We start from the raw sequence: 72,089 nt of genomic DNA, 5'->3' as shown, positions 1-72,089 counted from the left end.
GACAAGTTTGAAGAACACATAATCATGTTCTACCTATTAGAATGTATAATCATCCTTCAAAATAGAATAAGTTATTCTTGAATTCAAATTTAGAAGTATCATAAAACTTAGAAGAATTATTCTTCATATTATGGACAAGAAGATGAGAAGACATATTTGATTGAATTTGCTTAACAAATGTTAAATCAATTATCAATGTTGATTTTGTTGCTCAAAGGTGAAAATAGTTTGGCTTCAAGAAAACCATTCTTTATTAATCAAAAGATATATTTCTTTCTTTTGGTATAAGATTACAACATCTAGAAAGGAAATTTGACAAACCTTGTTGTTTTTTGAGTCAATAAATGATCTTGAAATCAAATCTTAATAAGAACATGCTTCAACAAGCTTGGCAACAATTTAAAATATATATTGACATGAAATACTCAAGGTTCTTGTAATCCGTTGTCATGTTGTAACATGACTATATGGTGAAAGATGATAATATGGATCATATTATAGAAGAACTAAGTTAAAAGATAAAGTAGAAAAATATGGATAAAAGATAGGGAGGTAGTAAAACTTTTAGTAGTAATACTACTTTTTTTAAAAAGTGACTTCTATTTACTTTGTAGGACCATAAATAAGGTAAAACAAATTAGATTGGAAAAATAAATGATATAAGCATATTTAGGAAGAAGTTAAGAGTAAATTCTAGTAAAAATTATTTAGAAAAATTAAATATTGATACCCGGAGAGGGCTGGTTATGAACCAAGGTCGAAATCAGACTCCAAGGCACAAAACTGAGTCTCAATGACGACTTTGGAACTCTTTTGTAAATTGAAGAGTGGAGTTAGAGAAAAAACTTAATAGAATTTCAATGAGCATTGGTTTTGGATGATTTGGATCTGAATTGACTTTGTAAGAGCTTTGCAAAGTCAAGGTTTGTTTTGGATGACTTCGATTTTATGAAATAAAATAGGATTTACATTTTGGGTGATTTCAAGAGTTTTGTAATAGATCTATAAATGAAATTATGTAAGTTAATGGTCATAGTTGTGCTTAATATGTGTTGTAAATCTTAGCTTGATCTAATGATTGAATTGAGGATTATTGGGGTTTAAGTGGATCAAGGTTTCAGAAAGTAGAATTGTAGGTTTAGTGAGGGTTTTTAAGATTTCTTACAATCTACTAATTGAATTGGAGTGAAATTTTTAAGAGAGGATATTAGACTTATTTTTCTATATTTATAAGAATTTTGAAATCAATCGCATAGTGAAATGGAGAGATATTGGCTCTGGGAGATTGGTATCAAGGTTGGAAAAGGAGGCCGACCAATACCTAAGCATATTTTTGAGGTTATCGTCTATTAGATAATTCCGATCTTTTTAAAAAAAAATTTACTTGTTTTTAATTTATTTTTTAAGAAGTGTGCAAAATTTGAATTAAGATCAACGGTTCATTCATTAGTTATTGAGGTTTAAATTTGTTATAGGAATTACTAAGATTTGATTAGGATTTGGTTTAGGGTTTAAGATTTGATTAGGGTTTGATTTAGGGTTTAGGATTTGGTTTAGAATTTATGATTTGATTTATGTTTTAGGATTTTATTAGGATTTTTTTAGGGTTTAAAATTTACTTAATTTTGGCCTAAAGTTTGAATGAAGTCGAATAGGATTTTAACTAGGATTAAATTAAGATTAAATTGAGATGTATTTGAGATATATTTGTGATCATTCTAATATTTTTTTAAGATTTCTTATTATTTCTTTGAAATTTCTTTGAGATTTCTTTGAATTTGATTAAAGCTTACTTAATATTATTATGGTATAATTAGAGTTTAGTTAGTATTCTATTATAGTTAGGATTTTGTTGTTGTAATTTTCATTCTAACTTCCACAGCTAGGTGCACAGAGCATTCTCAAGCAAGACTTTATATATTACGACATCATATATACAGTGACTAGATTTAAGGCCCCTTTTAAATAATGACGCTATTTTTGAAATAAATCCATGATTGTAAGGAGCTCTTATTGTGTATTTCATAATTAATCTTAATTGCTTAAAAAAAATTTGGATTCAAAAGCTACCAGATAGAATTTGTCATTTGCTCTCATTTGTGATAATATTGCACCCAATGCAAAGTTTGATACATCTCTTTCCATGAAAATTTCTTTTGAAAAATCAACACAATAGAAAATTGGTGTAGAAATAAACTCCTTTTTAAAACATCAAACAATATTTTGGCTTCTGTATTCTACTCAAGTTTGCCTTTACAAGTCAAATATATAAGTGGCACTACAACTTGAAAAAAATTCTTGATGAAGTTTTGATAGTAATTAGCAAAGCCCAAAAAGCATTGTACATCTCTTACTATTCTTCAAATCTTCTAATTCATGATATTTTGGACCTTCTCCAAATCCATCATTAGTCTTTTATTGAAAATCATGTATTCTAAGAAGTCAACTTGAGTAATGTGGAATACACACTTTTCTAAGTTTGTAGATAATCTTACATCTCTTAGTTCTAATAATATATGACAAACATGAACTTCATACTTATTTATATTCTTATAATTGTATAAGATGTTGTCTAAATAATAAACAAAAAAATCATTAACAAACTCATAAAAGACATCATTCATTAGATGTTGAAAAACAACTAGTACATTCATGAGTCCAAAAGGCAAAATATTATATTCAAAATACCCATATCTAATTTGAAACATAGTTTTTTATTCATCTCCTTTTTAAATGCGCGTTAGATTATATGTTCTTCATAGATATATTTTTGTATAAGTCTTTGCTTCATTTAATTGATCAAGAAGTCTTGAAATCAAAGATAGAAGATATCTATTTTTAATGGTAATTTTATTGAATCTTCAATAGTCCATACACATTGATAGAGATCTATCTTTTTTCTTAAGAAATAAGATAGAAGCCTTGGCTAGAGATTTAGAATGACGAATGAAATTCTTAGCTAAGTTTTCATCAATGTACTCCTTGAGTACAACCAACTCATTTTGTGATAGATTATAGATTGGTCCAAATGGTACTTGAGCTCATTTGTAAAGATTAATAGAACAATCATAAGAACAAAGCTTAAAAAGAATATCTAAGTTATTTTTTCCAAAACATCTTAAAAATCTTAATATTAGTTAGGAATACTACATAATATCTTTTCACTATTAGAAATGGACATGGCATATAAAATAAAAGATAACCCTTCTTTTGCAGCATGCATAAAGCTTTTCTACCTATCAGTAAAGGTTTGGATGTATTAAAATTATGTATTTCTACTTGATTAATGGGATTTTAGATTAAACTATCAAAAAAATTAAGATTAGAAAAAATTTAATTTATTTAAGGATTATACTTTTTTAAGTAAGATAATCCTAAAATAATCAAATTGAATAGAGATCTTATTACATTAAATATTACAATGCTTTTATGAACTTTAACTACTACATCTAAAGGAACAATCTGTCAAGGACAAAGACTCGATGAGGAAAAATATACACCAAAAGGCTATCTCGATATAATAAGTCAAAATATAAACAAGTAGGTATATTAAAAGGCAACTGGAATGGCTATTGCCACAAGACAAGAAACTAAAGACTCTTGAACCTGGACTAGAAGCAAGAAAGGAGTTGACAAGAGTGAAGAAGCCTTCACTCTTGTCTCTATATATACTATCTAACTAGGGGCTACGTGGCGACGTTCTATAGGACCTCCAATATGTGTTGACTTTGTAGGACACATGCCTTGACTTACAAGGCAAGTTTTCCTACGTGTGGGCCACATAGTTAGCTTGATCTTCAAGCTAACAACATGTGTGGCACATGGCCAACTTGTTGACCACGTTTCTAATCCAAAAAGTCAATTAAAGACACCTATGAAGTCAAAGTAGCGTCTAGAAAGTTTCTAGGAAGCTTCTATATTAAATATTATACAATTAACTTACTTTTATCTACTTTTACTTACTTCTACCTATTTCTATATGTAATTATTAGCTTACATGATTATGGCCGTGACATTACCCCCCCTTCTAGAGACGAGTTCCACGAGGAGCGGTCATCATATGTTGAGGAAATCTATGATGCGACGAATTGTATTCGCCACATACTCTGATCTCTGTTCTCTTCGAAGATGATTGATAGGGCCTCTCAACCATCGGTAGTGTCCCATACTAGGGCGGGAAGACCACCCAGTTATTTGATCATTATTGAGGCCTTCATAACTTCCTTCGAATAGAATATTCGGAACACCATCAGGAGTTGTTCCTACCTCTAGCAAAATCACCAAACATCGGGAGTCCCTTCCCAAATCATGATACCAAACGCATTGTATCTCACCATCTGTTCGAGGAAGAACATGTCGTTCTTGAAGATCTTCATCTCGATTGCGTCGTCTTGAAGGTTGTGACAATCGTAATGTCTCATCCGGCAGGTCAGCAAACGAAGGTTCTTGAGTTGAATCTGCTGGTTGTTGGCTCTCCATCTAATTAGCGTCACAAATGCAAAGAAGTTACAAACAAGGATAGGAAATTGAATGTTATCTTGCCTCAATCTTGTCTCTTTTATAAGAGAGATTTTCATCTTGGTTTTGATGGATGTCGTTGATGAAAAACTTTGACTTTAGTTGATGCATTTGCTAGATTCCTGGATGGCTCCCATGTGCGTTCACTAATATCATATCCGCGCCAATGAACAAGATATTCCAGCTTATTTCGGCGCCGCCTTGAGTCTAATATCTCTTCCACCTCAAATTCTTCATTATTATCTACTTCTATAGGAGGCGGTGGCATTTGTCTTCTTCCTTGTATATCCACTGTCTTATATGGTTCAAGAAGAGATACGTGGAATACAGGATGGATCTTCATTGACTCTGGTAGATGTAACCGATATGCAACTGGGTTGATCTGTTCAGAAACAGAAAAGGGGCCAAGCCTACGATAGTCCAACTTGTCACAAGGTCGAGTAGTCTTGATATTGCGACGAAGTAGCCATACCTTATCACCGACGTTGATCTGTGGTTGCTCCTTACGATATAGATCTACATTTATCTTTTGTCGTTCTTGAGCTTCCTTCAATTGTGTCTTCATTATTGCATGTAACTCTGACAACCGATTTGCCATATCTTCTGCTGCAGGATTATCAACTTTTGAAAAATCAAAAGTATCAAGTCGTGGATGATAGCCATAATTGGCAAAGAAAGGTGTTTGTTGCGTGGAACAATGTACCGTATTATTATAAGCAAACTCTGCCAATGGCAGAAGGGTTGTCCAATCATCTTGTTGGTAGTTGATAGTACACCTTAAATATTGCTCCAAGACTTGGTTTATGCGCTCTGTTTGTCCATCAGTTTGAGGATGAAAAGCCGAAGATAGTTTTATGTCCACTTTTAAAATCTTGAAAAGGGTCCTCCAAAATCTTGACACAAATTGAGTTCCCCTATCCGATATGATATCTTTAGGTAATCCATGATAGCGATAGATATTATCAATGAAAAGCTTAGCTGTTTCTTCACCTGTGATAGATTTTGTACATGGCACAAAATGTGCCATCTTGGTGAAACGATCTACTATCACAAATATAGAATCATAAGATCTTGAGCTTGGAAGATCTGTGATGAAATCCATAGAAACAGAAGACCATGGTTGTTCTGGTATAGGTAATGGCTGAAGAAGTCCGTAAGGTCGATGACGAGGAATTTTTGATCTTGAACAAATATCACATGATTGTACAAAGTCTTTGACTGACTTCCACATTTGTGGCCACCAAAAATCTCTTGATATGAGTTCCAAAGTCTTATTATATCCAAAGTGCCCTGCTGCTGGAAAGTCATGACGGGCTTGAAGAACACGTAAACGTGCTTCTCCTTCTGGAACATATAGGCGTCCTTCAAAATATAATAGATTATTCTTGAACTCAAACTTAGAAGGATCATGAGACTTGGAAGAATTATTCTCGATATCATAAACAAGAGGGTCTGAGGACATACTGGACTGGATTTGCTTGAGAAAAGTTGAATCAACAGTCAATGTTGATTTCATTGCTCGGAGATGAAATTGCTCCGGTTTCAAGAGGACCGTTCTTTGTTGCTCAAAAGCTGCATCTCCTTCTTTTGGTACAAAATAAAAACGTCTAGATAGGGCATCGGACAAACCTTGTTGTTTTCCTGGCCGATAAGTGATAATGAACTCGAATCTTGACAAAGACATACTCCAACGAGCTTGACGACGATTCAACACGCGTGCTGACATGAAATACTCGAGGTTCTTGTGATCTGTATACACAGTGACTGGACTAGAAGTGCCTTCTAGATAATGACGCCATTCTTGAAAGGAATCCACGATCGCAAGAAGTTTTTTATCGTGGATCTCATAATTGATCTCGGCTGCTGAGAATTTTCTTGAATGAAAAGCTATCGGATGGAGTTTGTCATCTGTTCCCATTTGTGATAAAACTGCACCCAAGGCAAAATCTGATGCATCTGTTTCCATAAAAAATGCCTTGGAAAAGTCAACACGATATAAGACTGGTGCAGAGACAAACGATGTCTTCAAGGCTTCAAATGCTGCTTCCGCTTCTTGATTCCATTGGAATTTATCTTTACTAGTCAAGCGCGTAAGTGGAGCTGCAACTCGTGAGGAATCTTTGATGAAGATCCGATAGTAATTGGCAAATCCCAAGAAACATTGGACATCTCTTACTGTCCTTGGAATCTTCCAATCCACGATTGTTTGGACTTTCTTAGAATCCATCATGAGACCATCATTTGAAATGATGTATCCTAAAAAGTCAACTTGAGTAGTGTGAAATACACACTTTTCCATCTTGGCGTACAATCCTGCATCTCTAAGTTTTTGTAATACTTGACGAACATGTATTTCATGTTCTTCGACGTTCTTGGAATAGATCAGGATATCATCTAGATAGCAGACGACAAAATTGTCTAAGAATTCACGAAATACATCATTCATGAGATGTTGAAAAGCAGCTAGTGCATTCATGAGTCCAAAGGGCATGACATTATATTCGAAATGTCCATACCTGGTTCGAAACGCAGTCTTCCATTCATCTCCTTCTTTGATCCGTACTAGATTATATGCTCCTCTTAGATCTATTTTTGTATAGATCTTAGCTTGATTCAACTGGTCAAGGAGTCCTGATATCAAAGGTAATGGATACCTGTTCTTGATTGTGATCTTGTTGAGTCCTCGATAATCAACACACATTCGTAAAGATCCATCTTTTTTCTTTACGAATAGAATTGGAGCTCCTGCTGGAGATTTTGAATGGCGTATGAAATTCTTTGCTAAATTCTCGTCAATATATGTCTTGAGTTCAGCCATCTCATCTTGCGATAAACTGTAAATTGGTCCAAATGGTGGCTGAGTTCCTTCCTTGAGGTCGATTGAACAATCATATGGACGATGCTCAGGAAGAATATCTGCATTCTTTTTCTCAAAAACGTCTTGATACTCCTGATATTGACTTGGAATGCCACTTGAAGTCTTTACGTTTTCAGAAATAGGTGCAGCATAAATAGCAAAAGTTGATCCTTCTTTTGCTGCGTGTATAAATGCTTTTGCACCTATCAGTACGGGTTTTACTGTACTAGACTTATAATTTTTTACTTGGTTCGTAGAACTATTAATAACGCTTTTGGAAAAGTCAAGTTTACGCGAATTCCAATCTATTCGAGGGTTATATTTTTCTAGCCAGGATAAACCTAAAATAACTGGATTGGACGGGGATTTAATTATGTTAAAAGCTATGTAGCTATCATGACCGTCTATTGTTACTTTTATAGGATGAGTTTCATGAGTGACATCTCCAGAAGACAAGGGACGACCATCTATGACTTCTACATGTACTGGTTTAGGTTTCTGTACATAGGGTATTTTACGACTTTTAACAAATTGTTCATCTAAAAAACATGCTGAGGCTCCCGAATCTAATAAAGCAGAGGCTTTGTAATTCTTAGGTCCTAAATATAAGTCTATTATAAAACAAGGAGAGGGTTCTGAGGAGAGGATAGGACCTTCATTAGGAATTGTACAAGGTTCCAGCTGCACGGTCCCTATTGTAGCTGGACGAATCCGTTTTCCGACATGTTGTCTTCTTTGACCGTCGTACCCCTCATTTTATAGTTGCGTCGTTTCTTTGGACAATGTTGAGCAGTGTGCTTAGGTTCTCCGCAATATAAACATAATCCTTCTTGACGACGACGAATCTTTTCTTGCTCAGTTAGAGGTTTAAAACGTACCGCGTCAATTTGCATGTCTTCTACTTCCGAATGTACGTTTGGCAAAGATGTTGATGTTGCCATTGAGTAATAACGTTGAGGTTCCCGTGAATGATTCTCAGATAGAAATTCAAAAAGTCGATTATCACATTTTACCGCAAAATCGATTGCTTGACTCAAAGTTTGAGGATCAGGTAAGTTGAGCATCAATTTCTTTACTTCGTATTGCAATCCATAAAGAAATTGACTGATGAGTGCAGCATCATCCCACTTGATGTCAATTGCAAGTTGTCGAAATTGTGAAGCATATACTGTTACTGAGCGATTTCTTTGTCGCAGAATTCGGATCTTATTTGTTGCAACACGAGTTGCATCGTGTTCACCATACATAGATCGAAACTCCGCCAAAAAAGCTTCCAAATTATCCAATATTGGATTTCGTTGTTCAAGAAAAGACGAAAACCACGATAATGCAGAACCAGAAAGTAGAGTGCCAATAAACCTGACTTGTGATCCTGGAGTTGGATAGCTTTGCGGTTGAAGTTCAATTGCCAATTGTACTTGATTGATGAACCCTCGAAACTTTGATCTCGTACCATCAAATTTCTCAGGTAAGGCAATTCTTGGTTCTCTAGTGCTTATAGGGTGTTGTACAATTGGAGAAGGAACGTGATTTGTTGTAGATGTTGAAGCAGCTCCGATCATCTCTATATCTCTACTTTCTGCTATTCTTGTTCTTTCCTGTGTTGGTGAATTGAGTTGATGCATCGCAAGCATTAACTCCCTCATTTGCTCTTGCATTTGTGCCATTGCAGTCTTCATTTCAACAAGCTCTGCCATAATGACACTAAGAAGAAAAATTTGTTTGATATTGCTCAAGACAAAAGAAAAGAAAGACTTGATAACAAAGAAGATACTAAGAACAATATCAGTTTAGAAGTTGGTAATCCGCAAACTTCTAATACGCTTATGTCTTGTCAAGAGAAAGGAGTAATCCACTCTTACTCAAGAAAAAACAAAGCTCTGATATTGTAAGTGTACTCTTGTCAATCTGTCAAGGACAAAGACTCGATGAGGAAAAATATACACCAAAAGGCTATCTCGATATAATAAGTCAAAATATAAACAAGTAGGTATATTAAAAGGAAACTGGAATGGCTATTGCCACAAGACAAGAAACTAAAGACTCTTGAACCTGGACTAGAAGCAAGAAAGGAGTTGACAAGAGTGAAGAAGCCTTCACTCTTGTCTCTATATATACTATCTAACTAGGGGCTACGTGGCGACGTTCTATAGGACCTCCAATATGTGTTGACTTTGTAGGATACATGCCTTGACTTACAAGGCAAGTTTTCCTACGTGTGGGCCACATAGTTAGCTTGATCTTCAAGCTAACAACATATGTGGCACATGGCCAACTTGTTGACCACGTTTCTAATCCAAAAAGTCAATTAAAGACACCTATGAAGTCAAAGCAGCGTCTAGGAAGTTTCTAAGAAGCTTCTATATTAAATATTATACAATTAACTTACTTTTATCTACTTTTACTTACTTCTACCTATTTCTATATGTAATTATTAGCTTACATGATTATGGCCGTGACACAATCTCATGTATAACATCTCCAAAAGATAACAAACGACCATCTATAACTTCTACATGTACAAGTTTAGTTTTCTTGATTAAAGATATCTCTTATTTTTTGACAAAATATTTGTCTATAAAACAAGCTAAGGCTCTTAAATTTAACTAAGATAAGAGTTTGTGATTTTTTGGTTCTAAAAAAACTTCTATTGTAAAAACTTCTATTGTAAAATAGGTGAAGGATTTGAGAAGAAAACATGATCGTTGTCATGATGTAATATGACTAATAGGTAAAAGAGTGTAGAAATTATTATAATATAAGAGATCTTAGTTCAAAGTATTAGAGCAAATTATCTTAGAAATATAGTTAATAGTCAAAAGGATAATAAAACTAAAAAGTACCAATATTGCCTTTTATAAAATAGCCTTCTACTTACTTTGTTGGACCATAAATAAGGCAAAATAAAATAGATTAGGAAAATAAAGAATATGAGCATATATAGGAAGAAGTTAGGAGCTGATTTTAACAAAAATTAACTCAAAAAGACAAATTTTGATACCTAAGGAAGGCCAGTTATCAACCTAGATCGAAATCAGACCCCAAGACACAAAACTGAGCACCTATGGCAACTCTAGGGTTCTTTTGGAGATTGAAGAATGGGATTTGACAGCACACTAGATAAGTTTTCTATGAGCATTATTTTTGTGTGATTTGAATTTTTAATAACTTTGTAAAAGCTTTATAAAGTTAAGTTTGTTTTGAGATGATTGTGATTTTGTGAAATAAAATAAGATTGACATTTTGAGCAATTTCAAGAGTTTTGTAATAGATCTATAAGTGAAATTTTGTGGATTAATGGTTATAGTTGTGTTTAATATGAATTTTGAATTTTAGCTTGATCTAACAGTGGAATTGAGGATTATTGAGGTTTAAATAGATCAAGGTCTCAAAAAATAGAAATTTAGATCTAGTAAGGATTTTTAAGATTTCTTGCAATCTACTAGTTGGATTGGAGTGAAATTTATGGATAAAGATAGTATACTTATTATTCTATATATATGAAAATTTTAAGATCAATTGAATGGTAAAAAAGAGAGATATTCTCTAGAAAATTGGCATCGAGGCCTGAAAAAGAAGCCAATCAATACCTGAGCACATTTTTGAGTTTATCGTCTATTAGATAATTTTGATCATTTTCAAAAAAAAATTTGCTTGTTTTAAACTTAATTTTAAAAAATTGTGCAAAATTTGAATTAAGATCAATAGTTCATTCATTAGTTATTGAGGTTTAAATCTATTGTAGGAATTAGTAGGATTTGGTTAGGATTTGATTTAGGATTAGGATTTGATTAAGATTTGATTTAGGATTAGAATTTAATTAGGATTTTATTTAGGATTAGGATTCAATTAGGATTTTATTTAGGATTTAAGATTTGATTAGGATTTGATTTAAGATTTAAGATTTGGTTAGGATTTGGTTTAGGATTTAGGATTTGATTTAGAATTTAGGATTTAGATAGGGTTTGATTTAAAATTAGGTCTTGATTAGGAATTGATTTAAATTTTAGGATTTAGTTAGGATTTGATTTAGGATTTAGGATTTAAGATTTAATTAATTTTTGGCCTAAAGTTTGAATGAAGTCAAATAGGATTTTAACTAGAATTAAATTAAGATTAAATTTAGATATACTTGAGGTATATTTGTGATCATTTTAATATTTTTTTAAGATTTCTTATTATTTTTTTGTAATTTCTTTGAGGTTTCTTTGAATTTGATTAAAGCTTGCTTAGCATTGTTATGGTCTAATTAGAATTTAGTTAGTGTTCCATTAGAGTTAGGATTTTTTTATTACAATTTCTATTTTATCTTCCACAACCAGGTATCTAGAGCATTCTCAAGCAAGACTTCACGTATTATGACACTGTTACTAGAAATTACGTAAGATTCTACTTGCATAGTTTTCATTATACTTAGAGAAACTTATTTTTTGACAAATCATCTTCTTTGGCAACCATGCTTTTTATTTGTAGTTATGTTGTTTCTTTGGATAATATTGAGCAGTATATTTAGCTTCTCCACAATATAAGCTTAAGCCTTTTTGACCTTGTCAAGTCTTTTTTTGTTCTATAAAGGACTTAAAATGTATTGTATCAATTTGCATTGAGTTTGGCTTTGATGAATAGATTTCTAAAAACTTAGAAGTTGATATCATTAGTTGACTTGTTCCTTCTCAGCTAAGAATTTATTTTTGACATCTTTCAAATAATCAATTATCATATGTAATGGCTTTAATAATAAATTATTCTAAATATTCTACCTTTTACATTATCAATAATAAATCTTTGACATTATTCTTCAATTCATATCAAAATTAATTCATAAGTGCTTCATCATTCTAATCCACATCGCAAGCAAGTTTTTGGAATTCAATAATATATATGGTAATTGACTATGATCCATGCCGTAAAGATTAGAGTTTGGTATCTACTATTTTTTTTTAATTACTCTCTCCAAATGTAGCCATAAACACTTTTAAGAATGAACTCAAATCATAAAGGAGTCGCAAATTCTTTTTGATTAAAATTATAAACCAAAAGAGAGCTTTTTTTGATAAAAATGTGCCTATGAATCTAACTTGAATAAATCCATGGAGATATTAGAAGGAATGCAACCTTAGATAGATCTTGATTTGTTGCAAAAATCCTCAAAATTTTGATCTTATTCCATCAAACTTCTCAAGCATACTAATCCTTGTCCTTCTTATAATTATAAAAGCAAAACTTCCCAGATTTGGTTGCAAGGTTTATCTACTTGATTCCCTCAATTATACAACTTCTTATTAGAAACTCTAAACTTCTTCCATAGGCGTAGCCATAGTACTTCCATGATTTATATTAGAAATACGTTAGATTTCTACTCTTAGAGTGTTAACAAGCTCATGAAGTTTTGCAATAGTTGCAAATCTATTCTTACTTCTGTTGAGATTAGTATCCATAATCTTTCCTTCTATAGACAAACAAAAGAAATTCCAAAGTTAAATTAGAGGATGACAATTTTCAACTTCTAATACCAAATGAAAATTTCCACAAAGAGAGATAATCAACTCTCTTTAAAAAAAAGATCAATGTTAAAAAACAAGATTATTTGTTTAAAAGAAGATAATCTACAACCTTTAAAACACAACTATAGAAGTGAGGTAATCTACTCACTTTTAAAATAAGATAGAAACAATAAGTTAGTATCCTTGTAAAATTATCAAGGATATGAATCTCAAAGAAAGAAATCCTTAATATACTCTTGTGTCACTCAAAAGAACTAAAAAGTCACTCAAAGTTGATATGGTATTAAACTAGAATAGCTATTTCTAAAGATAAAAAGACTAGAAAGTCTTAAAATAAGACTAAATATTAAAAAGGCATTGAGAAGAGTAAAGAAGGCTTCACTCTTACCTCCATATATACTCTTAACTAGAAACTATATGGAAATATTCTATAAGACTTTCAAAACGTGTTGACTTTGCAAGACACATGTCTTAATTTGCAAGGCAATTTTTTATATTTACGCCATATAATTAGTTTATTTTGCAAGCTATCAATACATGATTAACTTATTGATAAAGTTTCAAACCTACCAATTAACTACAAACACATGTTAAGACAAAGTAGCATCTATGAAGCTTCTAAGAAGCTTCTCTAAAAAAACATTATAAAATAAATCTATTTTTTATTTACTTCTACTTGATCATATAGATAAATATTAAAGTAAATATGTATATTCATGACACCTAGCCTAGACTTCTATCCAAAAGAAGTCTACATCTACATAACCTCATCATCTTTTTTCAAAGTTTCATCCATTCTTACTATTTTTAATTTAAATCTTTATCCATTCAGATATTCAATTAATCAGATTTTCATCTATTTTAATTTGTAATAATTTTTCAATATAAATAATATTTATAATACCATAATTAATATAATTTATTCCTCTTCTTTTTAGGCCTAATTATCTATAAAATACTATTAGCTAAAACATTCATTAATAGTGATATTATTAGAGGTAAAAAATACAACTTATAGTATTTTAAATAATCTATTTGAAAGAAGTTACAAAGGTACCAACAATAATCAAATAATAAGATATTTTTTTTATCTCAATATAAACTATTGTTAATAGTTGAAAAGATCTATTAACTACCTTTAAAAGAAACAAAGATCAAAGTATGTAGCAAATATAATTTTTTACATCTTGAATTTCCTCAAAATGTGATCATTGTTCATTGTAAAACTCTATTTTAGAAGGGAGAAAGGAAAAGGAGGAGTGGATGGAATAATATCATGGACATATATAACTAATTTTATTAAAAAAATTAAATAAAAATTAATAGAAGTAAATAAATTTGATATTATTTTGTGCAAAAGCTTCTTAGAAGCTTCATAGATCTGAATTTGACTTTCTATATGTTTGTAGGTAATTAATAGGTTAAAAACTTAATTCATAAGTTGACCATGTATTTTATATGTTAGTAACCTATTATACAAGTTGGCCATATAGCACACATATAGGAAACTTATCTTGTAAAATAGTCACGTGTTAGAAGACTTAAAAAACATCACTATTTAGCTTTTAGTTAGGTAATATTTATGGAAGTAAGAAAGAAGCCTTCTTCATTCTTGTCAATGCCTTTCTTGTTTTTAGTCTTATTTTAAGAATATTTAATCTTCTTGTCTTTAACAAAAGCCATTCTAGTTTTAATATTATACTATCTTTGAATAAATATCTATTCTTTTATAGTGACATAAGACTAAATTAGAATTCTTATTATTTTTCATTTATACCTTTGACAGAGAGCAATTGAGAAAGTATATAATAAAAAAAATATTAGTGCTTATAACAAAGGTTATGTTTAATTTCTATCTATGTAATTAAATTCTAATAATTTAGTTGCAATATGGATTAAAAAAATAAGATTCTTGTTTATAATTTTTAAATCTAATTAAATAAATTGAAGGTAAAAAAAATTGCTAAAGTATTTATATAAGGTATAAAAAAAGAAAATTAATTTATTATTCATGTGGTATCAATTTTTATCCAAATAAAGATTTTATTAAAATACTAGAGTAAAATAAGAAATACTAAGATATATTTGAAAAAAAGAATATTAGTATATTGCCAAAACATTGATCTTGTGATTACACAAATGTTCTTCAAGAACAAATTTAATCACTATTTGGACTAATTTATAAGTTTTTGCATAATGAATTACAACTTATTAAAAAAAATTAAATAACATAATATAATTTATAATTCTATAATATTAGTATTTAAAATTAATATTTATTTATTATATAATTAAATTATGAAATATGAATGAACTATAAATAATTCACAAAGATATTAATAATATTAAAAATAAAATAAAGAATTTTTTTATTGAATTATTTTTATAATATTTGTATTTTAAGTTATTTAAATTATTAATTTATATATAAATATTCAAATTTTTATCATACTTCTTTAAATATATTTTTTTCTTAAAGACATTAAATATCCTATTTAGAGGTCGAAGTTGTGATTTATTTAGAGGATATAAGGAAGGCTATTAATAATTATAGAAAATACTTGTTTTAAGAGTATTCAACATTGAGAATTCTTTGAAATGAAGAATTCCTTTTAAAAATGAATCTATAAGGATTGTGCATAACTTTTTCTTTTTTCATATAATGACAAAAAAGTTAAATTTAATTATAGTAATGTTTAAAAATGTTGATATCAAGCTACCACAAAATTGATGAAGCTCAGAAAGGCAAGTACCAGTCACTTGTCAACCTTTACAAAAATTAATTTCAACATTATTGTACATTTTAGCAATTTTTTTTCAATTTTTTTTTCAAAAAACTAAAAAAAGATTGAAAAAAACTTTTTTAATTTGATAAATTTATATCTCTAATATTCTTTCATATAGCTAATTATTATTAGCAATTACAATATTTTTAAAAGCTCATAGATGTATCTTAATAAGCTAATATAGTAGTATTAGTGGCAATTTATTAACAAAAAATTTGTCCAATTCTTGTTCCATGATAATATTATGAATTTCATTTGCTACTTATATAAATAACTTAATGGTAGTAACAACCAAAGACTTAGCAATATCTTCTTTCAGATGTAACATTGTTTAAAGGACTCAAATATGAAGTCTATCTATGTATCAACAAGCATTAATATGCATTAGAAAAATTATGCTATAGATTATAATGTTTAATATGTCATTTTTGGCAACATTTGCATTTGATAGTAGTCCAATCATTTTGATCATTTGGCATATGTATCCATAAGCTCCGAAAATTTTATATGCCATTAAGACAATAATATATTCATTCTTTATAGCAAATTGAAATTAATCATAGACTTACAACTTAAGATATTAATTACAAAAAAAATATCAACTAACAATTATTTAGACTGTACAAATGTTTTTTCACATTTAAATGATCTTGTAGAAGTATGATATTGATGGTCAACTAAGCCTTATACAAATCCATCAAAATCTAAAAATATTAAAAACTTTGGAAGAAGTTAAATATATATTTAAGCCTAAATCTTGTTACTATTACAAGTATGCACTTAATATTGCTAATTTTTAAATAAAAATCATTGTTAAGTATATTTTTAAAAATGCAATGCATCACTAGATTGAATTCATATAATTCATATCAAATACAAATCAAGTTAGCTATTATAAAAAATTTTAATTAAAAGACCAAATTACAAACTCTTTGGACCATAGAACAAGTACTATTTAAAGGACAACTAATCAATATATGACATCAAGAAAGATGAAGTGTATAAAAAAACTTGACCAAAATTTTAAACATGATCTTATAAGTATGATGTTCAAAACAACGATATTTCCAATAAGTAAAAATTACAAATACATTCTTAAATTTTGAAGCAAACACATATGTTCAGATATGATATATCATGTATGATAGATAAATTGAAAGTAATTAAAAAAATAGTGACCTTACTTAGAGACTTGGCAATGATCTAAAGACCAATGTCAAACACAACAAGGACATAATTTACAGCAATGTATTTGCTCCATGTGTTGTAAACGTTATGAGAGTAAAATTTATTCTTCAACTCAAATTATAAGATGACCTCAATTATGGATTTCTTGTAATTGATGGTATAAAGTGAGATAAGCAAATAAAAAGAATAAAAAAAATAAAAATCACAAAAAAAGTGAAAAGAATATATTCAAGCAATTACAGACTCTAAAACTTAGTTATAATATGTTTATTGGATTTTTATTGAATAAATAAAATCTAAAAAAAATAAATTTAATATAATAAATTTATTATATTTCTAATGACATAAAAAAAATATAAATTTAATTTATTTTTAATAAGTTAGGAAGATTTAAAATATCAAATAAATAATTAAAAAATTAAGTGAAATAATTTTTATCTCAAGGATAACTTGTTTATAGATTAAGAATTTAAGCCTCATCAAGCCTCATTTGTAGTATATATTATTATCCCAGAGTGGCTCTAAAGCCTTAGTTTTATCCTCCTATCTACATCTATGATGCTACAATTTATATGATATTTGTGCACCTTCTTTTATACAAGAATTATACTAGCTACTGGTTTTCTGAGCAAAACAACTTTTATTGTATTTTTGACTTCACCACGATGTTAAAAAACATCTAATTAGCTCAAAATCTTTTACAATCTTTAAATCTTGCTTCATTTCTTCATAATAGCTCCCAAAGTAGTAAAATTCAATTTTATCAAAGTCTTAAAAAAAATTCAAAAAATTCCTAAATAATTCTAAATAAATAAATTCTAAATTCTAAAAAAAATCGTAATATTTTTATAGTAATATCAATTTAAAGCTAAATTTTTTACCTTAGAATTTTTTATAAAAATAAAATCAATTTTAGCCAACTAAATTTATTATTTTTTATATAAATAACCAAAAAGATATGAAATTCTTTTTCATAACCTTCTAACTACTAACTTATATTTATAGGTTATTTTTTATTAGTAACATATTTAGATAAAAGATAAATTTAGATATTAATCATAGTAATTAAATAATTATATTTAATAATAATAAATTATTAAATCAATTAAGATAATTGCCTTCAAGACTTACTTAGACTCTATTCTTATAACTTTCTTTTAGTAAGACTTTTGTAACTTACAAATACTTCTAAATTCTAATGAATATTTAAATAATAAAAACTACTATTTAATATTAAAATTTCTATAATTAAATAATTTAAAATTATATTTTTTAATTAATCCACTAATAAAAATTTATTAGAGAGACTCAAAAAAGTTAAAGATACTTTAATTACAAATTAGCTAAACTATTTAAGATGCCATATAAATTCATGCTTCAAAAGAAATATAATTAGTAAGAAGAAAAAATCTTTTGGAAGTATTGATATTAATAATATACTAATTTCAAAATATGAGATTAGATTTGTTGGCAAAAGCTTTGAGCTCAAACTTATTTTTCTTAAATAGACTCAATGCCTAAGACATCATAATATCTTCAAAAAAGTTCAAGTTGAAATAACAATCTCTCAATAATGTTGCCAATAATTAACTTATTGAAATTAAACCTCAAAGCTCTACTAGTACTCTTTAAATCACTATAAATAGAATTAATAAGCGGCACATTGGTCTTATTAAAGATTTTTTCTTTCTTTAGTTGCTTTTTGCTTATGATATTTTTTCTACTTCACAAGATATTGCTATATAAGGTATTGATGCACAAAGTATTGCAAATAGTGATATGTTTAAGATTAAATATAATACTTGCAATACTTGGTTAATTTTTGTTTTATACCAATGTTCTCTTTTTAACTAAAAACCATGTAAAATTAATAATTATACAATGCCACTTTACTACTATTTGTATCTTGTGCTATTAGAATCATGCCAAATTTAACTTCATATTATTTCCAAAACTTTAGTATTGTCTTTGATTTCTTTAGTGGCATGATGTAAGATGAACACTGCTCAATTAATGTAGAAATGACCATAATATTACTCCAACATGGCTTCTTTTAAAAAAAAAAGATGCATAGAGGCACAAAAAAAAAAAAAAAAAAAAAAAAAAAAATCCTAAATAACATCAAAATTACTAGAACACCAAATTCCATATAAAGTTCAAATTGTATTTTTCTTTTGTCTGTTTTGTCCTCAAAAACCCTTGTAGGGATAATACTTCCTTAACCTTCTCTTCTAATTCGCAAGCAAGGTCATCATAAGAAGGAGTTGTCATCCATTTTAACTCCAATCCTCTGCAATCATCATAAGTATCAATTAGGCTCCACACAATAATAATCTTATTTAGGAAGTGTAGCCAACTTTTATTTAAGAAAATTAGAAAATTTTCTTATAAAAATCTCTTATTAAAATTGGCTTATTTTTTATCCATTAATTTATAAAAAATAAAAAAATAAATGATATATCTATATATATATATATATATATATATACATGTTATTACATTAATATATAAAAATATATTTATAGTTAATACATAAAAAAATATATTTATAGTTAATACCTAAAAAAATATAATAATTAATATGTAAAATATAATTAAAATATATTCTTATATATATTAATATCAAAAAATAAACTATAAATTGATATATATATATATATATATATATATATAGATATATATTAAAAATATTATATATTTATATATTTATTTATTTCTTTTATGACACAATATTTTTTAAATAAAAAATATCATATCTCACCATTATAATTTATATGTAAAAATTTAAATTTTATAAAAAATACGATTAATTATAATTTTAGAAATATAAAATTATATACAATTTATCTACTTATATTTTTATTATTTAATATATCATATATAATTTTATGCTCTCTAATTTTAATCTTGGGATAATAAATCCTTGATATTATTTTTTTAAAACGAATAAAATTTTAAAATACATGCATTGTAAAATACAAATTTTTATATATTATATAAAACTTCAAATAAATCAGTGTCAATAAGAATTCAAATTTTTAAAAATAAGTATACGTTAAAATTAAAAATTCAAGAAGAGAAATTAAATAAATTCATGATTTTTTACTTAAAATTTTAAATTACATTTTATTAGTTTAAAAACAAATCATGTATTAAATTTTTTTCTCATGTAGAAAAATAAATAAATAAAAATGGACCTACTCAAATCTTAAATTGGTCCACTTACATTGTTCCATGAACATATTTTTTTATCTCTTACGTTAAGAAATTCTTTGAAGATGATTACAAGTTGTGAAGTATATCTCAATTGCAAAATCAATAAAGGAATCCAATCCACAATTGGTTTACACTTCAAATAAATCCAATTGATTGATTGATTGATATTAGTATAGATCTATCAATGGGTGTTAGTAAAGATCTATAAATTTGTGTTGGTATTAATCTATGAATTGGTATTGGTGTTAACCTATAAATTGGTGTTGGTGTTAATCTATCAATTGGTGTTGGTATAGTTCCATTGATGGGTGTTGGTGTCAATCTATCAATTGGTGTTTTTGTTGATACTTCAATTAGTATTGGCATTGGTGTAGATCCATTGTTTTTCACAAGTGAATTGTATACAAAATAAGATCAAATTAAGATTATTCTCTATGTGCAATAAAGTAACAAACTTTTGAATTTCATATGTTTGAATCTTCAAAAGTTTGTAGTAACATTGTCATACATCATTTTAAGATTTAGGTGAGTTGATTTATTATTATTAAAAGATAAAGATTATAATTATTTAAAAGGTATTTTTATTAAAATTTTATAATACAAAATATCTTGGAGTTGTTTAAAAAAAACAACACCAAAATATAGCTTTCATTTTCAACAAGTTGGATTGTCATTTTTGCATTAACATAGCTGAGCAAGTTAATACAAACGACAAAAGACCTCTTAGTATTCATCGTCCAACCAATGGACAGCATACCATCAACTTTACGAAGGGCTTGATCAGGAGCTGGGGCACTGAGAATAACACATTTTGTGGGCAAATCAACAAAAAAAAAAACGGGAGGTTCGACGCACTGTTGCGCTAGGGCGGCCGTGTTGCCAAGGTCGTGAACCAGATCGAATCCGACACTCTCGTGCTCTTTGACCTGTAGCGAGTCAACGTGGACCATACTTCTCCCCTCGACGCTTTTTTTGTTTATTAAAATAATTGCGAGGACTGGTTTACAACCACTAAACGACTTGATACATGACATATTCCATCAGTTGCTCCCAAATTATTTTCTAGTGTGGGTCACACTCAGTACTCTGCCGCAGTCGGTATTTCCGTGCAACTGAGCGCGTGCTGTCCGACCAAGACCTTGGTGACAAGCGGCACCGCTTTATCGACAGAGGTGGTGGGGTTTGCAGATCCTTGGAGCTTATCCAATCAACAAGCTTTTGAAGTGTGAACATCTCACTGTACCACAACCTTTTGAAGTGTGAACATCGTTGGTCGAGGGTTTGGAGGTTGTAGACCATAGCTTATAGCTTTCTCGTTGCGCGTGACGGCTGTCGGGGCCAATCCGAGAAAATTCTGGCGCTTAGTGCAGACTCGCAGCGTGGGCTTCGGTGAATGTGGGGGCAGGGGTGGTTTCGACGTTGCTGGCGCAGATAGTTAATGGACTGGGAAGTTGCAGCTTCACGAGAATCGACCGTGTGTTCGGGCGTCAAACGGAGCTCACTGTGCATTTAATGCACATTGCCTTCAAAAGCATGCATTTCGTGTGTTTCAGGGAGGGTAGAGGGTTTCGAGATGGAATAGGAGATGTGAAGGAGCGAAGTCCCCACTTTCGATATGACATTAAGGTGTTGTGCGGAACACAGTATGCTGAGACACATCACTTCTGTTCACTCATAGTTGTTTCCGACACTTTCCTTTCCAACATGAGCGATTGTATCAAAGGATTAGTGTACACTGTGGGTCGCAAATCAGTTCCATTCGAGGCAAATTTAGTCACTCCCATTGTTTAACGGTCGGAAACTCCAAGGTTTGGTAAATATGCGTAGAAGACGAACACTGCAGAGATGGGTTGTCGCGGCTCTCACTCTCTTGACCTTGGTCGCTTGTTTGTCGGACGCCTTGACGCCAGACGGCTTAGCATTGCTAGAATTCAAGAACAACTTAATTGCATCGTCCGTTGAGTCTCTTGCTAATTGGAACGAGTCGGATGCATCCCCGTGTACCTGGAACGGCATCAACTGCACGTCAACTGGTTACGTGCAGAACATCAGCTTGACGAAATTTGGACTTGAGGGCTCAATTTCGCCGAGTTTGGGGAAGCTGAAATTCATGGAAAAGCTGGACCTCTCCGGAAATTTATTGTTTGGCAGTATTCCTACAGAGCTTGGTAATTGCAGTGCGCTCATCACTCTTCATCTCTATAATAACAAGAACCTTTCCGGACCGATTCCATCCGAATTAGGCAATCTTCAGGCCTTGACCGAGGTATTACTAACAAACAACAAACTCAATGGAACCATACCCCGAGCCTTTGCAGCACTCCCGAAGTTGGAAACATTCGACGTCGGCGAGAATCGTCTCACCGGTGAGGTACCTATCGAAATTTACGAGAATGAAAACCTAGCAATGTTCTACGTCAATGACAACCTCCTCCACGGGAATATTACCGCAGGTATGGCCAATACTCTTTTGGCATTTATGGCACTCAAGCCAATTTTAAGGTTTGGAACAATTTGCTACGCCCGAGACAACCGACAACTCATGAATCATCTTGTCTTCGTGTACAGGTTTGGAAGCGCTGTCCAAGTTGCCCAATATAGGAGATATATGGATGCACAATAACAATTTTAGCGGCTCCCTGCCGGCGTCATTGGGTAATGCTACCACTATCACATCCCTCCTCGTCCACAACCAGAGCGGTAAGGCATTCGGAGGTACGATTCCTCCCGAGATTGGTAAGCTGAAAAACCTCAACACTCTGGATCTCCGGAACAGCAATTTCACAGGCATCATTCCCCCCCAGCTCGGCAACTTGACTTCATTACAGAAGATGTACCTGCACACAAACTACCTCACTGGCGGTATCCCTCGAGAATTTGGTCGGCTTCAAAACATGCATGATCTGCAGTTGTACGACAACCAGCTAGAAGGGCCACTCCCGGCGGAGCTCGGAGATTGCTCTATGCTCCAGAATGTTTATTTGTTTCTGAATCGTCTGAACGGTTCTATCCCTTCGTCAGTAGGTAAACTGGCTCGACTTAAAATATTTGATGTTCACAACAACACCCTGTCTGGGCCTCTCCCGGTGGATTTGTTTGACTGCACATCACTAACGAATCTTTCTTTACAATACAACATGTTCTCCGGCAATATTCCGCCCGAGATAGGGATGTTGAAGAATTTGAGTTCGCTACGGCTGAATTCCAACAACTTCTCGGGCGATCTTCCGGAGGAAATTGTGAATCTGACGAAATTGGAGGAGCTTGCGCTCTGCGTGAATCGTCTTACGGGACGTATTCCGGACGGGATCTCCAACATTACAACCCTACAACATATATACCTGTATGACAATTTCATGTCGGGGCCACTTCCTCCTGACCTCGGACTGTACAACTTGATAACGCTCGACATTCGCAACAACTCGTTCACCGGGCCGTTGCCCGAGGGACTGTGCCGTGCGGGAAATTTGTCCTTCGTGGATGTACACCTGAACAAGTTTGAAGGCCCCATTCCGAAATCCCTCTCCACCTGCCAATCCCTAGTTCGGTTCCGCGCTTCGGATAACCGGTTCACGGGAATTCCTGATGGGTTCGGAATGAACTCGAAATTGTCCTACTTATCCCTTTCGAGAAACCGCCTCGTAGGTCCACTACCGAAGAACCTTGGATCCAATAGCAGCCTCATCAACTTAGAACTTAGTGACAATGCCCTAACGGGAGATCTGGGTTCGTCTTTGGCATTCTCCGAGCTATCGCAGCTTCAACTCCTAGACTTGTCAAGGAACAATTTCAGGGGTGAGATACCAGCGACAGTGGCAAGCTGCATTAAGCTCTTCCATTTGGACTTGAGCTTCAATTCTCTTAGTGGAGTTCTCCCTGTTGCACTTGCAAAAGTAAAAACAGTTAAGAACTTATTTCTCCAGGGCAACAATTTCACAGGGATTGCCGAACCAGACATATACGGCTTCAGCAGCTTACAGAGGCTCAACCTTGCGCAGAATCCTTGGAACGGGCCGATTCCACTAGAATTGGGTGCCATTTCGGAGCTCAGGGGATTGAACTTGAGCTACGGCGGGTTCTCAGGATCCATCCCCTCAGACCTCGGTAGGCTAAGCCAGCTTGAGAGTCTCGATCTGTCACATAACGACCTCACGGGGGAAGTGCCGAACGTGCTTGGAAAGATCGCTTCCCTCTCTCACGTGAACATCTCATACAACCGCCTCACAGGCCCATTGCCGTCTGCTTGGAGAAACCTCTTAGGTCAAGACCCTGGAGCATTTGCAGGCAACCCAGGGCTGTGTCTCAACTCCACTGCCAACAATCTATGCGTGAACACAACCCCCACAAGCACAGGAAAAAAGATACATACAGGGGAAATTGTGGCCATAGCTTTCGGCGTTGCCGTGGCATTGGTCCTGGTTGTAATGTTCTTGTGGTGGTGGTGGTGGTGGCGGCCTGCTAGAAAATCCATGGAACCATTGGAGCGCGACATCGACATCATTAGCTTTCCAGGGTTCGTAATCACATTCGAAGAGATTATGGCAGCAACAGCAGACCTAAGTGATAGTTGCGTAATTGGAAGAGGCGGCCATGGAGTCGTTTACAAAGCGAGGTTGGCGTCAGGTACGTCCATCGTGGTGAAGAAGATCGACTCTCTAGATAAATCTGGTATTGTTGGTAAGAGTTTCTCGAGAGAAATAGAGACGGTCGGAAACGCGAAGCATCGAAACCTCGTAAAGTTGCTCGGCTTCTGCAGATGGAAAGAGGCAGGGCTGCTCCTATATGATTATGTTGGTAATGGGGACCTCCACGCAGCGTTGTATAACAAGGAGTTAGGGATAACCTTGCCCTGGAAAGCAAGGCTTCGGATTGCAGAGGGGGTAGCAAACGGATTGGCGTATCTTCACCACGACTACAACCCCGCGATAGTGCATCGAGACATAAAGGCCAGCAACGTGCTCCTCGACGATGATTTAGAACCTCATATCTCGGATTTTGGCATCGCAAAGGTGCTGGACATGCAGCCAAAGAGCGATGGCGCGACCTCGACATTACATGTCACGGGAACATATGGTTACATCGCTCCAGAGGCAGGGTATGGGGCAAAGCCGACAACGAAGTTGGATGTATACTCCTACGGTGTGCTATTGCTTGAGCTCTTGACGAGTAAGCAAGCAGTGGATCCAACTTTCGGTGAAGACCTGCACATTACGAGATGGGTGAGATTGCAGATGCTGCAAAATGAAGAAAGGGTGGCAGAATCTGTACTAGACTCATGGCTTCTCAGTACATCAAGCATGACAGAAAGAACACATATGCTCCACGGACTAAGGCTTGCTTTGCTTTGCACCATGGACAACCCATCTGAACGTCCTACAATGGCAGATGTGGTCGGAATTTTACGTAGACTACCTAGAGCAACAGAGGAAGTGTGAGAGTATCGGTTATCCCTTTAGGAATATTTCGCATTAAACTACGCGAAATTCCCTGTGTCTCCCAGTTCCAAACTCTAATACTTACAATCCCCAATTTTTTTCCGATTTCAAATGTAATTGCAGTGATCAAGGAGCTGAGTAAACTTACGCTCTATACTCATCACCGTCAAAATTCGTACACGATGTGTACGTATAATGGTGCTTATTTTACATATTAACGCCAGTTCCCACCAGAGGACTGTCATGTATGTCACAAACAATAGCAAAAACTAAGAGATATACACCTCAAGCCTTGATAACATCATTTGTACACATGTACGGCATGTGGTATTGCACAAATCTCCAAATATACTTACATCAGAAATAATAAATATACATTTGATTGACCACACCAATTTCTTCCATCTCATTTTTCCTTTAATGATTTATTTTACAAATAATTCAATTTCTTTCAAAAAGTATTCCTTATACAATAATGAGTCATTGGTATATTATTCACAACATCACATTTGTCAATAATACTTTGTGCACCTCACATTATATATATTTTACTTTGTCACCTTGCAAAAACATCCATACTTCATATTCTACTCATTATTAAGGAATAAGTGAAATTCTTCAGAAATTTCTTAAAAGATGGCAAAATTTATAGACTTCTATGCCATTGAGCAATCTTGATTGTTCTACGTCTATTTTTGTAGGCATGGATATACAGACATTTCTTCTTCCATTAAAACTCGTAACAAATCATTGCCCTTGCTCATAATGCTACACACTCATGTACATCCCATAACAAAGTGATTACTTCTGCATTTCACCTCCACCCTCCCTTGCATCCACTCTATACATCTACACCATATACAATTTTTAAAATCACATACCCTTTCTTACACATAAACTTCTGTCCTAGCTTCCTGTATTGCATTCTCCCTTCATATATCAATAGCACAAAATAGGTTTGAAAGCCGTTATCCACAATCACACATCCACAACCATCAACACTACAACTCCTTCCACTTACATTCACTTACCTATAATCCAGCTCCACACCACTACCACTATCCATACAATGACAATCACAAGAACTATCATGCTAACACCTAGTATTTCATTCTTTGTCACCTCATAATGTCATAAGCCAGACAGACGCATCTCAATATGGATCATACAAAGGTACTGATCCCAGACTTGTATGTAAAGAAGCTTCCATTTCTAGCAGCCCCTCCTCATATTACAATATCGTGTATGGAACAATGTCAATATTCAAGGCAACATGGATGAGCCAGATCTCCTTTGGAAAAACCTCCACTCTATATCTTGTACTATTTTTCATATAAGAAAATCACCTATTAAAGTATCAATGAGTTCAAAACCTTTTATATCTACAACACTGATTGGAAGATCAATATATTTGCGATGGTGTTCTACCAAGGTTTAGTCAACTGAGTCTTCAAGTTTTCTAAAGGTCTTGTCCTTAGGTATACAATGATTTGGATTGCAAATCCTAAAAATGCCACTAGCGCCAAATAACCTACATAATTTCATACACTCCACTACATCAGTCTTTGTTTCTCTCTCTCTCTCTCTCTCTCTCTCTCTTTGATTTCCACCCTACAACTTGGACCCTCTATCAAAATTGTCTCATCTCTCTTTACATCTCTACCCTCACCATACTCTACTTCCACTATCGTTTTTGATTTCCTTCAACTTTAGCTCCTCTAGATTTGTGCCCTTTAAAAATTCTATAAGATGAAATATGTCCTAAGATACTCTCTCTTTCTAGGATCAAACTCTTTGTTCCTTTGCAATTCTACAAAATCAACTATAATAAATTCCATTGTCATGATTATCAATAGTGTATCTCATAATATTGAGTTGTCTAAATATATTACCTACCCTCTTAGAGTCACGGCCCACTTTTGTATTGATACCCAATTATCGTATCTAAGAGCCTTTGGAATCAATACTTCAGGTTATTTATAAAAATCTAAAACATTTCAATGTTTCCCTCTCCAATCCTATCTTATATGGCATTGACACTCAATCAAAAATAGAGGATAAATATTCTTGATGGTCATCTTATTGAGTCTTCAATAATTAATATATATCTACAATGATCCATCTTTTTTCTTTATAAATAAGATAAGAGCTCTTTCAAGGGATTTTGAATGGTTTATAAAATTCTTAATTAGGTTCTCTTCAATATACTCCTTGAGTTTAGCCAATATATTTTGTGATAAATTGTTAATTGGTCCAAATAGTAGTTGAGCTCCTTCTTAGAGATTAATTGAGCAATCATAGAGGTAATGTTCCAAAAAAGTATCCACATTTTTCTTTTCAAAGACATCTTGATAATTTATGATATTAGCTTAGAATGCCACTTGAAGTCTTTTTACTATTAGAAATAGGTGAGGCATAAATAATATAAGATGATTATTTTTTTGTAGCATGAAAGAAAGCTCTTGCACTTACAAATACAGGTTTGGTTGTACTAGACTTATAACTTTCTATTTAGTTAACAACACTCTTAGTTATACTCTCAAAAAAGTCAAAACTACAAGAAATCCAATCTATTCTAGGATTATATTTTTTTAGTCATAATAAACCTAAAATGACTAGATTAGAAAGAGATTTAATTATATGAAATATTATAAAGCTACTATGACTATTAGTTGTTACTTCTATAAGAAAGATTTCATGAGTAATTTTTATAGAAGACAAAAGACCACCATCTATAACTTTTATATGAAAAAATTTAATTTTCTTCACTAAAGATATGCTATGTTTTTTAACAAATTTTTTATCTAAGAAACAAGCCGAGGCTCTTGAATCTAGCAAGATAGAATTCATGAAGTTTAGGTCCTAAACTAACATCTATTATAAAACAAGGAGGAGATATTAAAAAAAGAATAAGACCTTCATTAGGTATTGTACAAGGTTCCATTTCTACAATTCTTAATGTATTTGGACAAACTTATTTTTTGACATACTACCTTTTGAAATAGCCATATTTCTCATTTTGTAGTTGTGTTGCTTCTTTCGACAATGTTGAGCACTGTGCTTAAGTTCTCCATAATATGAAGACAATCCTTCTTGATGATAACAAATCTTTTTTTGCTCAATAAGAATTTTGAAATGTATTGCATCAATTTATATATCTTCTACTTCCAAATATATGTATTGAAAAGATATTGATATTTCCATTGAATTTTAAAAATATTGAGGTTCAATTGTACGACTTTCAAATTGAAATTCAAAAAGTTGATTGTTACATTTCACATCAAAATCAATTATTTGATTCAATGTTTGAATATCAAATTGAGCATCAATTTCTTTACTTCAAATTATAATTTGTAGGAAAATTAGCTAATCAATGCAATATCATCTTACTTGATATTAGTTATAAAAATTTTAAATTATAAGATATATAATCTTACAGATTGATAACCTTATTACAAAATACAAATCTTCTTGGTTGCAATAAAAATTCCATCATATTTTTCATACATAGATCAAAACTCTGCCAAAAAGACCTCTAAGGTATCAAATATTAGATGTTGTCGTTTGAAAAAATAAAATAAAAACCATGATAATGTTGAAATTGAAAGTAATGTTCTAATAAACTTGACTTAAGATTCTTTAGTTGGATAGTATTGGAGGTTGAAGTTTGATCACTAATTGTACTTATTTGATGAATCTTTGAAACTTTGATCTTGTACCATCAAACTTTGTGGACAAGGCAATTCTTGATTCTCTAATACTAAAAAAATATTCTAATATAAGAAAAGTAGTATGATTTGGTACAAATATTGAAGCATCTCTAATCATCTTTATATCTTCAATTTCTATCAATTCTATTGCTTCTTGTGGTAGTATATTGAGTTCATGCATTGCAAGTATTAACTCCCTCAATTGCTCTCACATTTGTGCCATTGCTCTCTTCATTATAATAATCTCAGCCATGATAATACTAGAAAAAAGAAGATGTTTAATATCACTCAAGACAAATAGAAGAGAAGATTTGAAAAAAAAACAAAATACTAAGAATAATATCAATTTGAAGATGATAATCTATAATTTTTAATATGTTTATGTCTTATCAAAGAAAAGGAATAATCTACTCTTAATTAAAAAAGACAAATCTTTACTATTATAAGTGTATCCTTGTCAATCTATCAAGGACAAAAACTTGAAAAAAACAAAAAAATAAGTAAATTTTTTTTCAAAGAAAGATGACAAAATAGAAATAAAAAAGTATATATATTAAAAAGAAACTATAATAGCTATTACCAAAAGACAAGAAAACTAGAGATCCCTAAAATTTGACTAAAAGCAAGCAAAGAATTGAGAAGAGTGAAAAAGACTTCATTCTTGTTACTATATATTATCTAACTAAGAACTACGTGGCAACGTTCTATAGGACCTCCAATACATGTCCAATTTGCATGACATATGTTTTAGCTTGCAAGACAAGTTTCCTATTTGTACGCCACATGATTAGCTTGTGCCACAAGCTATCAATATGTAGTACATGTAGCTAACTGGTTGGCCAAATGTTCAATCTATCAATCACCTATAGTCATGTGTAAAGCTAAAACCCTATCAATATAGCTTGTAGGAAGCTTCTCTATAAGATATTATCAAATTAATTTACTTTTATTTACATCTATTTATTCATATTATCTAAGTAATTATGAGAATAAATATATATGTCTGTGACACAATTATTCATACATGCTAATATGTCTAATATCTTTGGTGGCTATTTTATTTCATTTCATAAGACATGTATTAGCCTTAAAATTCACTTCATAATCTTGATGTATCATTTTGCTAACAAAAAAAAAAAAAAATTGGCTAATCCTTCAATATGCAAGATGTCATGTACATACTTTGAATGTTGTTTGAAAACTAAAAAGAATTCTTATTATTTTCTTTGATGGCAAGTTTGGTATCCATGTCTAAATAGATTTTAGGGCCTTGTGGTAGATTTTTGTGACTTCAAAATTAACTTTGATTTCCTATCATGTGTTAAAAAGTACTAAAATTGATGTACCATTCTTTGTCACTTATAATAACAAATAATATAGCAATAAAAACAAACTCATTTTTCTTTAAATCTTTCATGTCTATTGTAATAGCCGGCTCTTTATAAAAAGTCTTCTTTTAACTTTTTTGACTTCTTATCTTTCTCTTTGGTCTAACATACTTTCTCATAGTAACCTTTCTTGCCACAATAGCTATATTTGGTATCATTTTTGTGATTATGTAAATACCTTGTATGAATATAAGTATGAAAATGTAACTTTGGTTTTTTTTTCATAGCCAAAGCCATCTTAGAGATTGATTCCACACTCTTCTTATAAGACTCTTATTGCAATAATTGAGCCGTGATTATAGTTAATATTAACTTGATAGAAGGTTGTGCTTCTAACAATGCCAACAAAGTATTGTATGACTTTAGAAGAATCCTTAATAATGCCATGACAAAATGTGTGTCCAAAACTTTCTTTTCAATTAAGAAAAAATTACTAAGCCATCTCTCTTAATTTACCTATGTGTGTTACAATGTTATTACCTTCATTTATTTGTACAAGCTAGAATTTAAAACTTAAGAACAATATACTTGAGATATTTTTAACATTGTATATTTCTTTTAGACTCTGTTATGTAGCCTTTGTGCTTATTTCTTTCCTTATTATCATGAACTTAGAACCAAAAGGATTTTGACAAATTACAAATAGTACTCGCTTCTCTCCATCTTCCCATTTCTCTAACTTTGCTAGATCTATAGGCAATGCAATCAATTTCTTGTATTTTCTACATCCAACCTTCTACAATCTCTTATCAATTATAATAGATCTAATCTTCTCCTTCCAAAGGTGGTAGTTGTCTCCAATAATATATCTCTACAATACAAAATTCTATTACCATGATGCAAGGAATATGCTAAAGATAGATAAAGTATTAGGATTTAGAAAAAAATATTGGAAGGGTGTAACAATGGAGTTAATGTGAGGCATATCATCCTCCTACACAATCTTTTACATGAGTATTTGTAGAAGTTCTGAATTTTCTCAAAAAAACCAAAACCAGGTTGAATAAGTATATTATGCTATCACCAGTACTCTGAATTTTAAGTCTAAACTTGCAAAATTAAGAAAGATATTGCAATTTTGAAAAGGAGATGATACATGGGATTCTAAACCCTTCCAAAATTTCTTAAGACCTTGGACTTTTCTGCATCCTTAGCCAATTTGAAAATTCCTCGACAAGATTTCATGGCCACATGTTACACAAAACTTCCAAGTGTCTTTGCCCAACATATACTCTCACACATGAAAATGATATTCTGCCACTTCTTTCTCTCTGTTCATGTTCTTGACATTCAGTTTTCTTTAGAAAAAAAAGTTTGTTAGAATAGGTGAATACTTTTTTTTCCCTCACAATCAATGCATAACTAACTCCAGTTGTACCAATGTTATTCCATCACATTTCTTCCATCGCTCGTCTCATCCTACCGAATATATTGTTACACATGTTTCTCTTTCTTTCACAAACATTTCTCTTATACAACAATTAATATCATTCGTATGATATTGTTGTTATCACATTTGCCAATAATACTTTGTGCACCTCACATTATATATATTTTGCTTTCTCACCTTGCAAAAACATCCATACTTCATATTCTATTCATTATCGAGGAATAAGTGAAATTCTATAGAAATTTCTTAAAGGATGGCAAGATTTATACACTTCCATGCCACTCAGCAATCTTGATTGTTCTACGTCTATTTCTGTAGGCATGGGTATACAGACATTTCTTCTTCCATTAAAACTCGTAACAAATCATCGCCCCTGCTCATGATGCTACACACTCATGTACATCCCATAACGAAGCGATTACTTCCGCATTTCACCTCCACCCTCCCTCGCATCCACTCTACACTTCTGCACCATACACAGTTCCCAAAAACACATGCCCTTTCCTGCACATAATCTTCTGTCCTGGCTTCCTGTGCTGCATTCTCCCTTCATATACCAACAGCACAAAATAGGTTTGAAAGCCGTTACCCACAATTATACATCCACAACCATCAACGCCGCTATCACTCAAAAAAATCATCGTCCCTGCTCATGATGCTTCACACCCATGTACATCGCAAAACGAAGTCAAAACTTCCGCATTTTCACCTTCTCCCTCCCTCGCATCCACTCTACATTTCTGCGCCATACATAGTTTCCAACATCACATGCCCGTTCCTGCACATGATCTTCTGTCCCGACTTCCTATGCTGCTCTCTCCCTTCATATACCAACAGCACAAAATACGTTCAACGCCCGTTACCCGCAACCACACATCCACAACCATCAACACCACAACTCCTTCCACCTACATTCACTTCCCTGCAATCCATCTCCACACCACCCCTACCATCCACACAATGACAATCACAAGGACTATCATGCTAACACCCAGCATCTCATTCCCCATCACCTCGTGGTGCCACAAGCCAGACAGACGCATCTCAACATAGGTCGTACAAAGGTGCTGCTCCCAGTCTTGTGTGCAGAGAAGCCCCCGTTTCTAGCAGCCCCTCCTCATATTACAATGTCGTGCATGCAACAGCCCCAGCATCCGAGGCAGCATGGACAAGCCAGATCTCCTCTGGAAAAACCCCCACTCCATACCCTGCACTACTGTTCGCATGACTTCACCGCCTACTGAAATGTCGACGAGTTCAAAACCTTCCCCATCTACAGCACCGATCGGGGGATCAATATGTTCGCGATGGTGTTGTGCCATGGGTCAGCCAAGTGGGTCTTCAAGTTCTCCAGAGGTCCCGTCCCTGGGTATGCGATGGCCTGGATCGCGAACCCCAAGAATGCCACTAGCGCCAGACGACCTGCACAATTCCACACACTCCACCGCGTTAGTCTCCCTCTCCCTCCGATCCCCACCCTGCTGTCCGGACCCTCTGTCAATATCGCCTCATCCCCCTCCACATCCCTGCCCTCACCACACCCCACTCCCGCTTACCGTTCTTGATCTCCTTCAGCTTCAGCTCCTCCAGGTTCGCGCCCTTCGAGAACCCCATAGGATCAAACGCGCCCCCGGGGTACTTCCTCTTCTCGGGATCCGACTCCCCGTTCCTCTGCGACTCCGCGAATGCGATCGCGATGAACTCCACTGCCAGGATCACCGGCAGCGTGCCCCACGGTACCGGGTTGCCCAGGTACGTTGCCTGTCCTCCTGGGGTCGCGGCCCACTTCTGCGCCGACACCCAATTGCCGTATCCGAGAGCCTCCGGAATCAACACTCCGGGCTGCACACGCCAACCCAAAACATCTCAGTATGCCCCGCTCCAACCCCACCCCACATCTCCAAACACATTCCCTCCCCCTCACGAACACCCACTCCCGCAGCCCTGGACTGCGCTCCTCCCATACCCCCGATCCTTCATTCCCCACTACTCACCACTGCAAGCATGGCCCACCGGGCGTGGATGAGCTCCGACTCCTTGAACCTCTCCAGATTCTCCGGCACCTCTCCCAATCCCAACGGATCGAACCCGAAGTCTCTGCATATCATTCCACACTTCTCGTCAGATTCCGCCTCTTACCGACACACCACATTTGCATCACACATTGCCACTATCACCAGTCCCGCTTTACCCCGTTGCCTGCCCAAGCTTGATCTTTCCCATCGGGAATGCAGGGACACTACGCATTCCTACCCCTCGCATCCTACGTCGACCGCCTCCGACGCCAAACAGTTCATCGTATCCATCGTCCCCACTCTCCATCTGTACACCTCGCCTCTCCACGACCCACCTTCACATGAAAATAACCCTAATTCTAACCCGTCACCCCAGCAGCGCCAAGTCCGCCCACACCAACTACCCACCCCTCATTGTCCCCATTCCGCACACTCATGTACAACCGCTACACACACCATCATCCTCCCAACCACGCCGGCAACCTGCATGCTCGCGGTACTCGTCTGATCCCCAGGGCACCATCACAACCCCATCACACAATGCCACGGCCCCACCCACGCTCTCTACATTCCACTACCGCCACTGCAAACACTTGCTCACGTACCCCGGGGCGGATCCGTCCAGGTACGAAGGCCGGGGGTTGCCGGGCAGCCACTCAGCCATGCACACACGGCTGCCGTTGCTGCACCCCAGCATGGACACGGAGCTGCATCCGCTGAAGAAGCCCGACTTCTGAGCGGCGGCGACGCCAGTCACCAACCGGGTCGCCTGGGCAGCAGCGGTAGCCATTGCGGATGCCATTCGTCCCCCTCCAAAGCTCCAATGCCGACACCGTCCAACGCTTCCGCCGATGCAAACCACACTGTCAAGTGTTACCTGAGCTCAGCTCCGCTGCACTTCCAACGCCATCAGACAACTCCATATTATCCCCATGGGTGGTGCACAGATGGGATAAGGAGCTCGGGAATCAGGCGGCGTCGCTCCCATTGGTCGCCCCGGGATTGAAGCTGCGTCGCGTTGCGTTGCCGTTCCACAACAAGGGCGATCGCTCACCTCCATGCTGCGTTCCCATTGCTCGTTCGGCGCTCTCTCGGCATCCATTCCCCTCTCACGATTGGAGGACCCGTCTGTCCTGTCCATCCGCGAGGTTTCTCATCCGTTCGGGTTTTCGGTGTCGGCCTCGGGCAATCCCCTTAATCCCAGAGCCGTGCAGAATGAGCCCCTGGACTCTCAACCTCAGCCTACCTTCCATACTGTATGAGGTAGACAACCCATTTCCAATAAGTTAAGCATTGCAGTGTATATCCAGTACGTGTAAAAATGGTGGAAAAACACTCCGTCAGAGGGAAATAGAAATCAGAAGTATCCTAATTGTTTTCACACAATTTGGTCCATAAATGGAATTTATATAAATGTTTTAGCTGTAAATTCATTTTGACATATAAGTCAGCTTAATTTTGATCGGTGTGTTGTGGTGACATGATTATATGGTGAAAAATAAAAATATGGGTGTTATTGTAGAGGAGTCTAGAACAAATATTTAGTAAAAAAAACAACAATAAATTATAAAAGGTAGTAAAATGTTTAGTCTTCATGCTGCCTTTTGTAGAAGGGACTTCTATTTACTTTGTAGAGGCATAAAAGAGCCAAATCAAAGTAATTTTGATAAAAAAATTGATATAGGTATATTTAAGAGAGAATTAACAATAGATTAAAGCAAAACTTACCTCAAATTATCAGAAATTGATACCCAGAGAAGACCAATTGTTAACCTAGGTCTATATCAAACCCTAAGGAACAAAACCACACACCTTTGGCGATTCAAGGGTTCTTTTGCTATTCAAAGAGTAAGATTTGAGAGCAAACTAGTATCAAGGATTTGAATCTTGAAGAAAGAAATCCTCAATATACTCTTATGTCACTCAAAAAAAACTAGAAAGTCATTCAAAGTTAATAATATACTTAATAGGTTTAGATTTTGAAAAATAAAAATATGATTAAAGTAGGGATTTTTAAAGTTAATAATATACTTAGTAGGTTTAGATTTTAAAAAATAAAAACATGATTACAAATTCGAAGATTTTGTGAATTTTGTAGCGTACTAATAGGTGAAATTGAGTCAACTTATTGTTAAGCTTATTGTTGTACTTGTTGTGAATGTGTGTAAAATATTTGAGGTCAATCAAGCAATTAGATTGAAGCATATGGGAGTTTTGTAGGTTATGGTCTTAAATGGTTGATATTTACAATGAGTGAGAGACTTTGTGATTTGGTAATATCTACCAATTTAATTGAAGTAAAAATTGGTGAGAGCAATTTAGACTTAAATATCTACACACAATCCAAATTTCAGAAAAAAATGGATAATTTAGCAAGGAAAAACCTTTATTGAAAGATAAACTTCTAAGTTGGAGAAAGAATGTAGCCAACAATTGAAAGGATTTGGGATCTTTTCTTGTAATTGGTGTATGCAATCTTCTTCACAATTTTTATACTTTTTGTATACTTCATTGTTACAAGGTATACAAATTTTGAGTCAAAATCAATGGTTTAATTATTAGTTATTAATTTTTTAATCTACTATAGAATTGTTAAGGATTATTTAAGATTTAAAGATTGATTAAAAATTGATTAAGATTGATTTAGGATCTAAAATTTAGTTATGTTATTTTTAGATTTGATTAGAATTTAGGATTTGTCTAAAATTTGATTAAGATTTAAGATTTCGTTTGAATTTGATTAGAATTTAGAATTTTATTTGGATTTGATTAGAGATTGATTAGGATTTGATAAAGATTTGATATTGGTTTCATTAGAATTTTATTAGGATTTGACTTAAGATTTGATTAAAATTTATTAGAATTTTAATTAGGATTTAATTTAGGTTTAATCCAAGATTTTGTTTAAATTTTAGTTAAGATTGGTTTAGGATTTTATTAAGATTTACTAAATATTACATTAGAATTTTATTAGAATTCAATTAAGATATCTATTTTTGATGTTTTTTTATGATTTTGATGTTATGTATATTTTATTAAGATTAATTTATTATTTCTTTATGCTTCTTTTTTAAATTCTTGAGACTTCTTTTGGATTTAATTAAAGATTGATTAGCATTGATATAATTTAATTGAAATTTATTTAAGATTTTATTAGAGTTATTAAAATTATCTTGTTGCAAGTTCTATTTTTTCTTCCACAGTCAAGTGTTGAGTGCATTCTCAAGTAGACTTCATGTAATACAACATTGGTGATCGATTCCAAAACTAAAAATCCAACTTTTATAAAACCATGATGTATAGCATGTAATTATGCTATCATATTTTACCTAATTTTGTGTTATTTATGGATGTAAATGTATAGATGAAACAATGAAAATTCAAACATCCAATTGCAAGTAATCCACCATGTTTGAATTGGATTTTTTTCCACCATTCTTATTTATTCTTGCATATCTCCAAACAATATTTCACACATCTTTTATTTTTCAATTTGTTCCAATAAGTCTCTGATTTGCCAATACATAATCAATTTTTATATATGTACAATTTCAATAATCCAAAAATTCAATATCAAGTTTGATTTCATTAATAGGACTATAATAAAGAGTTCAAAGTTGTAAGAAGCCTTCAACTATGCCATCTAGTCTTATAAGTTGAAGGTACTCTCAGAAGAGGAGAAGTTGTGGTATATTATTAATCTCACCATCAGATCCATATTTGAATCAATATCTTTTAATACCGACCATGTGTGAGCTAAAAATCCTCCCTACCTACTTTAAGAGAAAAAATAACTATACAACAAGTTTGAAAGATAACAAAGACTAATTGTGTGATTATTTTAATGGATAGTTAATTAATTAAGTGGTTGTAGTTCCAACTCTCTAAATAATACCTTCTAAGCAATGGTTATTATTTGAAGTAACTTAAAACAAGTGATAAAAAATAAAATAAGAAAAGAAAAAAAATGAAATATAAATAACAAAATAAAAGTAGCCGAATGAAAAAAAGAGAGAATAAGTAGCTGGATAGAATAGTGTAACTAGATGAAAATAGTACAATTGGATGAAAATAGTATTATTAGATAAAAATAGTAGTACCAAATGTAATAGAACTATTAGATAAAAATAGCATAATTGAATAAAAATAGCATAATTGGATAAAATAATATTATTGAATGGAAAATAATACTATTGAACAGAAACAATACAAAGCAGCAACAACAAACCTCTAGCATGCAACAATAGCATCAAAAAAATCTCTTAACTTCAAACCATTATATCTTTTCCATTTCAACTCCAAATTTCATGATTCTTTCATCCAACCTTATTGATTTTTCTCTTTCCTACATAATAAAATATCTAACCAAAAATAAAATTCTAATAATAGTGAGTTCCAAGAAAACTAGCAAAAGCATAAAATAAGTAATTTATAACATAAATTTGTAACAATAAAAATACCACAACTCTTTGGTGTCTCAATAGGCCACCTTTACTAAAGACTCAAACCAAAGGTAGAAGAAAGAAAGATAAAGAATATGGCTTTGAGAGGGCCTTATATACCCAAGCCCTCAAGCCTTTTATTAACAATTATCTTGCCAATAACTTACAAGTAACAACTAATTTGGAAGCCTTTCTATTAATTAATCCATACAAGTGGTATAATTTGCATGTCACTTCTATTAACCCATATGTTCAGCACCATTAGTCATTAAGAGGTGAATGTACACCACCCATGATCTCCAACCAATGCCATCTGTGGAAAAAACTAATAATTGGTGTCTACTTACCACAATGTGATGATAAATCTTTATGGATATCAATCAATATATAGGTTTTACTTCCTTATAACTTAATCAACCAAAAACTTATGTAAAACAACTTATTAACTTTTGAAAGGAATTAGTTAATAGCTGACTTGATTTTTTTGTTGTGGAAATAATAGTTGAAAGATAGAATAGCTCTCCATCTTCTTCTTTCACCATCTTTTGTGGCTTCAAGAGTAGAATAATTATTTATCTTCTTCCTTTACCATTTCTTAAGGCTTTAAAAGATGGAATAACTTTCCATTCTTTTTTTACTATACTCCTACTATAATTAATTCTATCTTTTCTAATAACCTCTATTTTTTTTAAATTAACAAATAATTAATATTATACCTTATCAAAACACCAAAAATTACCTAAATAAGATTTTGGTGCATAATTTATGGCTTATATTATATAAGAATGTACTCAATTATAATAGATTCAATTGCAACTCTTTTTATGTCTATCACTATTAATACAATTGTACTTTCAATTGAAGACTTGCATTTCAAAGCTACTAGGATCATTGTACTTCTGATAAAAGATTGAATTATTCCTCATATCATAAATCTTTCAAATCCTACATAAATTTGGATCAAACTTAAGAATCTATATTAGTGAAGTTTTATAAATTATAGGCTATCTTTCAAATAATACTTCTACAATCTACAAAAGGATTAAAAAGATGATCATTGAAGAACATTTAAGAACCATCAATGATATCATTAGATAACTTGCTAAAATAGAGGTTATCATCTCAAACAAAGAAACAATTAACATAGTACTTACAAGTCTTTCTATTAGCCAAAAGGTCTTTAAAAAAATGACCTTAAGAAGAGAAAATACATTTTTTTTAATAAATTCAAAAACTTTCTTTGATAAGAAGATGAAATATAATTTAAAAATAAAGTACAAGAAGACACCAAAGATGCTTTGGTGGCACATCATGAAGCTTTATATACATTAAAGTTCAATTATATCAATACTTATGGATGATTCAATAATCAACCAAAAAGAAAAAATTACTCTAGTTAATACTTAAAATATTAAGGTTAAAGATCCAAAATATAATACAATCAATCTCAAAACTATAAATCACACTTTAAAAGCTTGAAAAACATATCCACAACAAATGCGGCACTCCTTTTAAGAATTTTAATAACTTCAAACTCAAAAAACTTTACAAGAAGATTAGAAAACTTGAAATTGGCATAGAAATCAACACATTACAAAGTCATCAAAATAACTTGGTTAATTTGGTAGAAATTACTTTCTAAAAATGCCACAACTTATTCTTTGATGATACAATTCTAACTATTGTCTTAATAGAGAGAGTTTTCCTTAAAAAATGCTGGGCCTTTAGCTACTACTAATCGCTCAAATAAGTTGCAAGTTTATAAAGCAAAAATTTTATTTATAGCTTATCCTTACAAAAAAATTTATATCAAATACAAAAGTCTAGGATACACAAAAGTTCTCAAGATATGATTAAATATCCTAAAACCACTTCTATTCTTATAGGAATCCCTTCTAAATATATATTATCTTATAACTTTTAGTCTATCCATCTAATTAGACTAAAGCTTTTCTATAAGTTACCTTATATATTTAATTACTTCTACAAAAAAAATTCAATCATAAATTCATTATAAAACTTTAGATATCATCTAATTTTTAGTAAGTGTTAAACATATCAATTTTTAGGCACCCACACATTAATTCCATATTTCAAAAATCCAATATTCAAATACTATGAATTTTTTATGTGTAATTTTTTTAATATAGTCATCTATATTTATAGAAATTTTGAGCCAAAATATCAAGAATATGGTCCAAATCAAAACTTCTATGAAAAAAAATTACTTATAAATTTGATTTTTGAAGAATTAATTTCAAAAAATAAAATTCTTTTATTCTAAATTAGAATTCATCAATTCTTTAACATAAAATTTAGTTCTTTAAGTCAATTTTTTTTAAAAAAATTCTAATTATTGAATACCTTCCTATAATTCTTTATATGCTTAAAAGTATAATAATAGATATTAAATGCTTTCTTATAACTTTCTATATGCTTAAAAGAATAACAATAGATATTAAATTTATACCCTAACTTCAAAAAATTATATCTCTTCCATCCAAAACTCAAATCACATATTCTATTTACTTAATTTCTAGCTCAAAATCCAAGATTTATTAATTCAACCTCCAAACTTTGAATGAGTTGCCTTGTCTCAAATGGTCCGCCTTGCCTTTAATGGGCTGCCCTAAAGTGGTTCCAAACTTCAATGTAGTCTCAAACAATATCTGAAAGCCCATTGGCCATGACTTTCAACCAATGAGAATGAATTCTTCTATTCTTCACCTTATCTATCCACATGAGATGGCCTAGGAGTCAAAATATTATACTTTTGATACAAAAGCCCTTTTAAACTCCTTACTAATAAATCCTACAACTTCTATTTTTAATTACAAAACTTAAATTATAAACTTAAATAAATTAGATAAGTATTTTATTTTATTTTATTTTTAATTATAATCCAAAATTTTATAAAATTTCATATTATTTTTATATATTATAATATTTTCTAATACAACACTATAATTCTACAAATTTACACTACAAAAGCTACTAGATTAAAATACACTTTAGATTAGCAAACAGACTCAAGAGTAAGTGCTTATATTACAAGTAATATTTTTTTTATTAAACTTAATAGATGGATCTAGATCTATTATAACTATAGCTGGAGAAAATATTCTTCTAATTATTCGACAAAAAATTACAAATTTGGAGAAAAATAAAGCTTTGGATCAAATTTATTATGTACATGGTATAATAAAAAAAATCTTCTTTGAACTAAAAAATAAACCAATGCAAGATATCACAACTTCTTTGAACCTTAAAGCTACTAGATTTTTTTAAAATCAAACCAATATAGAGTTTTTTCTACAGAAAGCAAAAAAAAAAAAAAAAAAAAAAAAAAAAAACAACTTATATAAACTTGATACATTGTTTCTTATTTATACATCTCTACAACATAATAAATTTGTAGTTAATATAAGTATTATATTTCAAATTAAAATAATAAAATTTTGGCACAAAAAAAATAGCACACTTAAATTTTAGGCCCTACTACAATCTTACTCACCATGATATGATTACATGAATGTTTACTTTACTTCTCATATAAACAAATTGCCAACCTTGAATTTTATAGAAATAACATTGTCATCTTTTACTTAAGGCAAGTCCCACACCAACAATTTGATTACTTGAATTATTACACTCTAACCTCTGTAAATCCTTTTTAATTAAATCTTTGATCAAATCTTGTTATTTTTTTACTTTTACTATTCAAAAAGATCACAAATATGCTTTCTTTTAAAAAATAAATTAAACATTTTACATCTTCATAAATTTCAAAGTTTTGACAGAAAAACAAACAAACTTAAAAGTTTCAAATCTTAGAAGATATTGTAATAATGAGTACCTATTTTAAGAATTAAAAATCAATTGTTTAAATAATGGAAATCAAAAGGAACTTACAATTACAAGAACACCACAAAAAAAATGAAATAGTCAAATATAAAAATTGATATATATATATATATATATATATATATATATATATATTGGAATAAAAATATCAATTTATTAATAAAAAAATATTACTAAAATAGAAAAATATATCTTTAATTAAATCCCATATTGACCTTTCTATCATATCACTCTTTTAAAATTATTCTTAGACAAAAAAACCTCATACCTTTCATATTTAATTTTTTTTATCTCTTTAGAATAATTGCATTTGAAAAATGGATACAAATTATAACTTAAAGTTCAACGCAGCATATTAATAAGGTAAAATGATGCATCAAAGGCCTACAATTTCTTTGACTATATCAACAAAAAAATCTTGATTTCTAAAGATGTTCACTTTAATGAAGATAAAATTGGAATCCCTAAGGTAGATGATTCTAACTCAAATGATATTCTAAAAGCATTTCTTGATCTTTAAACCTATCTAAGTCCTTCACCTTCTCCACTCTTTATTACTACTTTTGTACCTCAACCACTTATCATATCTTCTTTTATATTATCAATAGATAATTCATCTCAATCAATCTTCCATACACTTGTATAAGAGAAAATAAATCAGCAAGACAATAATTATAAGAGAAAATGACCTAATACCACAATTACTTTCAAGATGCTTCTCCAAATTTTGAAGATAAAATATATCAACCTTGATGGCTATGACTTATATGTCATTACAGAAGACTTTGACATATATATGGTAAAAATATAATATAAAAAAGAAGACAATCTGTCAATTAAATAAGCTCTATAAAATCCTTTCTAACATATATCAATGATACAAGAATGAAAATCTATAGCTAAAAATAAAACCTAGGATATAATATCCTTATCTTTAAAAGAATATATTATCGTGCTTGATGAATGTTAAAAATTAAATCTAGAGTAAATGGAGATCATCTATGCTATATAGCCCAACTTAAAGGATAAGAATATAAACAAGGATATGATACGGATTTTGATGAAGTTTTTGCACCAATGGTAAAATGGTCAATTATTAAAATTTTGGCAGCTATAGCAATATTTAACTAACATATTATTCATCACCAAGATGTCAAAACAACCTTCTTCAATGGTCACCTCACAAATAAGATATACATAGAAACTACTTCTAAGATTTTTACAACAAGAAAAAAAACATCTTATATGCAAGTTCAAACACATCTTATATAGTCTAAGACAAAGTCCATGCATGTAATATAATTGCATAAATAAATTCTTACAATCATTTGATATAACTTATAGTATAAGCGACCACAATCTATATTATATTGGCAAGACAAACAACAAAATTATATCAATTTTCTATGTATATAGTCTATTCTTAACAAAAAGAAATCTAAATACTATATCTTAGTTAAAACAAAAATTAATTAAAAAATTTGATATAACAGAACTAAGATGAATTTTCAAATACTTAAATGTAAAATTTAGATCTATATATTAATGCATCTTTCCATCACAACACCAATACTCTCTTGACATCATAAACAAATTTGGTATGAATGAATCAAAAATAAGATATATATCATGACTTCTAATCTTGATATTATTCACAAATATGATATTATCATCAATAGATCTTCACAAATATAGCCAAATAATTGCCAATTTTATTTTCTTTACTACCATTAGATCCAATCCTATATTTGTAATAAATATAATATCGAATTTTATATCAAAATTTTAATAACTTCATTTGAAAACAAAGCAATGCATTCTAAGATATATCAAAATTATAGTTGACTTTTGTCTATTGTATCAATCCAATATTTCCTATGACATATATAGCTATATAGATGCAAATTAGAATTCATGTCCAAAGACAAGAAAAATCTATAGGTAGATACTACTTTATGCTAATTGAAGCAGTTATTACTTGATAGATTAAAAGACACGAGATTGTTTCAAAGTCATTTTTTGAGTTAGATTACATAAGCTTCCTTATAAAGACAGTTGAGGCAATATGGCTTAAGAAGCTATTTATTAAAATTAGACTATCATAAAATTCATCTTCTTTATTATCTTTTAGTAAAAATAATAAATAAATTTGATTAGAGATATAGACTTATTATTCCTTACTCCTATATTATAACAACTAGTAAATAATTAAACTAGCATTTTATTATATCTATCATATAAGAAAAAAATACATAGAAATACACCATCTTTTTATAAGATAAATAATAATCTTCAAAAAAATCAATTTAGTTTGCATTCCTATGAATTTTTACTCCATAGACATTTTTACAAAAGCTCTCACTTAATCAAAATTCAAGAAATATAGAACAAAACTGGAACTCATAAGGTTTTTTAGTACTTTTTAATTAAAAGTATTTATTATAGCCATTTTTGCTAGTTTCAATATATAAATTGATTTCATTTATACAAAAATATGTTTAGATCAGTAATAAATTCTTTCACTTAAAAGCTATTCCAAAAAATAAAAGCCTACAATTATCTCACACTTACTTCATTCTATTTTTCACCTATCATTGTGCTTTTGGAAAATATTTTCTTTCTTTGGAAACTAAATAGCTCTATGATATAATTTAAGATATTTTGTACTTTGCCTCTAAAAGTCTTTTTATTACATATTCACAATCTTCTCAGCAACAATGTATTCTAAGCTTTGTTTCTTTTCTTAGTGTATAAAATTTTAAACTTCATATCTTTGATCTCTTCCTAGCCTCACTTGATTTAAGAAAATCGGGCCAAATACAACATACACTCTGCCAATTCAAACACTTTCATTTCTTAATAATCAAAGTAGAGTCTACATCTACATTTGATAATCAAATTTAAATGAAAGAGATTACATCTTGCCATCTTAATTTTGTAAGGTACAAAATCATTGTAAAAAATAAAATATAAAAATTAAAAGACAAGAGACTTGTAAAGCTTACATACAATAAAGGTGTAGAATATGGCTTATCAACATTGTTGATTAAGGTCTAAGTTAATCAATCTAAGACCTCATCAAGCAAATTCTTATCAAAATTAAGATAAGAAAATCAAAACCTTGAGAAGAAGCCTTTAAGCCATACAATGTTTCAAAAAGGCTATACACCAATTATAAATTTTTTTAATAATAACACAATAGACCAGAGCAAAAGACAAACAATCTCCAACTACAAATAAATAATTAGCGGAGTAAAAAATTTACAAAAAAAAGAAACAACAAGATATAAAAAAAATATTATTTACTATAAAAAGTCTATTACTCATTACAATCAATGTACCTTATTACCAAAACTTTCTATTAAGATATAATTAAGAATTTATAATTAAAAACTCAAAGAAGATATTGACATATTTTGTTGTAGATGATAAATACCATCTACATAATTATCCATCTAAGATAAAACTCTCTCAATTTGTTTAGAAATTGCCAAACCATGATAACAGTAGTATTCAAATACAACCTAGAAAGATATCTTTTTTATATTATAATATTATTTTAATATTCTTATCAATACTTGCATTAATATAAGGCAAATTGTAATAAGTCTTATATAAATAATATTTTTTTATATTTCTTGTTAACTTTGATCACAATTCCAATCATTAATTTGTAGAGCTAGAAGATTGCATCTTCATGTCTTCAACAAAAATGTATGAAAATAATATATCAAATTTATTTCAAAACTCTACTACCAATACAATTACAATAAAGATTTTTGATTAGATGAAGTCAATGTCATTAATATATTTAAGAAATACATTTAATTGTTCTCAAAATTTGTATCAAGGAAAGTGTATATAGATATATATGATCTTCTCTCAAAGTTTTATGAGCATCTTGCTAAAAGAAGTAAGTCCATGATTTTATGATTCTATCTTTGTGACTTTTTGGAGAAATCAAAAATTTAAAAAATAATAAATTCTACAAATGACAATATCCAAATCTTCCTCATTATTAATTGTTGTTTCAATATGCACAAGTATTTTCTAGATCTTATCTTACATACTTGAATTATGAGGTAGAAGTATGATACCAAAGATCATAGTGTGACTTCATTGTTTTATATCCTTTGCTAAGGTGCTTTACATGTGATATGGTGACACTTTTGAGTTTAATGTTGTGAATACCAATAGTGATGTTTTAGATTAGGAGCTAGTGTGCTAGTTAAAGAAATAACTTATTTAAAAGCAATAAGAAGGATTTAACCATGTATAAGTATTTGAAAGATTTTTTTGGGGTTTTTTATATCAAATAATTGATAGTAAAAAAAGTATATTATTGAAGGTTCTTAAAATTCAAAAAGATCAAAGATATTGTTTATTATGCAAAACCTTTGGAATAAAAACAACATTGATTATTAATATATGATAGCACTTTGATGCGATATGTTAATATATAAAATAGTGTAGCAATCACCTGACATAGTTTAATTGTATAGTATAGAATAATGTAAAAGAGTGATGGTAGGAATCAAGAGCAAAGTTAGGCTCACTTGAACATATCTATGAAAAATAAGATGCTAACAAGAGTATGTAGAGACAAAACTAAATAAGAGTAGATATTAGACTTTTCATCTACACCACCTTTAATTTCTTTGTCTTATTTATTATATTTTATACATAAGTATTTTAGTTTGAATTTTTTGTACTAAAAATATTATGTTGTACTCACTTAAAAATAAACAATCATTAATCTTTTTATATAAATAAGAATAATTTTAAAACGCATATCCATCACAATTATGTTTCTATACTCATTAATTTTTATTTATAAATCTACTACAAAATTTATATAATTTATCAAAATTAATCATTTTTTATTATATTTTCTTCTTTTTAATAATTTTATAGATTTATATTTGATTTTATATATATTTATAATTGATTGATAAGTTAAAAACTTAGCCAACAAGTTTGCTACATATTGAACATTTTAGTAGCTTAAAATACAAGCTAACTATGTAGCGAACATATAAAAAACTTGTCTTGTATGTTATATACAAGTCTTATAAGTTGAATACATATTTGAGATTTTACAAAATATTTCCACATAGCTCTTACTTAGATAGTATATATGAAGATAAGAGTGATGCCTTCTTCACTCTTGTTAATGCCTTTCTTGTTCTTAGTCTTATTTCAAAAGATTTTAATTTTTTATCTTTGATAATAACCATTTTTATTTAATATAATACCACTTTTGAATAATTATCTAATATTTTCAAATAACACAAGAGTATATTGATCTTTTGATTCTTTGTGATTCATATCCTTGACATTTTGATAAGAATGCTGACTCATTATTCTTGTCATTTTTTAAAAGTCAATAGATTATTCTACTTCTATTATTGTATTTTGAAAGTTATAAAATATTAAATTTTAAATTAATATTTTAGTTTTTTAAAAATGATTTTTTTTTTATTTTAAAAAACATAGACTATACTTTTTTGTAAAACTTTTTATTTGATATTAGATATTGTTAATTACTATTGTTGTGTGATAATACAATTATATGATAAAAAATAAAAGTAAAATAGTTGTTATTATAGAAGAGCCTAATAGAAATATGTAGTAAAAAAATAATGATAAATTATAGAAAGATAGTAAAAAGTTTAGTCTTAATGATGTCTTTTGCAAAAAAAACTTCTATTTACTTTGTAGAGACATAAATGAGCCAAATCAAAATAAATGAGATAATAAATTAATATAGACATGTTTAAAAGAAAGTTAAGAATAAGTCAAAGCAAAACTTACTTCAAATTAAAAAAAAAAGAATTATACCTAGAGAGGATTGGTTGTCAACTTAGATCAAAATCAAACCCTGAGATATAAAACTATGCATCTATGGCAACTCCAAGGTTCTTTTGCAAATCAAATAGTAGAATTTGAGAGAAGACTTCATAGGATTTCTTTGAGCATTTATTTTGGACAACTTAAGTTTTTAATGACTTTATAAGAGTTTTTTTTTGATAAATCTGGTTTTGTGAAATAAAATATATATATATATATATATATATATCTATATATATATATATTTAAAAACAAATTCAGAGTTTGATAGTAGATCTATAAGTGAAAATTTGTGGATTGAAATTATAATTGTTTTTATTAGAAGTTTTAAATTTAAGCATAATCAAATAGTTAGATTAAAGATTATTGAAGTTTAAGTAGGTTGGAATCTTGGAAATGGGGTTTTAAAAGTTAGTCAGGATTTCTAAGATCTTTAGCAATTTGCTCGTTAGATTGAGGTGAAATTTGTGTATTTGAGTAGTAGACTTAATTTCTAATATAAATATAAATTTTAAGAGGCATTTAATAGTGGGATTAAGAAATTTTGACTTAAAAATATGAGCATTAAGATTGAAGAAGGAAGCCAACCAATATCCAAGCAAATTTTGGATTTTATCATTTATTTGGTATGTGTGATCTTCTTCAAATTTTTTATGCTTTTTGCTAATTCAATTGTTACAAGATACACAAAGTTTGAATCAAAATCAATGGTTCAATCATTTTTTATTGAATTATTAATCTATTATAGGATTATTTAGATTTTTATTTAAGATTAAAGGATTGATTAAAGATTGATTAGGATTGATTTAAGATCCAGGATTTTGTTAGGATTTTGTTAGGATTTAAGATTTTTCTAAGGTTTGGTAGGATTAAGATTAAAAGATTGATTAAAGATTGATTAGGATTGATTTAAGATCTAGGATTTAGTTAGGATTTTATTAGGATTCAAGATTTGTCTAAGATTTGATTAGGATTTAGGATTTAATTTGGATTTGATTAAGATTTAATTAAGATTTGATTAAGATTTGATTAGAATTTGATTAGGATTTGTCTAAGATTTGATTAAGATTTATTGAGATTGGCCTAGGATTTAGGATTTTAATAGGATTTAATTAGAATTTGACCTTGAATTTTATTAAAGATCAATTAAAATTTTAATTAGGACTTGATTTAGGATTTGGTTAAGATTCATTAAAATTTTAATTAAAGTTAAATTAAAATTTGGATAAAATTTTGTTAGGATTTATTTAGAATTTATTTAAGATTTTTATTTTTATTATTTTTTTAGGATTCTTTGTTGTTTCTTTAAAAGTTTTTATTTCTAAGACTTTTTTAAGATTATTTCTATTTCTTTAAAGGTTTATTTTTATAATTCTTTAATATTTATTTATTATTTTTTTAAAATTAATTTAAAATTTCTTTTTATTTTTTTTGTAACTTCTTTTAATTTTATTTTGAATTGATTAAAGTTTGATTAGGATTATTGAGGTTTATTTGAAGTTTATTTAAGATTCTATTAGATTTGATAGGATTGTTCTTACATTTCTACTTATCTTCCCTAGCTAGGTACCTAGTGCATTTTCAAGCAAGAACACATGTAATACGACACCCTCTTCTAATTTTACTTATACACTTGTTTGACTTATCTATGAAAAATAAAATTATAAATGCTATTCTTGACAAAAGCGAGAATAGATTTATAACTATTATAGATCTTTATAAGCTTGTTAATATTCTTAGGATAGAAAACTCACATATTTCTAACATCTATCATGGATGTACTTTTTGTACGTCTAGAAAAAAAAAATCAACAATAAATTTTAAAGTCTATGCCAAAAAATTATACAATTGAAAGTAGCAAATGGATCAAGTTTACAATTGAATTCAAAAAATATTTTTACTATAAGTATGAAGGAGATAAGCATAAGTATATCAAAAAAGATTAATGGAACAAGATCATAGTTTCAAGAATTTCTGCAATAAATAAAGTTGTATCTAAAATTGTATCTTTTTCAATAGCTCGATGGATTTATTCAAGATAAATTTATAGATGCACTTCTATCTAAGATTATATCTTTCTCAATAGCTTGATGGATTTATTCAAGATAAATTTATAGATGTACTTCTATCTAAGAGTGTTCTTTCTTGGTTTATTCTTTTAATGAAAAAGGTTTCAAGATTCTTTTATGATTTGAATTTATTCTTAGAAGTAATTACAATCACATTTGGAGAAAGTGATAAAAAAATGTAATAAAGATCAAAATTTTATATTAAGAATAAAGATCATGTTGTCAATAAGTTTGTGGTTTTTTCAAAAAATTATGAAGCTTCTAATTAAAGATGTCTTTATTATTTATGTATGTCTTAGTTAAATTATATCTTCCTCTTTGAACCTACTTCAATTTAGATTTGTATAACTTAATGTCAAACTAATGGAATGATTTAAAATCTTTTGTATTAAATTACATATCTTATTTCTTCTTTATATTTTAAAATTTAAAATGATTAATGAATAAAAGATATTTAATACGAAAATCATCTAAGCTAATTTTTTGGTCGCTATTTTTTCTTCACAATTCTATCCTAGTTATTTTTTTATGCATATTTTTTTAAAAAAATATCACAATTCTTTAAAATTTGGTGAATAGATTTTTAATTTAATAATACAACTATATTCTAAATTTTATATCTATAGCTCTCATAAATAATAAGTTATGACCCCTCAAAGTTGGTATCCTTGACTTGCAATCTTATTAGACCCTCTTTGCATTAATACTTTGTTTTTTTTTACTTCATTAGTTTTAGCTCTCAATCTTTGCATATAGGTAGATAAATAGTATTCTACAAGCTTATTCTAATCAAAGACTCCAATCAATTATAATAGACTTTTTTTCAAGACTTAAAATCTATCCTCTTTATTAACTAAAAACTAAAGATACAATAATCCTCAAAAATAATAAATTATACTTCTCTCTCTTCTTTAAGTCACTTCAATCACTTAAAATATTCTAAGACTTTTCTAAGATAAAAATCCACTACATATAGTTCCTTCTATTCTTATCTTTATATAAAAAAGTTACAAATATGAATCTAAGATGAATATCCACCACTTGTGGTCAATCTTCTTCTTTATCCAAAAGTCTCTAAGAAGACTCTAAAATGAGAATCCAACACTTGTGGTCTATATTCTTTTTATTTTAATCTTATGATCTTTTCAATTATGAATCTGATGGCAAGTCCTCTACTAATAAAAATATAAGTACATGGATTAAAATAAAAAATAAATACATGAATAAAAATAAGTATATGAATTAAAATAAGCACATGAATTAAAAAAAGTATATGAATAAAAACAAAAAATCACTAATAATAATCTATTTATATATTTAAGATAGATATAATGCATATAAATGCCTATTACTTAAGCTTAAAATAAATCACATCACAACAACATTCAACCACCATATATGTTATAGAATTTCAAAACTTTGCATGAAATATGGATTGAAATGATAAAGATTTTATCAATCAATTTTAATATGGATTGAAAAATATTTTTAAGGATTTATTGTTGATGATACCAAGAGTAGAATCATTAGAGCAACTTATTGCTTAAGCCATTGTATGCAATGATCAATTCTTTGATAGATGCCAAAAATAAAAGTTTGTTTCGAAAAATACAAGTCATGATAATAACTTCTAAGTTTTTTAAAAACTTTTTTATGAAGGCCAAAACCTATGCAAATTGATACAATATTTTTTAATCTTCTTATTGAACAAAAAAAGACCTAATTTGTGAAGAAGGTTTATATTTATATTATAGAAAATCTAAGCACATAGCTCAACATTGTCCAAAAAAACAACATAATCACAAAATAAAGAACATGGTTATTAAAGAAGATGGTATATTAGAAAATAAGTTTCTATAGATATAATATGGATTGTGCAAGTAAAACCTTGTGTAACATCTAATAAAGATCCTATTATGTCTTCAGATTATTCACTTTATTTTACATTAGAAGTTTGTTTAAGACAAAAAAATCACAAAAATTTAGGCTTATATGATTCAAGAGCCTCAACATGTTTTATAGACAAAGACTTTGTTAAAAAAATAAGAAATATCTTTAATTACGAATAACAAATATATGTAGATAAAAACCATAGATGGTTTTTTGTTGTCTTCTAACAATATTATTCATGGAATTATTCTCTTAAATATTTCAAATAAAGATTATAATAGCTTAATAATATTTAATGTGATCAAATTTCTTTTTAATCTTATTATTTTAAGATTATTACGGCTAAAAAAGTATTAATTATAAATAAATTAGATTTTTTATAATCTTGATTGTTTTTAGTTTAATTTTAAATATTATTTGTTAAATAAAAAGTGATAAATTTAATATAATTAAATTTTTATTCATAGATATAAGAGCTTTCATGCATGTTGCAAAAGAATAGTCACTTTTTATTATATACACCACATCCATTTTCAATGTTAAAAAAACTTCATGTGATATTTCAAGTCAATATCAAGATTATTCAAGATCTTTTTGAGAATAAAAATACAAATATTATTTCAAACCATTATTTCTATGCTTTCTTAAATGATCTTTAAAATGAGCTCAATTGCTACTTGGACTAATCTATAGCTTATTGCAAAAAAAAATTGGCTGTACTCAAAGAGTATATTATTAAGAATTTAATTAAAAACTTCTACAACATTTTATATCTCCAGAGTGAATTCTTATCTTATTTATGAACAAAAAAGACAGACCATTACAAATGTGTATGGACTATCAAAAATTCAATAAAATTACTATCAAGAAAAGATAATTTTTATCTTTAATTTTAGTACTTCTTAATCAAATCAATTAAACAAAGATCTATATAAAAATAAATCTATAAGAAGTATACAACCTACTTTACATCAAAGAAGGAGATAAATAAAATACTACATTTTGAATTATACATAGAAATTTTGAATATAATGTCGTGCATTTTGGATTCAAAAATGTACCAATTATTTTTTAACATCTAAGGAATTCTTTTGATGATTATATCATTTATTGTTTGGATGTCATTTTAATCTATTCTAAAAATACAAATAATTATAAGCTTCATGTTTGTTGTATATTACAAAAATTTAGAGATATGAGATTATATGCTAAGATTGAAAAGTATATATTTCACATTTCTCAAGTGGACTTCTTAATATATATTATTTCAAATGATAGCCTAATGATAGATCTTAAAAAAGTCCAAAGTATCATAGATTTGAAGATTCCAAAAACTATAAGAAGAAATTAAAGAAGCTCCACTTATACATTTGACTTGTAAAGATAAACTTGAGTAGAATAAAGAAGCTAAATTATTGTTTAAACCTTTAAAGAAAATATTTACTTTATATCAATTTTGTATGACATTGATCTTTTTAAAGCATTCTTTATGAAAATATATACATCAAACTTTGCCATAGGTGCAATATTGTCACAAATAGAAGCAAATGACAAACTCCACCTAGTAGCTTTTTATTCCAAAGAAATTTTCAATAGCAAAAATCAACTACAGCATCTATAATAAAAAGCTTCTTACAATTAAAGAATCATTTTAAGAATAATATCATTATCTAAAAGGTATTTCTAATCTAATAAATGTATATATAAATCACAAGAATCTCAAGTATTTCATGTCAACATGTGTTTTGAACTATCAACAAGCTTATTGGACCATATCTTTATCAAGATTTAATTTTAATATTATTAAACTACTAAAAAAATATAAAAAAATTATTAAATATAATTTTTAAAAATTCTTCTTTTGAATAAAAAAAAATAAATCCATTGATTAATAAAGATTTTTTTTTTTTTAAACCAAAGAATTTTTATCTTTAAACAATGAAATCAATATTGATTCTTGATTCAATTTTTTTCAACTAAGTTCAATCCAAGTGTATCTTTTAATCATATTATTTATAATATTAAAAATAATTCTATTAAATCTCATGATAATTTCAAGTTTGAATTCAAAAATAATCTATTTTTTTTAAGGATCTTTATATATTCTAAAAAATAAAACACAATTATATGATTTTTTAAGTTCGTCATGACTTCTTAGTAGCAAAATATTTTAGGTATAATAAAACTTTGGAGCTAATATCTAGAGATTTTTAGTCATCTCAAATATGGAAGGCAATTAAAGACATTGTACAATCATGTGATATTTGTTCAAGATAATAAACTCCTTGCTATTAATCTTATTGATACTTAAGTCATTATTTATTACAAAACAACTATGGTCTTTTGTTTCTATTGATTTTATTATGGATCTTTTTCAAGGACAAGAACTTGATAAAAATAAATAAACAAGTGAGACTTTTTTTAAAGAAAAATAAAAAAATAGAAATAACTAAATATGTATATTAAAAAAAAAACTAGAATGGCTATTGCCAAAAGACAAGAATACTAGAGATCCTTGAAACTAGACTAGAAACAAGAGAGGAGTTGACAAGAGTGAAGAAGGCTTCACTCTTGCCTCTATATATATTATCTACCTAAGAGCTATGTGGCGACGTTCTATAGTACCTCCAAAAACGTGTTGACTTTGCATAACACGTATCTTAACTTGCAAGGCAAGTTTTCTATGTAGGTACCACATAGTTAGCTTGTTTTGTAAGCTACCAATATGTGTGGTACGTGGTTAACTTATTGACCAAGTTTTTAATCTACCAATCAAGTATAAACACATGTAAAGTCAAAGCAACATTTATGAAGCTTCTAGGAAGCTTTTCTAAAAGATATTATGAAATTAATCTACTTTTACCTACTTCTATCTATTCATATCACTTAGATAATAATTACAATTAATATATATCTATGACATTATCTCCCCTTCTAAGGACAAGTTCCATGAGGAGCAATGATCACATGTCGATGAAGTCTAAGATGCGGCAAATTATATTTGTCACATACTTTGATCTTTGTTCTTTTCAAAGATGATTGATAGAGCCTCTCAATCATCGATAGTGTCCCATACAAGGGCGGTGTCGTATTGCATGTTGTCTTGTTTAGGAATGCACCGAGCACCTAGTTGTGGAAGGTGAGGTTGTGTTTTACAAGTATTCAAGAAATCCTAATAAGTTTCATCCATATGAAAAGAATGTAATCTGAATTTCAATCCAAAAGTGCTAAAAAACACTCTTCTTAGTAGTCTTAATTATACATAAATCCCAATTACCTTGTTACTTTCATATTTAAGGAATTTAGATTTTTCTTATAAGCCCCTATTCTAATTAGTGAGCTTTAACAAGTTGTAACATCTAATTTGACTATTGACTTGATGCAAAATTTTGCATGAAATTTTCAATGTAAGTCTTCTATATGCTTGAGAATTTTCAGCCCAATCCAACTTACAGATTGTGTAGAAACTTCCAAATACTGCACTGATGTCACTCAATCGCCAACTTGAAAAGTGAAGTAGAAATCCCAGCAGTGATTTCTTCATTTCCAACTATTAACTTTGACTCAAAATTGATGTGCAGCTTGATCTTCAAGTCCTTCAATACCGTACCAAATTTCACCTTATTCCAACTAATAGATCTCTAGATATCATAGAAACCCTATCCAACCTCAAACTGTCAACTTCTAAAACCTTCTTGTGCTAAAAACTAGATATCTCTAAACCATGCTATTAGATTATCACAAAATTTTGTATATATTTAGTACACCTAATAATCCAAAAAATATCAAATTTTAAACTATAGATGCTATACCAATTGTACAAACTAGCCAAAATTGCTAGCCCTAATTATATTATATAAAATCCAAATCACCAATACAAATCCTAACTTTGAATAATGATTTCTAAGTCTTTAAAGATATTTCAAAAACCACCCTTATGCCTTTAAAAAGAGCTTTAAGCTAGCTCTCAAATCCTAACCTTCAATCTTCAAATGAATTCTTATTTTGTCCTAGGTCATCATTTTAGTGGCCAGAGGTCTAATTTACACCATGTCTCTCAAACGGTCGACCTCCAAGTATCATTCTATCCTATCCTAAGGATTTTAGCCCAAACCTACTCTCAACTTAATCCTAGTACCAACTATACTAATTATTTATCTCTTCTAACTTGATTTTATTAATTTATGGTCTTTTTAAGGTAATAGAAGAATCTCTACATCCTAGAAGGTAAAATTACTAATTAATCTTCAATCTACTAACTATTAAAATAAGAAAATAACCTAAGAGGCTTTTTTAAAGCCATGTTTAGATACCTCAAATTATAATTGAACTAAGATAGTTAGATATTAATTAGAAATTTAATTTTGATTATAATTTCACTATATAGTCGTATTATATCATGATAGCTGGAAGACCATCCAATTATTTAATCGTTGTTGGAGCCTTCATAACTTCCTTCAAATAAAACATTTGGATCATCGTCAAGAATTGCTTCTATTTCTAATAAAATCACCAAACATTGAGAGTCCCTTCGAAGGTCGTCATACCAAACGTGTTGTATCTCACCATTTATTCAAGAAAAAACATGTCATTCTTGAGGATCTTCATCTTGATTGCATCGACTTAATGGTTGTGACAATTGTAATATCTCGTCCAGTAGGTCAACAAATGAAGGCTGTAATTGTCATTTTACTTATTCTACAAATTCCTTTCAGATTAAACATGTATAAAGGGAATTCAAACACAAGGAAAGACTAAGCGCATGAGCTTACTTGTTAGAGTCACACGATTAACTGTATTCCAAACCACCAAAATACCAAGAAATATTATAATACTTCTTCCCAGTAACAATACTCCTTCATCAACTGATAACAACAGTGTGCAACCTTGCACTCTCAAAAGACTATTTAAAACTCATAAATTCCATCTAACACCAGGAATAACAGACTTCACTCCAATCAATCTCGATTCACAAAATTTCTGTAATCACAAACTTCCTCTGTCCAAAACACACACAACTCTCGATAAACAACAATCATAATCTTCCAATCATAATCAATCTTTCAATAACTTCTCATATAATTCAATCACATAATACTCCAATTACATAATCAATAACTCATAAAATCAATCTCTGATTTATTTCATAGACTCATTTTTCAGTATTCAAAAACTATCCATTACTTTTCAACAACAAAGAAAACAAAGAAACAAAGAAGTAGCACCAAGCTTACCCCCGACTCATGACTATCTCAGTTTGGCCTCCAACAAACTTCTACAACTCCTATATAATTGCTACTGATTTCAAGATTCTAACCGTAATCCTGAAATTAACCGCTTTTAATAACTAAATCAACCATCCATCCTCCTGAACTGACTATTCTATAGACTATTAGTCTATTTTATTAATATCTTATAAAAACAAATTAATATCTATTCTACAAAGGCTCTTGAGTCGAATCTATTGGTTATTGATTCTTCATCTCTTCAATGTCAAAACTACAAAGAAGTTGCAAACAAGGATTGAAAGTAGAATGTTATCTTGCTTAGATCTTATTTCTTTTGTAAGAAAGGTTTTCATCTTAATTTTGATGGATGTCGTCAATGAAAAGCCTCCACCACCATTTTTGTATTTGCAAGATTCTTTATTGGCTCCCATGTATATTTATTAATATCATATCCGTATCAATGGATAAGATATTCCAATTTATTTTGGCACCGCCTTGAATCTAGGACTTCTTCTACTTTGAACTCTTCATTATTGCCCACTTCTATAGGAAGAGGTATAGCTTGTCTTCTTTTTGGTATGTCCACTATCTTGTATGGTTTAAGAAGAGATACATGGAATACTGGATGGATTTTCATTGACTCCAATAGATGTAAATGATATGCAATTGAATTGATTTGTGTAGAAATAGAAATTGGTCCAAGCCTACGATAATCCAACTTGTCACAAAGACGAGTGGTCTTGATATTGCGACAAAGTAACTATATGTTGTCACCCATGTGGAATGGTGGTTGTTCTTTTTGATAGACTGTAGAATAGATATTAATTCGTTTTTGAAAGATATTGATAAAATATATTAATAGTCCATATAATAGGAAATTCAGGAGGACGGATGAGTGATTTAGTTCTTAAAAGTGATTAATTACAGAATTACGATTAGAATCTGGAGAATCATGGAAAAGTATATAGGAGTTGTAGAAGTTAATTGAGGTGCCAGACTGTGATAGTCATGAGCCGAGGGCCATCGCTGTGATAGTGTGAGCCGTGGTAAGCTTGGTGCTACCTCTTTTCTTTTGTTTGTTATTTTCTTTGAATAAGAGGATTGAGAGTTTCAAAATATTGTGAAGTGAATTATGGAATGGAAATGTGATTGATATTATTTGAAAAGAAGAAAGATTGAATGTTGAAATCTGATTGTAGTTCAGTAGAGAGAATGAGCCTGTGTTTGTGTGAAACATCGTAATATGAATGGCAGTTCTGTGTGAAGAATTCCAGTGATTGGAATGAGGGTAATTTTGTGCTAAAAGCTGTGAGGGCATAGTATTACAGTTGGAAATTATGAGGGTGAATATATTGGTGGAAATAGCAGTTATTGATATGACTGAATTGTTGTAAGAAAGAGAACGATAAGATGAAGGAAGAGATTATAGTTTCCTTGTGTGTTCAAATATTGGAAATAGAGATGATACATTCAAGAGGTAATTGATTGTGTGATCCTAACGTGAACAATTAAGCAACTTGTCATTCCCCATGTTCGAATCCCCCTATATGAGTTTATTCCCATTAGATTAGTTTGGAATAAGTAAAATGAGCAATCACATAGACATCCGCATTGATCTTTTGTTATTCTTGAGCTTCTTTTAATTGTGCCTTCATTATTGCATGTAGTTCTGACAAATGATTTACCAAATCTTTTATCGTAGGATTATCAACTTTTGAAAAGTCAAAAGTATCAAGTCATGGATGATAACCATAATTGGTAAAGAAAGGTATTTTTTCTGTAGAAGAATGGACCATGTTATTATAAGAAAACTCTGCTAATGGCAACAGAGTTGTCTAATCATCTTGTTGGTAGTTGATGGTACATCTTAAATACTGCTCTAAAACTTGATGAACATGCTCTGTTTGTCCATCAATTTGAGGATGGAATACCAAAGATAGTTTTATATTCACTTTTAGAATCTTGAAAAGAATCCGTCAAAATCTTGATACAAATTGAGTTCCCTTATGTGATATAATATCCTTGGATAATCCATAATAGTGATACATATTGTCAAAAAAGAGCTTAGTTATTTCTACACCTATGATAGATTTTGTATATGGTACAAAATGTGCCATCTTCGTAAAACGATCTACTATTACGAATATAGAGTCATAAGAATTTGAGATTGGAAGATCCATGATGAAATCCATAGAAACAAAAGACCATGGTTGTTTTGGAATGAGTAATGGCTGAAAAAATCTGTAAGATCGATGACCATGAGTTTTTGATCTTAAATAAACATCATAAGATTGTACAAAATCTTTGATTGCCTTCCACATTTGGAGCCACCAAAAATCCCTAGATATTAATTCCAAAGTTTTATTGTACCCAAAATGTTCTGTTGTTGGAAAGTCATGACGAGCTTGAAGAACACGTAATCAAGCTTCACCTTCTGGAGCATATAGACATCCTTCAAAATATAGTAGATTGTCTTTGAATTCAAACTTGGAAGTAACATGAGTCTTTGAAGGATTTTCTTTAATATCACGAATAAGAGGATCAAAAGACATACTTGACTGAACTTGCTTAATGAAAGTTGAATCAACAATTAGTGTTGATTTCATTGCTCGAATATGAAGATGCTCTAGCTTCAAGTGAATAATTTGTTGCTGATCAAAAGTAGCATCTCCTTCCTTTGGTGCAAGGTAAGATTGTCTAGAAAGTGCATCTGACAAACCTTGTTATTTTCTCGACCAATAAGTGATCTTGAATTCGAATCTTGACAAATACATACTCTAACAGGCTTGGCGACAATTCAAAACACATGCTGATATAAAATATTTAAGGTTCTTGTGCTTCATATACACAGTGACTGGACTAAGAGCACCTTCTAAATAATAACACCATTCTTGAATCGAATCCATGATTGCAAGAAGTTCTTTATTGTAGATCTTGTAGTTGATCTCGATTGTTGAAAATATTTTGGAATAAAAAGCTATTGGATGAAATTTATCATCTGTTTCCATTTGTGACAATACGGTGGCGTGTTGTAACACGAGTATACAGTGAAAATAAAAAGAAAGGAAAATTTTATTAATATTCAGTTACCTCGAATATTAGGAGAAACGACCAATTCCAGTGCAAATACTGAGAGGCCAGGTTCAGTCACCCCGTTACAGTCATTCGGGGCATACTGAAATGCTCCATTCAATTTCAATAACGGGAGTCAGCAGGAAGAGAAGGACCAATTCACACGACGGGTTCGAAGAGCCAATTGGATCCAATTTCGAGAATCCAATCCGGGTCCTCTTACCCAATATGAGACCTGAATTGGTCGAGCAACCCAATGCAGACCCAATTACGGGAACATTCAGGTTATTAGGGGTATCTTACCCAATATGGGACCTGAATTGGTCGGGCGACTCAATGTGGTCCTGATTACGAGTTTCGATTCTATTTCGGGCTGTCTTATTCTCTGTGCCATTTTAGGGAACATTGTTTTCGGTAAAAGGATCTCTTAAAGGTAAAAACGAGGGGGAAAAAAGCTCTGACGGCGAGAGCCAATTTTGAATCTAAGCCTTGATGGCGAGAGCCAATTCCGAATCCAAGACGGAAGATTGAAGGAATTCAAGAGGATAAGGTTAGGGGGAGAATAAGTTTGAAGGGGAATCGGGGGAGCGGAAAAAAAAAGCTTTTGTAAGGTTACTAGTTTGGTTTTTCATTGGAGGTTTTTGAAGATCAAGGGGATTAGAGAGGGGAGCTTCATGCTTCGGGTCGGTGAAGGAAAGACATAGAATTTGGGTTTTTCTTCTTCGTAGAGTTTTGGAAAGACTGAGGCAATCGTTGCTGAAGTCAGTATTGTAATGGTGAATCGAGATTTTTAATGAAGTGGGTTTGAATACTCTTGACTGTTTTGTAAAATCGAGTCACGTCTAAGATTGAAGGATTAAAAGGGTGTCTATAGGATTGAGTATGCGGAGTGAATGAAATTTGTTAGGTTAATCTAACAAGACAGTCAATGGATACAAGATCCTAAGTACAAAGCGGTATTGAAGATTAACAGTTTGGATTGTTCGGGGTTCTCTGTAACGTCTAGAGACCTACCGACTGGGGCAAAAAGGACTTCGACAAGCAGTCGAAGAGCATCCGTATAGATTTACAGTACATTGTTGCAGGCGTTTGCTGGAAGGGCGATCTATTCAATGGATGATTTGTATTCAGGTTATGATCAATTTCAACTTGTCGAAGGAAGTAGAGATATGACAACGATGAGGACACCGCTTGGATTGGTTAGAATGTGCACTCTTCCTCAAGGTGCGACCAACTCAGTTGCGCATATGATGAATGGGATGAATAAGGTATTGAGAGATTTTATTCCGAAAAAGACTATGCCTTTTCTTGATGATGTTCCAATAAAAGGGTGCAGAGAAGGAGACAAGGATGAAACTTTAGATACGAGGGGGTGTCGCAGATATGTTATTGATCATATACAAGATTGTGAAAAGATTTTAACTCGGCTTGGAGAAGTTCATCTTACATTATCGGGTATGAAGTCCGTATTTGGAGTATGAGAGGTTGTAATTGTTGGACATTTATGTGGATCCTACGGAAGAAAACTAGATCCGACTAAAGTTGATGTAATTGGAAGGATGAAAGAGGATTCTGATTCTTTAACAGAGGTTCGCAGGTTTTTGGGTGCATGTGTATTTTATCGAATCTGGATCCCTCATTATGCTCACATAGCGGATCCATTATATGAACTATTACGCAAGGATTACCAATTTAAATGGGAAGAAAGGCATATTCAGGCAATGCAAAGATTGAAGAAATTATTGATGTCACCTCCAATATTGAGGAAGGTTGATTATAAGTACAATAGACTAGTGATTCTTACTGTAGAAGCTAGTCCAATTGCCATTGGATGGGCTGTGGATCAAGATGATTCAAATGGAAGTAGATTTGCAGTTCGATTTGGGGCTAAAGTTTTAAGTATTCGTCAGCGTGCATATTCGCAAGTCAAAAGAGAACTTTGGGGAGTTGTTTCGGCTATGAAAGCTGAAAAAGACTATTTGATTGGGGCAGTAGTAGTAATTGAAATAGATTGCTTGCCATTGCTTGGAATGATTATTAACTGTTCAACGCCAGATATTACAATGTTGAGATGGATTGCTTATATTAAGTCACTAAATCTAGAATTTAAGCATATCACTGGAAAGGACAATTTAGTAGCAGACATGCTATCTCGAGCAAGATACGAGAGGGAGGACGAAATGGTTGAAGACATTGATGATGTCAGATTGAAATCCTATTCAATATCAAATCTCAACAGAGAAGACAAGCTATTTCTTGAAGAATCTTATGAAGGAGAATTATTGGATATTGATCATTACTTGAAGACCTTGACTAAGCAAGAGAATTGGTCTACAGAAAAATTCAAACAAATAAGAAAAAAAGCATATGGATTTTTGCTTCGAGATGGATTCTTATGGAAGAGACCGAAGAAAGGAATTAGAATGCCACAACGAGTGATAGGCAAAAAGGAAGAAAAATTAAAATTATTAAAGGAGTTTCATGATAGTTTATGGGCAGGGCATAGAGGAATCTGGGCTACTTTTGCTAAACTCAAGGAACGATATTGGTGGAAAAATATGTATCGAGATGTGCTCTCATTTGTAGAGTCATGTAAAATTTGTCAATCGTATTCTAATATCCGACATCGAGATGGTCTTCATCCTACGTATCCTCTGGCTATTCATTTTAAATGGGTTGTTGATTTGGTTATTATGCCAGTTGGATTATGGCAGATGAGATATTTGGTTTTAGCTCGTGAAGATTTATCAAATCAAGTAGAAAGAAGAGCATTGAGAACAAAATCTACAGAGGGGATTTGTAGGTTTTTGCTTGAAGATGTCCTTTGCTGTTACGGATGCGTAGGAAAAATCACTACAGATCGTGGAGAATTAAATGCACAAGAAGCTCGTAAGTTCTTTGAAAGATGTAGAGTTAAACTATCACTGACTATTGCTTATAATCCGGAAGGGAATGCAAAAAGCGAACGTGGTCACCCACCGATTGTGAAAGCATTGGTTAAAGCTTGTAAAAAAAAAGTTAAAGAGTGGCCACGGCTTTTGTCATTTGCATTATGGGCTGATCGAACAACACATAGTTCGGTGACAGGATATATGCCAGTAGAACTTATGATAGGTCAAAAACCAATTATGCCGATTGAAGAAAAGGTACTTACTTGGAGTATGCTACCATGGGAAGATGGATTGACAAGAGAAGAACTTCTGGCTATTAGGATTCGACAATTGGAGCAAAGATCGGAAGATGTGCAGATATCATTGGAAAGGTTAAAAAGAGGAAGGTTACAAAATAAGGCACGATTCAATAAGCAACATCGATTGAGACCTAAAGTAATCGAGGAAAGTGACTGGGTACTTATTTATGACAATAGTCTAGATAATCAACATAGTACTTTGCGGAAATTTTTAAAATGTTGGTTTGGACCATATGTAGTAACAACTGTTCATGATTATGCGACTTACTCATTACGGGAGTTAGATGGTACAAAATTGAAAATACCAATTGCAGGGAAGCGAGTAAAAATATTTAAATGAAGACACGCGGAGATGAATATAGAAGACCTTAATGAAGGTATAGAGATTCCGCAGCAAGAAGATGAAAGTGATTTGGATAATGAAGGTGACGAAGACGAACTAGACAAAGACGTAGAGGATGTATTCTAAATCAAACAGCAACTGGATAAATTGGTGCATACCGGAGGATGCACAGGTTCAGAGGGGGTGGATGTCGTGTTGTAATACGAGTATACCATGAAAATATAAAGAAATGAGACTTTTATTAATATTCAGTTACCTCGAATATTGGGAGAAATGACCAATTCCAGTGCAAATACTGAGAGGCCAGGTTTAGTCACCGCGTTACAGTCATTCCGGGCATACTGAAATGCTCCATTCAATTTCAATAACGGGAGTTAGCAGGAAGAGAAGGATCAATTCACACGACGGGTTCGAAGAGCCAATTGGATCCAATTTCGAGAATCCAATCCGGGTCCTCTTACCCAATATGAGACCTGAATTGGTCGAGCAACCCAATGCAGACCCAATTACGGGAACATTCAGGTTATTACGGGCATCTTACCCAATATGGGACCTGAATTGGTCGGGCGACTCAATGTGGTCCTGATTACGGGTTTCGATTCTGTTTCGGGCTGTCCTATTCTCTTTGTCGATTCAGGGAACATTGTTTTCGATAAAAGGATCTCTTAAAGATAAAAACGGGGGAAAAAAAAGCTCTGACGGCGAGAGCCAATTTTGGATCTAAGCCTTGATGGCGAGAGCCAATTCCGGATCCAAGACAGAAGATTGAAAGAATTCAAGAGGATAAGGTTAGGGGGAGAATAAGTTTGAAGGGGAATCGGGGGAGCGGAAAAAAAAAGCTTTTGTAAGGTTACTAGTTCGGTTTTTCATTGGAGGTTTTTGAAGATCAAGGGGATTAGAGAGGAGAGCTTCATGCTTCGGGTCGGTGAAGGAAAGACATAGAATTTGGGTTTTTCTTCTTCGTAGAGTTTTGGAAAGACTGAGGCAATCGTTGCTGAAGCCAGTATTGTAATGGTGAATCGGGATTTTTAATGAAGTGGGTTTGAATACTCTTGACTGTTTTGTAAAATCGAGTCACGTCTAAGATTGAAGGATTAAAAGGGTGTCTATAGGATTGAGTATGCGGAGTGAATGAAATTTATTAGGTTAATCTAACAAGACAGTCAGTGGATACAAGATCCTAAGTACAAAGCGGTATTGAAGATTAACAGTTTGGATTGTTCGGGGTTCTCTGTAACGTCTAGAGACCTACCGACTGGGGCAAAAAGGACTTCGACAAGCAGTCAAAGAGCATCCGTATAGATTTACAGTACATTGTTGCAGTCGTTTATATTCAAGCAGTCAAAACTGATAGACTGCTTGACTATCGACGAATCTCCATACTACCTTCTACAGCGACACGCCCGGTGCGTTCTCGAGCAGGAAAGCACATAATACGACAACGACATCTAAAGTAAAGTCTGATGTATCTGTTTCCATAAAAAATGGCTTAGAAAAATCTACACAATACAAGATTGATGCATAAACAAAGGTTGTCTTTAAAGCTTCAAATGCTACTTCCGCTGTCGTGTTGTAACATGAGTATACCGTGAAAATATAAAGAAAGGAGACTTTTATTAATGTTCACTTACCTCGAATATTGGGAGAAACGACCAATTCGAGTGCAAATACTCGGAGGCCAGGTTCTGTCACCCAGTTTCAGTCAGTCGGGGCATACTGAAATATTCCATTTGATTCTAATAATGGGAGTCAGTAGGAAGGGAAAGGACCAATTCAATGACGGGTGAGCCTGGTTCGAAGAGCCAATTGGATCCAATTTCAAGACATCCAATCCAGATCCTATTATGGGCCTCTTACTCAATATGAGACCTGAATTGGTATCACGGACACAAAATACAGACTTGAAATCTAACAAGAAGTTCAAGAAGAAGTGGCAGAACTAGATTAAACAGATGAGTACAAGAACAACACCAGAAAGGTGAGCTAGAACTCCAAGAGATGTGTTGTCGAGACTCAAGAACTCTTCAGCCTCGACTCCTATATATACTACTAGCCTATGGTTCTAAAGAAGCGCATCAAGAAGCTTCTCAAGAACTATGAAGCTTCTCGAGCAACTACTCAAGAGCTAGGAAGCTTCTCAAGTAACTTCCTAGAATCTACTAGAATATTCTAAGAAACTTCTAGAGCCTTCTAAGGGAATCTTTAGGAAATCTTCAAAGAATCTTTAGGAGATCTTTGAAGAATATTCTAAGAAAATATTCAAGGAATCTTCTGGAAGTTTCTAGAGACTTCTTTCTAGAAGGTTCTAGAAACTTGTCTCTAGAAAGGTCTAAGGACTATGTCCCTAACATCACCTTCTCCTTTAGCTTCGAGGTCTCCGAGAAGCAATGTTATCGTCAGTCAATAGCAGCGCAAGAAAATGAAGATCTGTCGCATAACCTCTGCTATGAACTCCAATTGTTGTTCACAAGGCAAGTGATTCAACAGTCCTTGAAGCAAACGGTAGTGGCCCACGCCTTCAACTTCTGACCAAGCATGAACCTCCGTGTCTTCATTGTGAAATTGTCCTGCAAACACTCCTTCTGGCTGACCATTGTAGCCAGGCTCGACCTCAAATACAATCACCAGCAATCTGTTGCTCGGAATCCTTCGACATCGTCGTGGTGCAAGCGGTTCTTCATCTCGCGGTCATCTTCTTGAGCTAATTGCTTGAGATGACATGACAAGTGTAGTATCTTGGCTATCCATATTCAAAGGCTAAAACAATAAGAACAAACTTGGGCTACTAACAAAGTTCTATGCTATCTTGGAGAGAATGACTACATCAACTATGGATTTTGGTGGTGCTCTCTCCTCTTTTCTATTTTCTGGATGAGCAAGCTTCAGTAAGAAGCTATCGTCGAACCGGCTTGGGTTTCTCAGGATATCGTCGATGAAACTCCTGTACCTTTTGCGGCGCATTCGTGAGATTTTCGGCCGGCTCCCATGTTCGTTCATTAATATCGTAACCGCTCCAATGCACAAAGTATTCTAATTTACCCCGTCTTTGCCGTGAATCCAGGACCTTTTCCACCTCGTATTCTTCGTGGTTCTCTATTTCTATGCTAGGTGGTGGATATTGTACTCTTCCAGGAAAAGACGATTCTCGATAAGGCTCCAACAAAGAAACATGAAAGACAGGATGTACCTTCATAGTAGCTGGTAACTCCAGACGATACGCTATAAGATTGATCTGCTTCTGGATAACAAATGGTCCCAATCTCCGATAGTCCAATTTGTCACATGGCCGCTTGGTCTTAATATTTCGTCGAAGCAGCCAAACTTTGTCTCCAATCGTGAATTTAGGTGCTTAATTCCGAAATTTATCCGCGGACGCCTTGTAAGATTCTTGGGCAGTTTGCAATTGAAGCTTCAATATAGTTTGAAGTTGTGAAAGGTCCTTCACCAATCCTTCAGCTGTCGGATTGTTAATCGTTTACGAACTCCATAAGTCAAGCTTCGGATGATATCCATAATTAGAAAAGAATGGCGTTTGTTGAGTTGACGCATGAAAGGTGTTGTTATATGCGAACTCGGCTAGTGGTAGATATGCGGCCCAATCATCTTGTTGATAGTTGATGGTGCAACGTAAATATTGCTCTAAAACTTCATTCACTCATTCTGTTTGGCCGTCCGTTTGAGGATGAAATGCTGAAGAAAGCTTGATATCCACCTTCAATATCTCAAAAAGAGATTTCCAAAACTTTGACACAAACTGGGTTCCTTGATCCGATACGATATTATCTGGTAGACCATGATATCGATACACATTATCAAGAAAGAGTCTTGCTGTGTCTTCGCTTGACAATGTCTTCTTGCAAGGGACAAAATGTGCCATCTTTGTAAGCCGATCTACGACAACAAAAATGCTGTCAAATGAATTCGATGGTCGTAGATCCGTAATAAAGTCCATGGAAACCGAAGACTATGGTCGGCGCGGAATAGGCAATGGCTGTAGAAGTCCATAAGGCCAATGTCGAGGGTTTTTGGATCTTGAACAAATGTCACAAGATACAACAAAATCTTTCACATCCTTCCACATTTGAAGCCACCAGAAATCGCGGGAAATAAGTTCCAAGGTCTTATTGAATCCAAAATGTCCCGCAGTTGGAAAGTCATGACGAGATTGAAGAACTCGGAGTCGTGTTGGCCCTTTTGGGATATACAACCGCTCTTCGAAATATACTAGATCTCCTTCCATCTTGAATTTATCATCACTAGCATGTTGCTTGATATCAAGGGCTAGAGAATCTTCAATAGTTGCGGCCCAAAAGTGGTCGAGGAAGTCAGCATCAATTGGTACAATAGCTGCGTTGAGTCGAAATTTCTCTGGCTTCAACAATGTCGTGTACTGTTGATCAAATGCTGCATCTCCAGCCTTTGGCGCGAGATATGATCTCCTTGATAATGCATCGAACAACCCTTGTTGCTTCCCAGGCTGATAAGTAATAACAAAGTCAAACCTGGATAGCGACATACTCCACCGAGCTTGACGTCGATTCAAAACCCGAGCCGACATAAAATACTCCAAATTCTTGTGATCCGTATATACGGTCACTGGATGTACAGTTCCTTCCAGAAAGTGGCGCCACTCTTCGAAAGAATCTACTATAGCAAGGAGTTCCTTATTGTGGATCTTATAGTTGATCTCAGCAGCAGAGAATTTTCGAGAATAGAACGCAACTGGATGGACCTTCTCATCTATGCCCATCTGTGAAAGTACAGCTCCCAAAGCAAAATCCGAAGCATCTGTCTCCAAATAAAAGGCCTTTGTAAAGTCCGGATGTACCAAGATTGGAGCTGTAGTAAATACCATCTTCAAATCTTGAAATGCTTTTTCTGCGATAGGTCCCCATTTGAGCTTATCCTTACACGTTAACCGAGTGAGGGGGGCAACAACTTGAGAATAATTCTTGATGAAGATCCGATAGTAGTTAGCAAATCCAAGAAAACATTGTACGTCCCTAACCGTCTTCGGAACTTCCCAAGACATGATTGCTTCCACCTTCTTTGGATCCATCTTCAATCCTTCCGTAGTTGTGATGAATCCCAAAAACTCTATCTCAGTTTGGTGAAATAAGCACTTCTCCAATTTGGCATAGAGTCCTCGCTCCCGTAGTTTTTTGAGTACCAGACGAACGTGCTTCTCATGTTCTTCTTCGTTCTTAGAAAATATCAAAATATCATCTAGATAGATGACAACAAAATCGTCTAGATGCTCTCAAAAGATGTCATTCATCATGTGTTGAAAGACCGCTGGAGCATTAGTAAGACCAAATGGCATGACATTGTATTCAAAATGGCCATACCTTGTTCGAAAAGCTGTCTTCCATTCATCTCCTTCCTTGATTCGCACAAGGTTGTAAGCTCCCCTTAGGTCAATCTTTGTAAAGATCCTTGCATGCCCAAGTTGTTCTAGAAGACCAGAGATCAAAGGCAGTGGGTAGCGATTCTTTTTTGTCACCTTGTTGAGACCTCGATAGTCCACGCACATCCGTAGTGAGCCATCTTTCTTCTTCACAAATAAGATTGGTGCCCCAGCTGGAGACTTCGAATGACGGATGAAGTTCTTGGCTAGATTCTCGTTAATGTACTTCCGCAACTCAGTCAACTCCGTCTGCGACAAATTGTAGATTGGTCCAAAAGGTGGTTGTGCTCCTTCTTGCAATTCAATGGCACAGTCATAGGGTCGATGCTCTGGCAGCATATCAGCATTCCTCTTTTCAAAGACATCTTTGAATTCTTCATACTGCTTTGGAATAACCAAAGTCGGAGTTGCATCTTCTCCAGTCGGAGTTGCAAAGATGACAAGAGGTGTATTTTGCTTGGCTTCCTTCATGAAAGCCCTTGCATCTATAAACAAGGATTTGTTTCTAAACATTGTTTTGGCAGATTCCACCTTCAAGGAGTTTGTTGGAAATGTCACTTTCCGCAACTTCCAATCTATCAATGGATTATATCTATCAAGCCAAGATAGTCCCAAAATGATAGGACATGAAGGTGTCTTGATAACATTAAACACAATATTGCTCTCATGGTTTTCAAGACGTACCTTCAATGGTTTAGTTTCATGGATAACATTGCCCGAAGACAATGGTCGTCCATCTATGACTTCTACATGGACAGGCTTAAGTTTCTTTACAAGAGAAATATTGTGAAGCTTGGCAAACTCTTCAACTATAAAGTAAGCAGATGCACCCGAGTCTAATAAAGCATCGACTTGTAGTTTTTGAATACCCAGATGTACAGGTACCATAAAACAATCTGAAGGTTGAGCTGAGAGAAAGGGACCTTGATTAATTTTGGATGTTGAGATATCCAGCCGCACGGTCCCTATTGTGGCTGGGCGTCCTTGTTTTCCTGCATGCTTGTACTCCTGAGTCTTGTTGTTTGAGGCTTCTGTTTCTTCCGACAATCTACAGCTTTATGGCCCACTTCTCCGCAATATAAACACAAGTTTTGTTGAAACCGTCGCTTCCTTTCCTCAGCTGTGAGGGATTTGAAACGTACTGCATCAATTTGCATGGGTTCAGGATCTGTGGAGTGATTCTCTGGACCTTTTGAAAATGTAGCAAATGCTCCATCATTTCTCTAGCATGATCGTCTTTCTTGTCGTAATTCAAAGAGGCGGTTGTCACAAATAATTGCTTGAGATATAAGTTCTTCTAAAGTATCCGCCTTAGGCATGGTGATCAATAAGTTCTTGACATCATCTCTCAGTCCATATCGAAATCGTGTCATGAACGCCTTATCATTCCAATCAAGATCACATGTAAGCTGTTGAAATTCTGCAGCATAGATTGCAGCAGAACGTGATCCTTGTCGCAGATTTTGTATCTTTCTTTCAGCCACTCTTTCTCGATCGCTATCTCCAAATGCAGCAGTAAGTCTCTCTATGAAAGCCTCTAGGTCATACAATATTGGAGAATCCTTCTCCAATAGTGGAGCAAACCAAGAGCGAGCATTTCTTGATAGAAGAGTATCTATGAAAGCAACCTGGGTAAATCCATTCGGATAACGAGAAGGGTATAGGCGTAGGTAAAGCCGTACTTGTTGCACAAAACCTCGGAAGTTGGCTCTTGTTCCGTCAAACTTGTCTGACATACTCACTTTTGGTTCTTTCGTACTAATCCTTGAAGTATCTATAGGGGTCGTATGTGACACATGTCTTGCTTCTCTCAATCGAATAATCTCTTGTTGTAGGCTATGAATTTTGCGTCTAGCTTCTTCGATCACTAGATCAATTTGAGGTTCTTTACTTGGATTGCGAAGAAATATAATCTCCTTTCGTACACTATTCATAAGAGCTTGAAGATCTGCAAGAGTTACCACTCTATTGTCTACTTGTGGAGATGCATTGTCTATGACCTGGTCTACTTCCATATTTAAAGAATAGATGGATTAAAATTTTGAGAGAAGAAGAAATTGCTAAGTCTCTTGGAAAAAATTGTAGCACTACCTGTCACTAAAACCTACTCGGAGAAAAGGAAAAAAAAACACTAAACGATTTCAGTTTTAGAGGAGGATAATCCGCAACCTCTAAAAATGCCTCAATGCTTTCGAGAAGAGGGGTAATCCGCACTCTATCAAGAAGGCAAAGCTCTGAAATCGATGTTAACAGTCTTTTTTACTAGCTATGCTAAACAAAAAGAAGGAATTAATATCAGTCGAAGAGAGGGTAATCCGCAACCCTTAGAACGCTCAAGTATCTCCAAGGAAAGGGGTAATCCACTCTCTGCCTCAAAGAACTAAGCTCTGATATTGTGATTGAGAAAATATCAATTTAGAGGAAGGTAATCCGCAACCCCTAAAGCGCTAGAATACCTTCAAGAAGAGGGGTAATCCGCTCTCAAACAAGAAGGATTCAGCTCTGATATTAAGATAAAGGTAGTCTCGACAAACTGTCACGGACACAAAATACAGACTTGAAATCTAACAAGAAGTTCAAGAAGAAGTGGCAGAACTAGATTAAACAGATGAGTACAAGAACAACACCAGAAAGGTGAGCTAGAACTCCAAGAGATGTGTTGTCGAGACTGAAAAACTCTTCAACCTCGACTCCTATATATACTACTAGCCTATGGTTCTAAGGAAG

The 72,089-nt window shown here is 32.0% G+C and overlaps 2 protein-coding genes across 2 annotated transcripts; one reads left to right on the top strand and one right to left on the bottom strand.

Moving 5' to 3' along the window:
- Nucleotides 1–21,618: 21,618 nt before the first annotated feature.
- LOC112281927 (uncharacterized) lies at nucleotides 21,619–25,609 on the top strand. The gene is made up of 2 exons (XM_024518965.3): nucleotides 21,619–22,522; nucleotides 22,638–25,609. The coding sequence occupies exons 1-2, from the start codon at nucleotides 21,889–21,891 to the stop codon at nucleotides 25,502–25,504; spliced, it is 3,501 nt and encodes a 1,166-aa protein (XP_024374733.1). The 5' UTR covers nucleotides 21,619–21,888; the 3' UTR covers nucleotides 25,505–25,609.
- A 7,433-nt stretch (nucleotides 25,610–33,042) lies between these two features.
- Nucleotides 33,043–34,893, bottom strand: LOC112281928 (chlorophyll a-b binding protein 6, chloroplastic). Its single transcript, XM_024518967.3, has 4 exons — nucleotides 34,613–34,893; nucleotides 33,987–34,089; nucleotides 33,549–33,834; nucleotides 33,043–33,414 (listed from the first exon to the last, which is right to left on the bottom strand). Exons 1-4 carry the CDS (start codon nucleotides 34,807–34,809, stop codon nucleotides 33,266–33,268), a joined length of 735 nt encoding a protein of 244 aa, XP_024374735.1. The 5' UTR covers nucleotides 34,810–34,893; the 3' UTR covers nucleotides 33,043–33,265.
- Nucleotides 34,894–72,089: the final 37,196 nt, after the last annotated feature.

The sequence above is a fragment of the Physcomitrium patens genome, chromosome 4 (genome assembly GCF_059467195.1).
Source record: "Physcomitrium patens ecotype Gransden chromosome 4, ASM5946719v1, whole genome shotgun sequence".
NCBI classification, from domain to species: Eukaryota; Viridiplantae; Streptophyta; class Bryopsida; order Funariales; family Funariaceae; genus Physcomitrium; species Physcomitrium patens.
This window is presented reverse-complemented; position numbering and strand designations above follow the sequence as displayed.

What these genes read in the sequence shown, in the direction of transcription:
- LOC112281927 (XM_024518965.3), top strand. Translation starts at nt 21,889, where the DNA reads ATGCGTAGAAGACGAACACTGCAGAGATGGGTTGTCGCGGCTCTCACT. An exon ending in CCACGGGAATATTACCGCAG is followed by an intron (nt 22,523 to 22,637) that starts GTATGGCCAATA and finishes CTTCGTGTACAG; the next exon opens with GTTTGGAAGCGCTGTCCAAG.
- LOC112281928 (XM_024518967.3), bottom strand. Translation starts at nt 34,809, where the DNA reads ATGGCATCCGCAATGGCTACCGCTGCTGCCCAGGCGACCCGGTTGGTG. An exon ending in CTGGACGGATCCGCCCCGGG is followed by an intron (nt 34,090 to 34,612) that starts GTACGTGAGCAA and finishes AATGATATGCAG; the next exon opens with AGACTTCGGGTTCGATCCGT. An exon ending in GGTGGGCCATGCTTGCAGTG is followed by an intron (nt 33,835 to 33,986) that starts GTGAGTAGTGGG and finishes TGGCGTGTGCAG; the next exon opens with CCCGGAGTGTTGATTCCGGA.